The sequence below is a fragment of the Notolabrus celidotus genome, chromosome 16, assembly GCF_009762535.1.
Source record: "Notolabrus celidotus isolate fNotCel1 chromosome 16, fNotCel1.pri, whole genome shotgun sequence".
Taxonomy (NCBI): Eukaryota; Metazoa; Chordata; class Actinopteri; order Labriformes; family Labridae; genus Notolabrus; species Notolabrus celidotus.
In genome coordinates, this window is record NC_048287.1 from 26,661,819 (window position 1) to 26,723,978 (window position 62,160).

Below are 62,160 nucleotides of genomic sequence, written 5' to 3' on the forward strand. Positions count from 1 at the left end.
CCATAGTTGTTAATACTTTCATTAACAACTCATATCAACTTCCTGTTAACACTAGCGAGAAAGCTAGATAACTGGCACGGTTATTTCAAATCTCAACCTACACAAAAATACAGCAAATCCAGTTACACTTACAGACAATTTGGACCAACACAGCTGACTGTCCTGAAGACCAACATTTATCATCCTTAGTGCTGTCACACCAGCAGTACAAAATTATCTACAGTACACAAATCAGAGTGCAATCAAAGATCTGAGCTATTAGTGTTGGTACTTGAGGGGAAAAGCCATAATTGCCTTCCTCCATTTCGCGCAGACTGAGCAGAGCATGATTTTCTTGAACCATAAAATTCTGCTGAACCTCAACTGCAGCCACGATGTGCCAAACTAGTCAGTGAGATACAAAGACAGCAGATGAAAGCATATGATTTTAGAGCTGTAACCTGTCACTAATCATACCTGACTTCAAGACGTTAATGAGGGAATGTAGGTTAGTGCTGGCTCAAAATCAGAGCCCCTGATCAACTTCCTCCTGTGTGAGAGAACATGGAGACATGCACAGAACAGCATTAGAATGGGGCTACTCATTGGCCAGCAGTACATGATTTTCGCCACTTTCTGATTTAAATAGGGGCACTAACTCATAAAAAAGCTGCATAGAGTAACTTTCAAAAATTGCTCTCTCATCACTTTGCAGTTCTCTCTGCTTTCTCAAAGGCTGCAGTAGAGCGTAGCCATTTTCATCAGTTTTTGAATAGCATGGCGATGAATCCCCACTTGAAATCTCCATGTAGGAGCTTACTTGTGCTTTACTATTACACTCACACACACACACACACACACACACACACACACACACACACACACACACACACACACACACACACACACACACACACACACACACACACACACACACACACACACTTCAGTAAAAGAAATGTCATTTTGCTGGCACACATCCACACCCTCCTCCTTTTGCGCTTTCTTTTTTTTTCTTTCTCTCTGTCCATCCTCGAGGCCACGACTCACACACTCACACACACACACACACATACACACACATCCCGGACTCAAGCACAGAACGACGGCTGGCTGCCTTCCACTTCAACCTCTTTTTACGAGAACAAGAGCCAGCTGGATGCGAAGCGCTTTGGAGGAGAAGCCAAGGATTTAATAAAGACATAACAGCAAATGAAACTGATTAATTGCTCTCAAAGAGAAACATTATATCTTAAAAAAAATGTGAAACTGCATGTAATATCCACTCCTGGATGATCATTCAAATTCAGTGCCTCCTTGTGATACCAGGTGGTATTCTGTACCGCTGCGCTCTGGAGCCACCGAGGATCACAAATGTCAAAGGGAATGAATTTCCATGCCTCCATGACATTAAAGCAGTGGAAATAAGACAGCAGGAGCAGCATCCCGTCCTAGAGACTCACCCCCCCCCCTCTCACACACTTCCACACCAACACCAAAATTGGTTTCCCAGCTTATATGCTCTGCTGGGTAATATTTGCTGTGGAATTGGTATAAAACAACAACCAGATATTACTTATGGCTTGCTGGGTGTGTTGGCAGCGCTGCAGTCACCAGGCAACCGTGATGAGGCACTTTCTCAAACTGTCCAACCCTAAAAAAAGTGACACCAGAGATAAAACAGAGTGAGTTTTACCTCATCTGTATCACTGAAAATGGTTCTAGTCCTTTATTTTAAGCATGAAGTATCAGCTGTCATGGTGCCTCCAATTTCTCTTGGTTTTTTTCTGGAAGGTTTCACAGTCAACCTGGAATAAAAGAAGGTTCTCTGAAAGCTTACCTGAGAGACAATAATCAGACGTACTGCAAACTGGGAACTGCACATAATTTGGGTCCAATAAAGAGTGAAATAAATAAATAATTCTCCACACTGCCGGCTGAGCTCATTCTTTATTAGATGGCTGTCCATCATCTAATTCAAAGGTGCATTAGGTTCAAGCTTTGATCTTATAGAGCATCCTTCTGCTCTGCTGCATCACTGCACTTATGATTAGAGTCTGAGAAGGACACATGGTCAAACCATTTTATGAACATGAATAAAACGGATACATCTTAAATGTCACTGAGTCTCCCTGCTCCATGTTTTGATAGCCTTACCCAAGATGCATTGGGCTCTAAGCCACTCCATGCAATTTATACAGCCGAACAACAAGTAAGTTTTGGCCTGTCTGCACTTTCCCTCCGAAATGTCTCCAAGCTGAACAAAGAGACAACTGGTGTAAGTTAAAATGAGGATTTTCCACTTCTGTAATCTTATTTATTTGGATAATACTTCAGGGCTATAGCCAAAGAGTCATGTCTGTCAGGGAAGCTGGGGTCAGCCTATTTTTGTTCACTTTATTTTACAATAGGCCCTAAGACTGTTTACACCTTTCAGAAAATACAGTGTACAAAACCACACTGGAGCACAACATAAAAACATATATGAAGAATACATTTCCTCAGACTTTAAATGTACTATGGCTTTATCACTTTCACATTCAACAGTTTTAAAGCCTAATTACCACTCTGGTTTAATTCTAGATTTGCAATTTCAATATATTTGAAGTAATAGAGTGGTTGAATTTGATTGTACTTAACCCACAGGAATCAAACACCAGCATCTGATGGGGTGCAGAAACAACACAAACTGTATAGGGACCATACATGATGTAGCATAGCTTTACTTTTAATTTGCATTTTAATGTAATTATAAAGGGTGACATGTTTCTAGTGTGAATTTCTATATCATTTTTTTGAAGAGGGCTTCGGTCTCAGCAGATGTGTGTCTAACATGAGTCTGATTCTGCTGGAGGTTTCTGCCTGTTAAAGGAAGTTTGTCCTTGCCACTGTAACTTCCTAAATGCTTCAAAGTGCTCTGCTCATGGTGGATTAAGATGAGATCAGACTGAGTCCTGTCTGTAAGATGGGACTGGGTCTTATCCTGTCTTGATGTTGGGTCTTTGTTTATAATTAAACATGGAGTACGATCTAGACCTGCTCTGTTTGTAAAGCGTCTTGAGATAACGTTTGTTGTGATTTGGCGCTATACAAATAAAGATTGATGGATTGATTGATAAGTATAAGTAACTATAAATATGGGATTGAGCATGTGTTGCTTTTATATACAGCCTAATTCAAGTGAAGTCCAAGTGTAGAACTCGTTGCATATTTTGGATCATGCAGACTTTGCATAATACAACTGACTAAATGATTATCTGTTCTTATGAGGAGTGGCATGCCGCTGTGTGTAGTCATATTGGAAGTGTTTCCATTTGAGTAAGCTACACGTGTAAAACAGTGTTTGCAGACAGTCATTTTTTTGTTTCCGTTTGTTCACCACTCCACAGATCTGAGCAGCAGCAGTGATTCCTCATGTTGCCATGTTAAAGAAATGTGTGAAATCTGACACCATTAGTGTCAGCTTCTCCAAATTTTAGAGCACAGTGATAGGATATTTACTTGCAAGAAGGAGTTTCCTCATCCCAGCGTCCACAGATTCAGTATTATATTGAGAACTTTGGCATCCCTAAAGGAGATGCCACTGCAGTAATGGCAGCTTGTTAACTTCAAGTAATGTCTCTTTAAATGAAGACCATTGCTAGCTTTATCGTAAAATGTTTATTTACAGCGTTATTGCCTGTTTTTGTTGTATCAAATGTAAAAGTGTTGTTTGCTCTGAACACACACTGTTGGCACAGTTGGAGAACAAGAGACAATTCATTTTAGTGTCCTGGTGCTTGGCCAATAAAGTTGATTCAGGTTCTTCTAAATTATGTATAAGCCAGAGGTTGTGTGTAAGGGTCATAGAGTGTGAATTTAAACATTGTCATGTTATTTGTGCTGCAGATGAGACCATGGTGGAGGCAGTAGATAGCAGCCCAGAACAAGCCACTTACTAAATTAAGACCTGTTTCCCCCAAATGTTATTTTCTCATGTCACGAAGCAGAGTAGCTGCTTGTTGTTGCTGCTTGTCAGCCCCAACAAAAAAAATATCCTCCTTTAGAGTTGTTTTTTCTCCCTTTTTTCTGAGTATAAAGTGAATCTTCCTCTTAGAACTTCTTAAAGTCTGAAAGTTTGAGTCCCTCCGTGCTGAGAGAAATTATCTCGCAAATTTCCTGTAAAATTCTGACCTAGATGCAGACGGAGCAGACTGCAGTGCAGGGGCCATAAAAGACTGCCAATCCTCTCAATGATGGACTGTTTGTTTATTACACTGACGCGTAAAATCAATACTGTAATTCCAAGGTACTGTATGTAGACATTTACTGTAGCTCCTATGTGCATTTCATAAAGTCCATACCGTATGTATGAATATTGTATGTACATATGTTCAAGGAATACAAGACATTAAACCTCAGATGGGTGCTGCACCCACGCACAGTCGTAAGTCATCGCCAGCCAAGCACAGGAGACACAAAGGGCATGCTAATGGAAGTCTGTGCAAGCTAGAAAAAATTGAAGGAGAAAGAAAAAAGGAGAGAGGAAATATGAACAAAAAAGACAAAGAGAGAAACATAAATCTAATGTTTCACTTAATCTGAGTGTGCTGCAGTTATAGATTTATGGCAACCAAGAAAACCTGAATAAAACTGCAAATTTATGAGAAGTAGTTCAACAAAAGTTATAGTTTCTCTGCAAAATGTCCATGTCTCTGACTTAAGAGTGTGAAAAAGTAATTGTGTCATTAGGGCTTGATTCTACAGCCAAACTAATGAATCTATAACACTCTGCTTGCGCCAGGTTTACCTGTTACAAGTTTAGCAGGAGTTTCTAGATACTAATAATAACCACCAGTTTGATAAAAGCAGGATTTTATGCTTTCACTCTTCCAACTCATCTTGCAATCACCCTACGTGATCAAACCCTTTCTGAACCCCCTGCCAGAGCTCTGATCGACTCCACAGTGATTTGCACAAACCTGTCAGCATCAAGATTCACTATTTTTCATTTAACTGTGAGCTGCTTTAACAACTACCCTGAGAATATAACATAATTCATCTTTCTCTCCCTGAGGGATATTCCCACAACTATAAATCCCTGTTCAAGTTTTTAAATTTATTCAAATATACTTTCTCCCAATGTTAAGTCCAACCTGCTTATCCTGTTTCACTCAGAAATATGTCACAATATGCAAGCTAGATAACTCTGACATGCTGTTTCAGCTCAAATCGTAAAATGTAAGAAGCTGTGACTTGTTGTAACCCGTGTGACTCCACTTGAATAATGTGAATGTGGGTCATAAGTACAATAACTGATATCACATACTGGATTCTTGGATTGGAAAATATTGTACAAAAGGGGCAATTTGTAACAGAAGTACCCACAAGCATCATATCGCAACGCAGGCATAATACATATAGACATAATACACAAATATAATTCAAATACATAACTGCTGTGGACACAAGGTCTCTCAGTCCTTAGTATTTCTGCAATGACAACAATCCTACAGCTTGCCTAAGAACCTAACAGCTCATGGAATAAATGATCAGAGATCTCTGTTTGATTTTGCCCTCCTAGCATAAGTGAACTCATGAACATGGCACCTTTAACAAAGGTGATATTGCTAACATAAGCACAGTGGCGGTTCTGGGGAGGGGCAAAAACTGAACCTGGACCCCCTATGGCCCCCCCTCCACACCAAACGAATATTATACAATAAAAAAAGCTTCGGTATCTTGCCGATGTTACAAGCGAAACACATGCGTGTCACTTGGTTCCAGTCCCTTCAAGCGCTAAGGGACTCATGTTGAGTGTAAACAGCCAAACAGCTGCTGTCAGTCTGCATTTTGATATAGTACACAGTAGTATATATGTCTAGTATAAAGGGATGCACTGATGTTTTGCCAGTTTGTTCTCAGCCGGTCCTCGCCTTTCTCATTCTCTTTTGTCAGGGTTGAATGTGTCCCTCTGATAACACCCTTGGCCCCAGCCTGCCCCCCCCCAGTAAAATTGGTCTAGAACCACCACTGCATAAGCATGCTCACAATTAAATTTAAAGTGAGTTGGTGTTGAACAAAGATAACATTCACCATGTTCACCATCTTTGAGCATGCACCTTTTGAGCCTGTCATCCACATTGACCTAAGTGTATAGATGACTCATTGGCAGCCAATGTACAAATGTGTAAAAGTGACAGTGTGTACAAAAAGCATAAAGCTGCCCCTAAATCCTGAATATTAAATGTAAAACTGCCTCAGAGAAATTGATTGAGATCATCTTTGGGTTCTGGCCGAAGTGATGAAAAATGTTCTTCGAGTTTCAGTGATTTTAGCTTTTAAAGGAAAGCAGACGAGCCAAATTTAGCACACAGAAACCGAGTAAAAAGAAAAAACGTAAATAAGAAGTCAAGACAGAAAAGACCCAGCTGACATGTTTTTATTTGCCCTCGGCCACGACATCTTGCCCTTGCATATTCTAAGCTGGATAAATGAACCGAGCTCCATGAGTTGCCGGCATACACTTACAGAGCTGAGCCTGGAGTTCAGACACTTTGTCATCTTCTTAGTAATTTATCTGTAAAGCCGAGTGTTTCTGGAGTGGGAAAACAAGTGCTCAGTTCTTTGATCCCATACACTCCACCAGCCGGATGACTCTGCCCACACACCAACACCAAACACACTCATACACACTACTCTACAGCTCCTCACCTGAAAGGTTATTTATATACATATAAGGTGAGAGGAAGTGTAAATTAAAAGAGGGGAAAAGCAATTTCACTTGTGGCCTTGGCTGTAAGTGAATTGCAGAGACTGAACACAGCACATTTACAATATGCTTCAAAAATGAGATTTGCTTTTTGTTTTTTGACTTGTAATGTAGCTCACAAAAATATTGCTCATATGTTCTTCTCTTATTGTTGGACTACCAATACCAACAGCAGTTCTTCTTAAAGCATGAAATTGCTTGATGTGTCAATCTGCAACCTAACATTGCCAAATACAAAATAGAAATACGTCTCCTGTGCCAATGTTTTGGTCTCCCTGATTCTCTGTAGGACATATTTTTATCTTTTTCTGTTACATGATACACTTATGTTTTCTAGCCACCAACTAACTTCGTCAATCAGCTATTTTGTATTGGACATTTGGTATGCAGGGAGTTTATCAGCATCAAAGAGTAGCAACATAACTATGATTTCTTCACACTGCATAAGTAAATGTGTTTAAGTTATGTTCTGATCAATGTCACTGCAAAGTAAATGAAGATCTTTTGTTTTCAAAAGGTGATACACTATAGCTAAATGTAAAAAACCTAGCATATTGTAACTGAACACATCTGTACACTGTATGGCAACACACCTTAGTGCAACACACCGTAGTGCAACACACTGTAGTGCAACATACCTTAGTGCAACACACTATAGCACAACACACTGTAGCCCAACCCATTGTAACTTAATACATCGCAACACAGCACATTGCAGCACAGCACATCGTAGCACAGCACATCGTAAACATTGTAATGCAAAACATCGTAATGCCAAACATCATAGTGCAAAACATCATAACAAAACCATTTCACCAAAACCATTTAACCCACAACATTGAAACGCAACACATCTTAACGTCAAAGATCGTAACGTCAAACATCGTAACGTCAAACATTGTAACGTCAAACATCGTAACATCAAACATCGTAACATCAAACATCGTAACGTCCAACATCGTAACATCAAACATCGTAACGTCCAACATCGTAACATCAAAGATCGTAACGTCAAACATCATAACGACAAACATTGTGACGCCAAACATCTTAACGCAAAACATTGTAACGAAACCATTTATCCCAAACAATTTAACCCACAACATTGAAACGCAACACATTGAAACTCAAAACATTGTAATGCCAAACATCGTAACGTCAAACATTGTAATGCAAAACATCGTAACGTCAAACATCTTGACGCCAAACATTGTAACTCAAAACATCGTAATGCCAAACATCGTAACGTCCAACATTGTAACGTCAAACATCGTAACGTCAAACATCATAACGACAAACATTGTGACGCCAAACATAGTAACGCAAAACTTCGTAAGGCAAAACATCTTACCGCAAAACATTGTAACAAAACCATTTAACCCAAACCATTTAACCCACAACATTGAAACGCAACACATTGTAACTCAAAACATCTTAACGTCAAAAATTGTAACGTCAAACATCGAAACATCAAACATCGTAACATCAAATATCGTAACGTCCAACATCGTAACATCAAACATCGTAACATCAAACATCGTAACGTCAAACATCATGACGCCAAAGATCGTAACGTCAAACATCATAACGACAAACATTGTGACGCCAAACATAGTAACGCAAAACTTCTTAAGGCAAAACATCTCAACGCAAAACATTGTAACGAAACCATTTAACCCAAACTATTTAACCCACAACATTGAAACGCAACACATTGTAACTCAAAACATCTTAACGTCAAAAATCGTAACGTCAAACATCGTAACATCAAACATCGTAACATCAAATATCGTAACGTCCAACATCGTAACATCAAACATCGTAACATCAAACATCGTAACGTCAAACATCATGACGCCAAAGATCGTAACGTCAAACATAACGACAAACATTGTGACGCCAAACATAGTAACGCAAAACTTCTTAAGGCAAAACATCTCAACGCAAAACATTGTAACGAAACCATTTAACCCAAACTATTTAACCCACAACATTGAAACGCAACACATTGTAATGCCAAACATCGTAACGTCAAACATCGTAACGTCAAACATCATAACGTCAAATATCGTAACGTCAAACATCGTAACGTCAAACAACGTAACGACGTTACGATCCAAGCACATTTCATTTCAATATTTCAGCCATCCGTTCACAAAAACCTCTACCATCCTAAAGACTGGCTTCGGATTCTTCCCGTGTGTAAAGTGAGTCAAGGTTGCAGTGCATGAATATATTTGGATCCAAAATGAATGGACAAATGCTCAATGACAGTTTTAATAGTTCCATTAGTGAATGTGGCCTTCAGCATTTTTTTAAAGTAATGGCTTACACATCACTTTTATAACCCTCCTTTTTGTGTTGTATAAACCCCTTTGCTTACATTTCCAAAGTACCACAGCCCCTCTGAGATCTTTTGATTTCTCCTCCAACATTTAAAAAAATCTATATCCAGTGAATCCCCTGTGCGTCTTTGCCCGAGTATAGCCTGTTGTATAGATTTTTATGTAATGGTGTTTTCCTAACTCACAGTTCGTGTCTCTCTTTTCTGAGCAGGGTGACTGTGTAAAAAAGAGAAAGCACCTATTGGTCAAAATAACATCTTCAAACTAATCCCACTGTAATAGATGTTATTTCTTTGTGAGGATCTGACCTCTGAAGGGAGGCTTCAAACCTCTAATTACAGCCTGTTGACATCTCTGTGGTAAAAAAGGCAACTCTAATTAGCTATTAGCCATTATTTGGGAAAAACATGACAGAAATCAACACTGAGGATACCTATTATGCAGAAAAGAAATGCATCCAGACTGGGCTGAAAAAGAGAGAGTATGTTCACGATTTTCTTCTGGAGGATGCACATAAAAGGAAAAATGAACACATTGTTGTCATCTGCATATCAAGATTATAATGCAGGAACCTGGGACTCACTGAGGTGTGTGAAGCTTTCCTCTCAGCGTGCAGGCTCGTTATTTCTCTGCGTAAAGGAGCGAACACAAAGGGTGGTTTTTGTTAGCACATGTATTTTTGCATCACTTGCCTTGTTTGTTCGTGATGCAGATGTGAATCACCTCAGTTTAATCTGGTTTGAATGACAGGAGGCACAGAGCACCCTGGAGAACAGATGGATTGGGTGTATTCAGGAGTAGAGAATCCTTGGTTTCTACTTTGTTGTTTCTAGATTTGCAACCTGAAATGTTTCATAAAGTCTTAATTAAAGAGACTGCCATATCTGCCTACATGCTTCCACAGTTAACACTTACAAACAGAGATGAGCATTGTTTGAAATGTCTACAACCTGACAGTATACATTTCGGTGTTAGCATTCAGTATAAACAATTAAAACATCTCACAGTATTTTTTTCATGATGGATTTGTTGTCACAAAGAGTCACTGACAATCTCCTGTACAAGCTGACACATACTGACATACACAGTTGCCTCATTTAGCAACATCTGTCAACATGTAAACACAAAGTACGCATATGCACTGTATTTCTGCCGCTTGTTAGAGAAAGGTTCACCCATAGAACAACAACGGAAAACAAATTCACTCACTGTTGTCATGACAAAAGTTCAGGTTGTGCTGTATTTGAAATGTCAAATCCTCACACTTTAGGTGACTGGAAATAGAACAACAAAATATAATGCACAACTGGTGATATCAAAGGAGAAACCTCAGGCATGGATGTCTAAAAATGTGAAGTATTGGAGGAATTATTTTGATCCTTTATTAATACAATTACAGGATTAGCCCAGATGCAATCCTGTAATCCATTGTGTCTTCATGATGATTGTTAAGCTTTTAATCTCTATTAACATATCTGCAAAACGGTGCAGTGTGCAATCCAATGTTGCATGTCATATTTCCACTCCCACACCATTCGTGTATCTCAGGTTGCTAGTTGGACCAAAAAACAAAGTCCTTCATCACATATCTGAAAATCCGCTTAGTACACAGACAGCCACAAACATTCAGCCACTGTCTTTGGAGGCCATCAGAAAAGAGAGGATGGTTCGGGAAGTGGTCCAAATGTCTCTTTTTGTCATCCAGTGCAAGCCTTGCAAATGACCACAATAAGGGAAGTGTTTTCCAAGAAGATGAAGAAGAACACATACTTCATCAATCTCTGAGGGAATGGGCACCAAGGCAGAGCCAAGGGAGTGCACTTACAACACTCTAACAACCAGTCCCAACTTCCTTCCATACTTTGGTCTGTAATGGGACGTGTACTGTCCCTGCAGACTGAGCTACAGTTGCCTTGAGAATTATGTCACAGTGAAAGTGACCTTCAGCAATGTGACCTGGCATTGGCAGACTTGTCCACCTTGGTGAATGGGTCTAGATTCATTCCATACATTTCCTTTCTCCATGGGGCTTTAGCATCTGCCGCATGTGAGGGTGCCTCTGGGAGCAAAAAGACAGACATACAACCACTCAGAGCTGCACAGCTTGTGACATAGTGCAGAGTGGCAGAAAATGTAAACAGACAGTGACATGCGCTTGAAAATATGTCATCCAGTTCATTTCAAATGGATGTAATCCTGGATTTGACAGACCTCCCTGCGCCCTAAGCTGCTATCTTGGTTGTTTATGAAACTGAAGCCGCACTTCTGTGTCGTCATCTTACAGAACCCATCCCATCTCTCAAGAAAGAAGTATGATTGGTCGGGCATATCTGAGATCTGTGGGAATTTGTTTAGAATGATAGTGGCTCCAGATCCACATGGAAGTGGAAATTATTTTGAACTGGGTGATGGGTCTGGTGAAGCCATTGTTTCCTCATTTAATCCTTTCTGATATTGGTGTAAAACTTGCAACATTAGATCATATTTCCATGACAGCCATCTTCTTGTGGAGCTGCAGCTGTAGGACATGGTAACAGCATTTGAGCATCCCACCCTGAGAGTAAGGTCACAAAAAACTACTATCATATAAAATCTTATGCAGTAGATCACAGTAACATCAGACTTCCACCAGATCTGTGTCCGGTCCAGCTCTGATCTGCTGTGGTCCGGTTCCGTGCCTTCTTGTCTGTCAACACCCACCGGTTGAGTTTTCAGAACACAGCATGGAGCAGGAGTCATGTGACCGAGGTTTCCCGCAGTAATTACTGAATCAAGGATCATCCTCCTCCTCTCCTCATCCATGTTGTCTTTATGGTCCTCTGAAAACCTCTGACCTGTTGACCCCAGGCCTGGCTCCGCTCATCATGTAATTTTGTTGTCGTAGTTAATTTAAGAACGATCTGGTGACAACACAGTGTTTTATTCTGAAAATTAACGGGATGTTTTAATTTTGTTTTGGTGCCTGACTTCCTGTCCCGCTCGATCTTCTCTGTTGAGATTGGTGCTTGGTGCTCCAGCATCCGGCGAAAACAGAGGTCTTGCGTATCTGATTCAGAGGGCTCCGACATGCCAGATCAGTCAGAAGTTAACACATTGACTAGAATAGAAACCTATCAGATCTGGTGCTGTGACGGATTGGAGACAGACCTGACAGGGATCCGGTGGAATTTGGCCGTAACCTTTGACCTTTGACCACCAAATCCAAACCAGCTCATCCTTGAATTCAAGTAGACATTTGTGCTAAATTCTCCAAAGACTTTCCAGAGACAGCATCTCTGTGAGAATGAGACAACCTGCTGGAAGCACTCACAACCCAACCATTCATGTAGTTAAGGTAGGTGGAGTTTTCTCACTGGTCTTCACACTGTCGGTTTAAATCTGTAAGAATACATCACATTTTTAAAAGCGTATCAAAGGGTTTTTGTGTAAAAGCAAAGTTTGCAATGGAAGCAGCAACTACAGAAGTCTCGTGAATTTTGATAGGAATAAAAAGCGATAACATTTTCCTGCTAATTGTCGCAAAGTTGTAGAAAAATGGAATGCTGACATAAGTACAAGAACTGAAAGTTAAGTAAAGTCCTTGAGCATCTGTATATGTGTGGGCGTCTGTTTTTCATATTTCTGCAACAACTTAAGTCTTGCATGCACAAAACTAAAATATAGAGCCAGCAATTATCAAAGCTCTTGGTGGTTGATTTATTGTTCTTTGATAAATACTGTCAATCAATTTAAAAAGGAAAACACAAGAGAGGAGAAACACTTAAACTTCCAGTTATTTCTACAAAGCTGCTTTGATAACAGGAAAAGCCACAGCTCAGGCGCAGCAGCATTTCTCGGTCAGAAAAATATAAAAGTATCGATTCTGATAGAGTGGCAAAAAAGAATAGACACAATCGATGCTACATAAAAACACTCTTCAAGTGTTTGATACTCAAAGATTGCACTCAATTGATTCTCTCCAAACCAAGGCTTTTGTTGTGTGCCAGCTTCTGAGAGTGACGTTAAAGCCTCCTGGAGAATCAAACTGAGCCTTAAAGAACAACTTGAATGCAGTTAGTATTCTGTAGAAAGCTTTTATGTTCCCGCTCTGCTACTCTTTGTTCAGGTATGAAAACCTGGCACGTAGGACAAACTGCAGGGCAAATCAGAGACGAGGTAAGCAAAGCTGTCCTGCTGCGAGAATAATTCATTCTCCTGCCTTCCCAAAGAGCTGAAATATCTGTTCAGTCAGACATCACATCATTCTTCTCTCTGAGAGATACCTGCTAATGGTCATATGTCCTGCCTGGGTGTGTGTGTTTGATGGATCTGTGTTTTCATAAGATGAAGCGGTCCAGCTTGACAATAAAACCAGCCCTGGTTTTAAACATTAACGTCCCACTTTTTCTGTCAAGTTGACTCATAGTTGAATCAGTTATTTTTATGATGTTTTTGAATATTTTATATTTCTTAATCACACATCTCCTCATGGCCATGAGTAGTCCATCAATGTCAGTAGTACTCCTGGGAGGGCTATGTGCTCTAGATGCTTGTGATCTTTTTTATGATTCTCCTTTTAAAATTGGAACTGCAATTTTTCTTCTTCCCTGCATACAACAACTCATCCTGGCTTGCTTTAGACCTTTTTGGTTTTGCATCGACAGAAACTGGATCTTGTACCTGCTACTTTTCTTGGGTAACACCTCAGTTCAGGTCCCAGCAGACACTTAAAGGAAAACACTGCAGACCACTGATCCAAATTATCACCTGGCAAACTGGGACATCCTGCAAGACGAGGTGCTAGACCTGTCAAACCACAGCAAGAATCACAGTCTGAAAAACCAATGGCAGAAAATAACAAGACACAAAGCACCATTTCTAGATGTTCAGTTCATCAGAGATTTCAGTTTTTAATCCCTTTGTAACGTGGCTGGTGTAGGTGGAGAGAGCTAGCAGTCTTAGCAATTAGAAGTTGACACAAGACAGCGAGATAGCATCAGAAAACCTCAAGATGACAGAGTGGAGATCTCCACACGTCATTTTATTATAAGCAATGAACAGCCGACCTTATAATGCCAGGTCTCCACGGCGCTATATTCATAAATTATGCATGACAAATAGAAAATAGGCACAGCTTATAGCCATTCATCACTAAAATGAGAGTCCTCTCTCCATCGGAACTTAAGTCTCAGAGATTAGCAACATATCTGTATAATGAGATCAAAACAGAAAGGGGGCACCACAAACAACCGGACTCGGACTGTTACAACTTAGGGGCATAACACTGGGGTGGGGTTAGGGGGCTGAGTGCACGTAGCCCTCATGTAAGAAGGGTTGATAATAATAAAGCAAATGCAGTTCATGCTACCAGGGGAGACGGACCTACATGGACCTGTCTCCAAAATGAGTCAAAAAAGAGACCACCATGAACCCATCTTAAAAATAAGCAACACATCGGTGGCCTAGCAGTCTAAGCGCACCCCATATGCAGAGGCTGTAGTCCTTATTGCAGTGGTTGCTGGTTTAAGTCCTGGCCACGACCATTTGCTGCATGTCTTCCCCCGCTCTCTGCTCCCCACACTTCCTGTCTCTCTTCAGCTTTCCAATCGAGAAAGGCCCAAAAATATAACTTAAAAATAAGAAATAAGCAACACAGTGACCACTGCAGACCTGTCTCAAAAGAGAGTGAAAAAGTGTCAACCATTAAACCATCTCAGAAATAAGGAGGCAAGTGACCATTGTGGACCCGTCTAAAAAATAAGTCCTGTGGAACTGTCTAAAAAAAAAAAAGAGCGAAAAGGAACCACTGCAGACCTGTCTCAAAAATAGGCCACGAGAGGGACTGCCATGGACCTGTCTCAAAACTTAGAGAAGAAAGGGACCACAGCAGACCTGTCGTTAAAGAGAACAAAGAAAGGGACCACTGTGAACCTGTCTCAAAAATGAGTGAAAAAGTTACAGCTGCAGAGTGTGTTTGTGTACAGAGGCCTTAACTTTGTGAAACAGCCCGGTTCATTGACCCAGATTTGAAAAATAAAAGGCTTGAAAATCTGACCATGGTAAAGTGACAAATCGCAGAGATTCCTTTCACTGTGTTTGTAAACAGTTTAGTATGTCCAGATAAAGAAGCCAATACTTGAGTGATAAAAAATTACATTTCAGGATTTATCATATTATTTATTGTAAACACTAAATCAGGCACAAATGCATCCCCTATACTGCACCAAAGAGGACACTCACAAACATCTAAGCAAATACAAAACAACAGTAGACAAGGAGGTGAGTGGCCCTCTGTGCAGTTTTCCTCTTGCAGGACTCATGACTGAGGTTGTATACGTCTAAAAGCAGAAAAAAAATCTATAGATGAAAATGCTGCTATGGTGAAACTCCCCTTCAGGTCGTCTATTCAGCATTTTCAGTGCTTCCTCTAAACAGTTTTGCAGAGGAAGTATTTTCTGTCTTTTCTTACATATCTGAAGAGGTGGAGGATTTCTGGCAGCAGACGTATGCTGACAGCACCTTAGACAAGACGTGTAGATCAAAAGCAGACTCTTCATATTGGGTATGATAAAAGAAATGTGTCAGCTTCCTCTCATGCCACAGCTACCATCAGCATGCAGAATCAAAAGCAGAGCATCTTTAACTCCCTTACACACTGAGCCGCCGTGGCACTCAGTCATTTCTCCGTAGCAACAGGCTGACCCCGTTTCTATGGTTATGATGTCCCTTCTGCATTTCTTCCAGGACAGCGATGGCGAAAGGGAAGAAAAGAAAAAAAAGGGACACAACTATGTGGGCGCTTTGCAGCCTACAGCAGGTGGTTCATTTAATCAGAGCAAACAAAGGAAGATCCTGGCAGCTAATGAGTGTAAGTGTAGAGTAGGAGTGAAGTAGGAGAATTCCCACTAATACAATTCAGTGCATCTTATATCAGTAGTGTAAAGGGTTAAAGGGTTTGAAGCAAATCCAACAAAGAAGATTCAGCCTGAAACTGAAACCCAACCAGGGCCCCAGTTAAAGCGCAGCATGTACAGAGGCTGGTTTGCCTTCTGGCCTCAATCCTTTGCTGCATGTCTTCCCTACTCTACTCCCAATATCTCCTGTCTCTCCCCAGCTGTAAAATAAATAAAAATGCTAAAAAGAAATTTCTCAAAGGAAAAAAAAGAACCCAAACCAACCAGGGAAATCCTTCTGCATGACCTATTAACTCATCCAAATAAAAACTTACAAAAGGAACTTTACCAAAAGTTTAAACCTTCATATTTTGCTTGATCACCTTCTATGCTGATGACACCATGATCTACATTGCATACTGTAAAATAATAATGTCAATACGCCACATAAAACAGATTTGTTTAATGACTTAAATATTGTAAATGAAGGTTGAGTGAGGGACAAAACTGATTTCTTCAAAGTAAGTTTGCAGCAGAAGGTGAAATATGGTCTTCACAAAGATTTAATTTCAATGCATTAAATGATTCACACAAAAAAAAATCATTGACACATGATTGAGTTGTAATATGTCTCAAGGAATTTACGTGCATACTGTTGAGGGAAATTAAGCCAGGTTCTTCTTACCTATGACTTGTGTCTCTAGATCCATAAATATCGGAAGATGCCTCTAGTGTACAAAGCAATGAAGTGCATTTCTTCATGGACAGATAGAAACCTGACAGACAAAATTAGCTCCGTCCTCATGACTGAAGTACTTTCTGTTTTTCTCTTGATCTAGCAGTTTGGAATAGGCACCTTGAACGTTATCGGAACAAACCATATTGTGGTAGAATGACATTACTAAGATGAACAAATGTGTTAAAACTACATAGACTAGTTATTTTTAGTCAAATACAAACTCACTTGACAATCGGCATAGGACACTGATTTGAAGAAATAACCTCTTAGAAAGGTAGCAGCCTTCTAGCTAGCTAGTACAAAAGTTCATTTTTTGAACACACCTGTGGCAGTAGACCCTAGACCCTAATATTATCAAGGGGACTTCTTGTTGATCCAACTCCTCAAAAAGTTAGTGGAAAAACTAGCATTGTATATTGTGTTTTAATTTTAACAGTCTGTTGAAAAGACAAGTGCAGGTCAATTTATATTTTTTAATGATGAAACAATATATATATATATAAATATATATATATGTATTTTTTTCATTTATTTATAGATCATTCAGCTACATTACCTTTTAGGTTTGGTTACACCGATTTCAGTGGCATGATGCATTTGAAGACACTCTATAGACTAAGGTCTGATAACTTTGACCAATCCCCTACAGATGAAATTCACTATTAAAGCAGATCACAACAAAGGATAAAAAAAGTTATAGTAAAGAAGTGATAAAGATGGAAAAATACTATAAATGAAAGGATGTGCAACCATAAATCCAAAAAGGTTGGGACGCTGTGTAAAATGTTGAACAAATTTGCTCATGCAGTCCCTCACAAAGCCATGAACCTTTTCCCATCTTTACTCCTGGGAGACCAAGCCTCTCTGGACGGCCCTTTTTATCCTCAGTCATGTGACTAACCTGTTGCCAATTCCAGATGTTAATCCGGGTGTGCTTTTTTTTAGCATTACGCAACTTTTTCAGTGTTTTGTTGTCCTGGTTACAACTTTTTTTTAAATGTGTTGATTGCATCAAATTGAAAAAAAGAAATAAATTCAGTTATAACATTTGATTTGTTGTCAGTGCACTATTTTTTGATAACATTTTTAAGGGTTTATTGATTGGAAAAACATCAAAATCAACATTTTAGTGTCCCTACTTTTTTTATGAGTGAGGTTTTAAAACTGACAAAACAAATACTCGTACTAAAAAAACACTTTGCCCATGATGTTCACCTTTTCTCCTAGACATACTGGACATCCCAGTAAGCAAACACAACCAACGCACACACTGGGAGACTCATTTCCATTGCAGAGTTTTCAAACTAAAACCTGATTAATGAAAGCCTCCAGAATGTTGATTTTCTCTCCTTCAAAGAGTGCCAAGTTAAAATGCAGCCTACAGGTACGTCGGCCTCACAGCTTTCAGCTCTGAAAACCTCCTGAAAGACAGCTTGAAAGGCAGAGGTGTCAGTTTGTGCAGGATTCTGTGGTTTTAAACCCTCTGAGCTGAATGAATAAAGCTGATAAATGATGTGGAGGGTGATTTTATTTCAAACTTGTTCCTCTACTTCTCCTCCCTGTTTTTTTCCCCTCCCTGCCTCCCTCTGCTCGGTCGTTTCTTCTTCTTCTTCCTCCGAGCTGTGGCTGCCTGCCGTTGCTATGCGACAATCAGAGTAACGAGAATCATTATTGAATAAGTCATTAACTTAAGGCAATAGTTCAAGAGAGGCATTTCAGACCTGAAGACATGATCTTACTCCTAATTTACCGAGCAGAGAGAACAAAGTCTGCAGGATTGTGTGATAGAGGGAGAGGTTTTCTGCTTTCTGCCACTCAGTTTGATGAGTGGTTATGACAGCTGATGATAAGTGGCTGCCAGACGCTGATGTAAAACGCCGCCATGAAGCTTTTCTCCTTCCTGGTCCCCGGAGTCCAGAGCCACACCCCGGCTCTTGACCCCAAGTGACCCATGCAGCAATCCAATTCCATTTCCTGCTGCCAGCTGCCCTGAATGATTACTCTGACTGACTCCATTCATGGAAGAGGAGGAGAGGGAGTGGATGGTTGTGGGTGTGTGTGTGTGTGTGTGTGTGTGTGTGTGTGTGTGTGTGTGTGTGTGTGTGTGTGTGTGTCTGTGTGTGTGCGTGTGTGTGTGAGATCTAAGGGAGTGTGTGAGCTAAGGGAGTGTGTGAGAGTGTGTGTCCGTCTGTCAGGGTGCTTTTTGCAAGGGACGCACATTTTTTTCTGTCTGAGAAATTCACGATGCATTCATGAGAGCATGTGTGGCGCTTTGGCAGTTTGTGCAGGAATCTGTGTGTGAGTGTGCGTGTGTCTGTGTGTGTCTGTGGTGTCGTTTTTTATTCTAGGTTTGATTTTGTGTCGAGGAGAGTCCCCTGGCAAAACAAACACAGACACCAATTAAAGCTGCCGCAGTGTCCCAGCCCCTTTACATCTCTAATAATGCTCCAGTAGAAGAATCAAGCTGCTTTAACCCTTCTCTCCCAGCTTTTGTCTAAGCTGGAGCTCTGCCTGAACGCACTTTTATCCGCCACAGTCGCTATAACTACGCTGGTTATTTCACATAAGGGAGGTCAGTGCTTGTGTGTTATCTCGGCTTTTATCACTGGTTGGGAGGTAGCAGGCAGAGGCCGGTCTGTCTCTTAAAACTTAACCAAAAAACAAAGAACACAAACCTGATAACATCTGAAGAATTGATGTTTTACATTCCCAGGCTAACACCACTTATAACCAGTGGGGTGTCCAGACTTTTTTGACTAGGGAGGCCCGGCTTGTGCAGGGGCAGCATGAAGTGGTGTGAATACAAACACATGTCTAAATAGCTTTTATTTGACATCTAAAGCTTCACTATCCTTATCTTCTTTGGCTGTTAACATCAAGATAACATATATCTATTTTATTTCTATATACAAGTATTTAACATTCATTGTTTTACATTCAAATTGGGGTTGTTGTAATATACCAGTACTGATAACCATATATTTTTTTAAAAAATGGATATTGTTCTAAGAAATAAGCATACAGTAATAAAGTTTAAGTAATTGGTTCATAGTAGGGGGCAGTAGAGTTTTTTTACGGTGGCTACCAACTGTCATAAAATGGAGTGAAGATGAATAAGAAGCAGCTGCAGCAGAAGATGATGAGGGTATCTAGTTAGCTAGCTGTAAATCATGTTGGGGGAGATGACAGATGAAAGCGTGGTACTCTACACACAAAGTTTGCTCGCCAGTTTGGGAGTTTTTGGGATTATGTTAAAAGGACAGGGCGTTTATTGACAAACCAGTAACACAGATTCACATGCAGAAAAAGACAGTGTGTTTTGTTTCAGAAGAAGTTTCTGTCAGTGATGGTGACATCACTAGAAATAGATGACATGTAAGTAAGCCAATTGGTTTAAGTTTATGACTTTATGTGTCGCTCCAACCTTGTCTCCCTTTCTTTAATTTGATCCATCACATTGTTTTTTCCAATATTTTCATAATCATCATGATGATCGCTAATGATATTCATTTTTTGGGCTGTGATAATCATGACGTGTACTTCTGATATCAAGGCATCCCCTAATTTAAATAAAACAAAACCTGCTGGTAGCCAGTTGCAACACAGCAAGTTGATTAGAACTTAAGTCATTGGGGCAACAGTTGGCCAAGTGGTTAGATTGCACGCCCCCATGTACAGGGGCTATAGTCCTCAAAGCAGGCAGCTCAGGCTTGATTATGTCCTCTCTTGCTCTCTCTCACCATTTATCCACTGTCATATCCTCTCAATAGAGGCATAAAAGCCCAAAGACAAACTTTGAAGAAGAACACAAGTCTTGCCTCTGATTGGGAAGAGAGCCAATCGTAGCCGGGTATTGTGGGTGTTATGTACAGTAATTTCTTCACAGGACACAAGTCACCCCAGGCCACATCTTGTATACGCCCCTGCTGTTTATCATGTCTTGCATGGATAAAAAACCTTGGGGAGCAAATGAGCAAGTGTGACTGATGACATGTTGTGTAAGCCCTTTCACTGGAGGACTATAAAGGCACTAAAGTATATTTACCATTTACCATATAGTAAGGACACTACAGCAGCTGATTGAACAGATGGGAATAGTAGGAGCAGCTTTCCAAAACTGATATAAAGCACAATTTAGGTGAATGGAAAAGGCAACTACAAAATTTCACTGCATGCTTCACAATACAAACAAAAACATGAGGTAAAATTGATGAAAAGTTAATGTGTAAACTGTGAGTAGCATCATTTCATGGTGACGTCAGGTGTGTTAACGTCAGTGGACTAGATCTGTCATGCCTTAAGGGTCATATTTACACATCTCACTCTTCTGTGTTGATCAGATTTAATATTTTCTGAGTTTGGATTACTGTGGATGGTTGTGTAAGTTGTTAAATATCACTGGATTCAAAAAAAGTTTCACTACACAAACCTAGTCAGAGCTGTGCAGCCCAAGTACCCGTCTTCTTTTTTCCATCTTCTGTGCGTGAGGTTAAAAACTGCTGCTATCACAAAAATCATTACCATGCTTTCAAATATATACTAAACAAAATAATTTAACAAAAATGTGTTTTCTGACTCATAAATGTACTGACCACACTTTTTAGCTGGTTGAAAAATGGTTGGAAGTAGGACTTGGATGTTCAGACCTGATTTTTACCTGCCACCATCTGGCTAGTGCTCAGTGTTATTTGTTTATCCAGGGTAATGTTAGCCACACCATTTATGCCACTTCCTGTTAACAGAATACACATGAATGAGGTTTCATTTGTGCAACCTAATGTGGTAAATCATTGGTTTAATGTGTGCAAAGAATTACTAGAAACTTTAAAAGGGACTTATACACACAAGGGGTTAACTAAAAAATGTACCACCAATAAATGGACCTTCATTGTAGCAAATTAAAACAGAGCTAGTGCATTTTCTTTAAAAGTCATTATTTTATTTCCAGAGCTCCAGAGGAAATTTTAAATTTAGATGTTTACAGCATTGTTACAAACAAACCTCTTTGTCACAAACACTGCAGCAGTAAATGTCAAGTGAATCTCTCCGGTCTGAATCATTTTAAATGAACGTCACTGAGGAGAAATATATTCTGAATCTGAGCTGGCTTCCCTGCAGACACGAGTCTCAGAGAGCCAGAGCGCATCACAGGTTGAGTTTTGATTTAAGAGTCTGACTTTCATGTTTTCCATACTGTGAAACTCACTTTCCGGCTTTTACTATGCCATACCACCCTCTGCAATCCCACATAGTTAATGCAGCATGCTCACAGCCACTCTCTGATGTCTGCAGAAAAAAAGTAAATCTGGGAAAATGTTCGAAACCGCCGACTGAGGAAGATGAGTCAGAAGTCTAAAAAGAAAACAAAGTGATCAGAGAGGGGATTTTTCCTTCTGTACAGGCAAAAGAAGACACCTGTGAACCATGACATTAATGAGGATTAGAAATCAGGTTAATATTTCATTAAGAGATCAGCTGATTGCACTTTTTTAATCACATTAATGAGGTGAAAGCAAGCAAAGGTTGTGTAGAGGATAATGTGATCCCGCTGGCTGTAAGCACTTCCAATTACAGGAGGGCTGCATTCAGGAAAAAATATGATTGTTCAATCACAGCATCTTCCATCCGAGCAGCAAGCCATCCATTACTTCTCGTCCCCATGAATCTAATGTCACATTTCACTCCAATGTTGTGGCTGGAGTGCTTCAGTTTTTTGATAAGTGGTTGTTTCCGGCTTGATTGAGGCTGTTGTTAGAATGTTTTTCTCACTGATTCACAGGCCTCCCACGAGCAATTAAGTAACACCAATTACCAAGAGAGCGTCCCTCCAGGGGTTTGTTGATTCTCTCTGTCTCGCTTTGTGTGCATTTAAACATCTGCAGTCAAACCCCCCAAGTGTATCTGGGATAAACTGAGCATCCGACGTCGGTGCTCAACCACAAAACCTAATTACACCTCCTGCGATATTACTATTTCAGTAAATGCAAGCATACACAAGCAAGTCACCATGGTATTCCTTCAGAGATTCATGCGGTTGTTGTTTTTGTGAAAGCAGATCTGCACTGCTTTGTTGGCTGCGAGTCAGTGAAGTGCTGTGTTCTGACAAGGTGGAGAAATGAAAGCAGTAACAATGACTTCCAGCTACAGCGTGCATACAGGCCTTCAACACGCAAGTCTCCAGCAGCATGTAAACATGACTTCTCTGAAATGGCAGCATCATTAGGAGAAGTGATGCAGCGGTAAACAAAAAGTCCTGTATGAGACGGTAATAAGGCAAACCAGCTTCCAACCATGTGAACAAAATATACATTTCTGGAAAGCATATTGTGTTTCATTTTAAAACAACATAAAGTACGTCTACGTTAAACAGTGTTCCCCCTGTGGTTTCAGGGTCGTTCGCTCACTCACATTATAGGAATTCAGACAGGGCTGTCTTTGGAGCTAAAATTACAAAAGAAAAGAAAGAGATGGATGTTTAAAAAGCAGTTTTAATGGTAAAAAATGTGTTCAGCCTGTGTGGAGATTTCAAAGTTTAAAGTCATTAAAAGTGTCTTGCTTTCAAATGTAAGGAGTAAAACATCAAAAAGCAGGTGGTGATGATTTCAGTATTTTAATTCAAAGAAAAAACAGCAGAGAACATAAAAGCCTTTCAAATGTTTCCTCAGTGTGTCAAATTAAGAGGATCTTAAGCCTGGATAGCTGCTCCCAGAACCCCGGGAACGCAGATTATCTCCCCTTTGAACTTAATGTATTACCTTAAATATTAATACACCATTAAACTGCCCATATGAATACAAAAAAAGGTTTTAGCTTGTGCATCTGTTACTTGTATTCATACTGACTGTAAAGAGACATGCTCTTGTAAATTCAATGCAGTTAAATGGGGGGTCTTGGATGCAGCTACAACCTGTGTTCACAGACTGTGTTTTTGGAAGTGATTTTGAGCCCATGCAGTGAGTTCCACTACAGAGTCATGTCTGTTTTTAATGCAGTACCACTTGAGGGCAAAAAGATCACAGCCATCCAGTGTTGGTCTTTTGGCCCTGTTCTTTCAGTAGAGATTTCTCCAGAATCCCCTAAACCTTTTGACGATATTATACACTTAAGGGGACTAAATCCACAAATGATTGGCATTTTCAATCTAGTGACCATTATCCTGAAATGTTGAACTACTCGCTCAAGCGGTCTCTCACAGAATGATCAAGTGTTGTTTTTTTTTTTAGCAGATATACAACTTTTTCAGTGTTTTGTTACCAGTGTCACATTTTTTACATGTGTTGCTGACATCAAATTTGAAATAAGCATATTTTTTCATGGAACAAAAATAAATCAGTCTCTACTTTTGGTATGTTTGCATTATTTTCAATTAAATATAGAGATTACATTTTTATCAAAACCAACAAAATCTGTTTTTAATCAACATTCTGCACAGTGTCCCAACTTTTTTGGAAGTAGGATTGAGCTCAATTCATTCCATGTGTTTTCCTGCACAGTCTTTACAAGCTAAGCTGTAGTGGGCAGAAAATGACACAAAGATTGAGGTTTTACTAAAAGAATCCAGTCCAAGGAAGCATAAAGACCCATTTTGACTATGTATGATAAATATAACCTCCAATTTGATGATGGTCAACAAAAACAAATGTCAACCTCACCAAAGTCATTTTGATTCATCCTCTGAAAACCACGACTGACTGCAAAATTCAATGCAAATTGATTAAGTAGTTGTGGGGATATTCTCCAGGGTATGATACATGTTGTGTTGACATTACTCAGGAAAAGTATCCCCAAAGTCATTTTGATTCAACTTCTTGGTACCATCAATTTCTCTATTGAATTTCATGGCAAGCCACACTATATTCTTCCAAGCATAATGAATGTTCTGACCACATTCTATTAATATCCATCTCTCAACCACAACAAAAGACATACTGAGATGAGCTGTTACAACTTATCCTCAAGGAACCACAAATGTCTCAATGAAATATAATGTCAATTCATGAAAAATGATAACCTTGACCAGTTTTACAACGTAAGTTCATCCATCAACACCTGAATACCTGAACCTAGCTCAGCAATGCATGGCAACAAGTTTCTCTTAGGACTTGACAAGAGCTGCTGTACTGGTATTATGTAAACCAGGATAAAGGGTTGGACTTGTTCACTGATAACTCTTTGCATCCAAATTAAAGAAGTATAAAAATAAGTCATGTTATTGGAATGAATCTTTATGATGTTCTTAAATCAAGTGCCCAGTATCTCAAATTATAACATGATTACAAATAACCATGTTAACCTATCACCACTTTAAAAAGGTAGCTTTTAGTCCATTCAACAGTATCCAACAATGATTTTCAACGGCCAATTGAATACATCCTAGCTCCAACTTTAGGAATAAAGCTTGTTTATTTAAAGAGTATTATAGAGCTTGTGCAAGACATCTTACAAACCTCTAAATGTATCATTCTCAGTGTGGACTTTATGGATTGTATTTCACTGTCTACCTATGACTTGAAGCAACAGGCCTCCAATAGGGCAGTTAAATGTCTTACTTTAATGTTTAATCAATGAAAGTGAATTACCAAACCCTTATTTTTGGATCGAGTTAAAGTTCAAACTGCTTTTTTACTCAAAATGCAGGACCGTGACCTTTGACCCAATCACTTACATCCTAAGCGGATTAGGACTGGATCTCTTCAGGGCCAGTGTGAGCAGTAGGAACAACACCAGACAACAAAACCTCTCTCCATGTGCATAGGGACATGTTGCAGAGAAATTAAGACAGGTTTGAAAAAAATGTGAACACACCCTTTTATAAAGTCCATGTCAACCTCAGCAGCTGGAAATGAAAAAGGCATAAAATCCCCACACATCCTCGATTGAACGAGAGCACTGTTTGCATTTCTTAAGTACTTTTCTCAGTCTATAAATTCAGCCTAGCACTTCTAAATCCTCATCAGCCGCTGACAAATGCGAGCAGGACTCCCGGGTGGGGCTGGATCCTCCTCTCAGACTGATGGAGCCGTACAACTTGGCTGCGTGTTTGGAATAGGCGAAGGCTTTCCTCCTCATCATCTCCCCCTTCCACATGGAGATCATAAGCAGGGTGGAGAGCAGCACGCCCCCGAGGGTCAGCAAGCAGAGTCCCGCTATCACACAACGGTCCAGATGGGCTCCCACCCGGGCTTTCTCCTTCTCCAGGCGCTCCATCTCCCGAGCCGTGACGCTGTCCGGATCCACTCGGACCTCTCGGGGCACTGTGTAGGATATGGCGACCAGAGAGATGCCCGTCACCAGGCATGTCACTGCGATGATAAATCCGTAATCCACAGACTTCCCCGAGCCGTCAGAAGAGAGGTCTTCATCGGACAATAAGTAAAGTTCCGGGTACTCCTCCTCCTCTTCTTCCTCCATCACCTCCCCCTCCTCCTCCTCGTACAGTTCACTGGACGAGCTCTGACTCAGTCTGCGGGTTACTGAACTTGTCTCAATCAACCGAACGTCCTCCTCCTCCTCTTCCTCGTGTTGCTTTTTGCACGTGAAGGATGTTTCTGTCACCTCCTCCAGCCACGCGGCTCTCCGAGTCCCTGTCCATGGTGCTGAAGCGTCTCCTCCTCCGCCGAAATGGAGCGACTTTCCCCCGCCGCCGCAGCTGCTGAGCTCGTGGAGCTTTTTCAAATCCAGGGAGGTGTCCCCGGGACCCGGCGGATCATAGTAAAACAGTTCGAGATCAGCCATTGAGACCTGGGGTATATCCAGCCCATGCGTCCGCCTCTATTGCTAAAACACGCACAAAGAGACAAACACTAGCTGAGATGTTTAAAGTCCCTGAGATTGATTTCGAGCTCTGTCGCTGCAAAAAAAGTACGCACAAGCAAAATCTGCTCTCATATTCCCCTCCTCTCGTGTGTGCACTGCAAGCATTTTAAAGTCCAGCTAAGCAATTCTTAAATTAACTCCCATGATATGACACAGAGCCACACAACCAGTACAACTGCTCAGTATCACTTTATCATACACTAGGCTACTTATGGAAACAAAGTAATCCACGCCACGCGCTCATCCATTTAAATCCACCTGCTGTGATTCAATATCGTCAGAGACAGAAACGCGGTCTGCCTGAGTAGTTACCTCTCTTTCTCTCCGTCGGAGGCTGCTCGCTCCCCCGGCTGCTTCTGCTCCCTGGTCAATTAGAGAGAAAGGTTTGGCAGACCCCTCCCACGGACCGAGCTCCGGCAGACCGCCTCATACTGCTTATTACCGAGCCAAGTGAGGTGTTCCCCTATGGGGCGCAGTTTGTAAAGTTGTGCACACCGAAAATAACAACAGCAACATTTCTCCACATTTAGCTCCAAAACATCATAAAAATGTGGAGTTAATTTTTAAAAGTCACTTTTTTATCACATTTCTAGGAATATTTGTGATCTTCACATTTCATTTTATTGTGAAAAATATATTAAGTTAAAATCATTGTTAAATCCAAATGCTAGATCTAAATCTAAATGTTAAATCTAAATGTTAAATCCAAATGCTAAATCTAAATGTTAAATCTAAATCGAAATGTTGAATATAAATCTAAATGTTAAATGTTAAAAATAAATTTAACATTTATATTTATATTTAGCATTTATATTTAACATTCATATTTATATTTAACATTTAGAACCTTATTTAAAATTAAGATTTAACATTTAGATTCATATTTAGCATTTATATTTATATTTAACATTTATATTTATTTTTAGTATTTATATTTAACATTTATATTTATATTTAGCATTTATATTTTTATTTAACATTTATATTTACATTAAACCTTTAGATTCTTATTTAACATTTAGATTTATATTTAACATTTATATTTATTTTTAGCATTTAGATTTATATTTAACATTTTTATTTATTTTTAGCATTTAGATTTATATTTATTTTTAACATTTAGATTTACATTTAACATTTATATTTAGCATTTATATTTATTTTTAACATTTATATTTAGCATTTATATTTATTTTTAACATTAAGATTTCTATTTATTATTTATATTTATATTTAACATTGAGATTTATATTTAGCATTTATATTTATATTTAACGTTTATATTTATTTTTAGCATTTATATTTATATTTATTATTTAGATTTATTTTTAACATTTAGATTTACATTTAACATTTAGATTTACATTTAACATTTAGATTTATTTTAAAACCATGGTCCTCATTATATACTTTGTATAAAGGAGTTATGACCTGTACTAGTTTATTTTAACACTAATACAGGATTTAAAGGTCAGTCATTGAGTGGCGTAACTTTTGGGTTTCCAGGTTGTGATGACTCTTTCTAGTGAGTCATTTAGTGGTGTAGTCATGGTTTCCCCACCTTCTTATTAACAACCAGGACTGCATTAAAATGCAAATCAGCAATAATGAACCAGTATGTTGATGACATCATTATAAAGCATCACACTCTCACTTTCTATTAAGAAACCAGCAAAACTAAATAGCCCAAGTCATTGCAATTAACTTAAGTTTACACACAGGGTTGCACTAATAAGTGCTACATATTTACCTTCAAGGATCACATTGCGGAGTATACATTTAGAATCGTGTGATTCACTTTTGATTTAAAAAAAATTGGTTTGCGGAGCAGTTTTTGAAGGTTATATGTGTTCATGATTCACTGTCTTTGTTTTGTTTATTTACAATTTGGTAGCTGTTAGCTCAATCAGAAAGAAAATATAGGCTAGGCTTAAATATAATTTCTTCCTGCTAAATATACGTGTCAGTACCATTTTATTAATGTTCTTTTAGAAGCAATTTTTTTTTTTTAAATAAAGAAAACCTGTAAAACATAAAGCTTTATGTAATTTTTCTTTAAGTGTATATGTGATGTGATTGTTGGTAGAGCTGGTAACAATACAAGGGGCACCATTTGAAATCTTGCCTAGGGCACCAAGATGGTTAGGGCCGGCTCTGCTCACCTTCTACAAACAATGCTGACATGCTTTTGTTTTGCAGGTTAGCATGTCGACTAAAGTCACATTCATATTTTTGAATGGGGACATTAATCAGCAAGCAACAGCATGTTTGAAGTTGGCATGCGCACATAGTTTAATTCTTAGAAATGAGCAACTTAGATCGATGAGTATGATGTTTCAGGTATTTGGTCAAAAACCAAAATAATGGACTAACCTGACATGGGCATAAATATAAAAGTAGTTGGGCATTTCCTTTTTACAACTAATACCAACCTTTCAGAGGTGCAATGCGAAAGTTAACATAGTAATTTGATTCATTCTCTGAAAACCATGGGTGTCGGTACAAAATTTCATGTGAATTGATCAGTGGTTGTTGAGATATTTTTTTTACTATTTGTTACTAAGTTAAATAATCTCCAATTCAACCTCTTGGTACCATGAATATCTCCATTAAGTTATATGGCAAGCCAAATAACATATTTTACACTCAATAAACATCTGGATCCTGTTCTGTTGAGACTGATATATTGCACCCAAAACAGAAAATGTCCAAGGGTGAGTCATCACGATTCGTCTTCTGGGGCCCACGAATGTTGTAACCAGAATGTAATTTCAATCAATCCAGTGAATGAAGAGATATTTATAATTGTAAGTTAAAAGTTTGACCTACTGATGTTCCTTTTAAAGTCAGGGAGCACCAAAGTCCCCATGATTCAGCCTCTTGGTACCATGAATGTCTGTGCAAAATTTGGTACCAGTAAATCCAGTAGAAGGTACATGTTTTTCATTTTGAGCAAAAAACAGAGCAAAACATTTGACTTTAGAGGGCAAAAGTAAACAAATAAAAATGTGGTTCATCCTCTGGGTACCATGAATGTCTGTACTGAATACAATGGTAATACATACTCTGGATTTTGAGATATTTCAAGTAGGAGCAATGGTGGTATTGTAGGACATACAGCCCAGCTCATGGTGTGGCTAATTAGCCTAATAGAGGCTTTTACCATAAATCATAGTGGCTGCAGTAAGAAAAGTCAATAAATTGTTAATACATGGATTTTTCCCTGCAGTCCTTGCAAAAAGGTCAGAGGTCAGAGGTCAATGGCCCATAAAAAGGGTCTGTCCGATAAATTATAGACCAACGTTTTAAAAACACAGAGCTAGAGAACTGCTGAAGGAAGAATGATGACACTCATTTAAATATGTGATAGTAATCAATAAACTCTGAATAAATCTGACTCTTAAGAGGCTATGAGAAGAAACGGTGGCTCACTAAATTCAGCAGTCAAATCTGCTGTATGTGTAGCAGTAGTTTGACAGGAAAATGTAAGAACTGACTTCTTTTTGTGTGATAGCACACACATGTATCTTCTGCTCTATTGATTTCTGAATAGAAATAGTTTTCCAGCCATGCCTCCTTTCTCAAGGAGGTCAAAGGTCAGACGGAAAGCAGGAGCTCTGCAGCTGAGGCAACAAGTGCTCCAGACAATGACAGCTTGTTGTTCCACCAAAGCTGTAACCAGGGTTTCAGAAATACTGAAGTCAACCCCAGTTTCACTCTGTGAATCTTTCAGTAGCTTGGATCTTGATGGTTTGTTTGTTTGGTTAAATCTCCAATTATATTAAAGTGTCTGTAGGTTTGAACATGAAGGTCAGGATGCACTTTGTCACACTGCAAGGAAAATATCAGTTAAGACGTAATCCTTAAGAAGGTTTATAATTTGAAAAATCATCCTGTTTGTTAAAAAAAGCAAGCAAGAAGATTCATACAACTTTAATGTCTTCGCATTCCAACAGAAATATACTTTTGCCAGTGTCCATCAGTTTGATGCAGTGTCAATAGGTGGAGGTGAAATGTGTTGGAGTCCTTTTCCTGGATTGGTTTGCTGACTAGAATATGATATATGACTGATTAGAATCAAGTATTTGACACAGGGGTTAGAGAGAAAGAGGGGTAATATGATGTGATCACTCCTTTTTATTTCATAGTCCATTGTCTGATATTGAGAGGCATTGTTTGCCCCTGGGGACGGTTGCAAACTTTCTAGTAAATCCGGTGTAAGGCAATGATTATGAAAAAGACTTCCAGCCAAGGCTTCATTTTCAGTGCTGCGTTTACATCTGGAACATAAATGCTGGTTTATTATGTCCCCCGGAAAGCTCCAGTTTATCTGTTCCAAGTCCAAGCAAGGAAGGTCTGAGTTTAACAGTAAACACACAGATGCTTCAGTCTGATCTTGTGATTCACTTACAATTAATGATTCTTAAGTTGGTCGAAATATCACCACCAGGACAAGAAAACTTTTAAAATATTTGTTGAGCAGAGGTGAGATCCATCATTTCTGGTGTGTTCCAGGTAGTCAGGTAATCTAACCGCTGATGGACTGTTGCAAATCGGCATTGGGCAGATTTGTGTCTCATGTCAAAATGTTCAGTCTAGGACAGTGTGTTAGCTGCACTTGCATGAAGATATCTTTTTAAAAAAGTGATGAATAAATCATTACTAGATTACTGCAGAGGGGGGCCTGGATGTCATTGCTTCGGTGTACGATCTGCCTGCTTTAGCTCTCCGCACAGACTGTTTTCCTGCATACATGGTCAATTCTACTAAAGAACATTTCTCATGCAAATTCTACATTTTTATTCAGAATCTGCAAATAGAAGTTACTTTGAACAGAACCAGCCAGTTTCCCTTTGTTTACAGACTTTATGCTAAGCTAACCAGCTCCTGGCATGAATTTCAAGTGAATGAAAGACCTGAGAATGGAGTCAATCTACTCATATGCCTCAGCCAGAAAAGCTATCGCCTTCAAAGCTGGACCTTTAAAAAAAAAAAAAAAAAGTGAGTCTTACATAGAGAATACGTCTGGCCTGTGTTTGCTCAACAAATTCCCTGAACAAATAAACACGGAAGACAGGATCTCAGTGTCCCTGTAGCGACTGTATGTGTTCAACAAGAAGAAGTAATCCTCCTTTTTAGGAAGGGACTCATTAATCATGAGGCATCCTTCCATCTGGGAACACATTTAACATCATTACGGGTATAATATTCTCTGAAACAATATTACTGCAACAGAGAAACTTATTTAAGTTCAGAAAAAGGGATTTTGCTCCTTTGAAATGAGTGTTTGCAAATCATTTTCCTGACTGGCCCAATTTCAAACAAGCAGCATGCAGCCAAGAATAAAAACTCCTCCCAATCTAAACCATGTCAAATCCTATACAGTCAATGCTGAGTGAAAATCTCCAATCTCCAAACTGGCAGCTTTTCAGGAAATAACAAAACAAACCACTTCAGCACCACATCAAGAATTTAAAAGTTAAACAGAAGCTGCATAGACATAAAGGACTGTAATTCAAATGACAGCCACAGCATGCCGGCGCAGGAACAGTCCTCCTGAGTCCCCTATAGAAATCCCCCAGTATGTGCAGAGAAATGGAGCATATGTAGGCTACAGTCTGCCAAAGGTCACCATTTCAAAGCGCTTCAGTGCACCACCGGTCAGGGTCATTTCTTCTGTTTATCAAGATGAAACCCCCCTGGTGCCTGCAGGGTCTCCATGCATAGGCTACTGTGCGCTCGGCTTGCTGTACATTTAATGACCGAGACCTTTTTTTTTCCAGGGAGAAGAAAGAGAAAGGAGCACGCTTCAGGGAGGTTTTAGCATTTCTGACGGAGGAAGAGGAATGAGAGAGGTTGAAAGCAACAGATTTTACAGCTGTACATATAGTGTGTATGTGCTGTCAGCAGAGCATACAGGGACAGGAATGCTGAGGCTGATCATAAACCTCTGCAGGAGACTGGTTTCTTTATCACTAAAGTGGAATTTGACATCCCTATAATTAGTTGATGTATTTGCTTGATTATTAAAATGATTATGTTCGGCCATTTTCTGTCAGGGTGCATGACACGTACAAACAAAAATGTTGAAATCTGAAATTGATCAATCACTTTTTTTTTTATTCTGCAAAACTACAGGCTTTTTAGCTTTTAAGTGACCATTCATGATCCCATTTTCTGCTATAAGATATTGGTAGTTATTGTATTGTATGAGTTTTGTTGAGGACGCAACATGAATTAAGATGCTGCATCAGCAAAGGGCCTTCCCCACCCTCTGACAAGCACAAAAGCTTTTTGTGTTGTCAAATTAAAGGTCGAGCACCAAAAATACACCGATCACTAACATGCAAAAGAAGAAGCAGAAGACACAGCAGCAGCAAAAAAAGAAGTCACAGGCGAAGCAGCAAATGAAGCAACCAGGCGGCCAACTTAGGTGTTGAAACATGAAGCCAATGTGGAGACGCTTTGAACTGCAGTTCCTTGAGTGTCCACTTGAGGCTGGTTTCAAAAGCTCAGGGAGTCACATTGACACCCATGTTGAAATGCTCATATTTGGTTATGGTTTAAAATTACCGTAACATAAACAAGACACAAACAAAGCTTACCTTGATGGTCCAAGAATAACTTGTTCAGTAAAAAGGTCCAACCAAAACCGGCCAAGTACACTGGATATAAAGACAAAAAGGCCACAAAAGATAAATCCACATCCACAAATAAAACAGGAAACAGTAAAATTCAAACCCAAGAATGTGGCAACAGTTGCCTTGGAAAAAAAACTCACCCTTTCAACCCTACATCTTAATTTATATCATCTGTTCTTTAACAGCTATCACCATAATGGAACCATTATCACCTTTAAAAGAGACAATTTACTTCCATTTGCTTTCTGAGACTTCAATTCTTCACTACTGTTAAGGTTTCACATTGCTAGAGTAAGAATCTTGCATCAGCAGTACAACTAATCTTAAAACCTATTCTTTGTTCTATTTTTTGTTAATTGCTGGAAGTTTAGATGATGAATCTACTGCATGGGAATCTACACGATAACTTAAGCTGGTCTAGCTGGTCAAACACCAAGTAAATGTGGTGACAGAGGAGAAAGGCAGAAAGGAAGTGACCTAAACTTGATCCTTATTTTGGAAACCGAGAGATTCAGGCTTTTCACAAAATCAAAGTGTTCCAGCCTGAGAAGTTTGACTTTTTAACATCTGTTTGAGTTGTATGCAGGAGATTCACAGAGCATCCAGAGTTTAAACCCTCCACTCCTGATTCTACCTTTCAGCCTGCTGAGAGAAGGTGTGAGAGCACCAAGCACGCATGTTTTCTCTCCAGGCGATGGAGGAGACGTGTTCCTGCTGATGTGGGCGATGGCCAAGGTTTGATACCCGACTCCAGGCAACAGTTGACAGATACAGTCAAAGTTTCTCCCCCTCTCTCTCTGCTGCTCTGCACACAGCCCACAGTCCACCGTCTGTTAACGGTACATTTGTCCTGCAGCGGTGTGTTTCACAGTGTGTGCAGCACTCTGACAGTTCTCTGGTTGGGCGTTCAGGGCAAACATTCAGCAGCCATGTCAACAGAGAACAATGTGGTGCAACACTAAAAGCTCACCTCCTGAAGACAGCACCACTCAAGATGTTCAGTCTGTAGGATCATAACATATTGACTGATGTCTATGTATTTTGGTTCTAAAAATCAACAAGAAAGTTTTCAATGATGTGTTTTCACTCTCCAAAAAATAACTCCTGCATTTTATTTTCAGAGTTTGGGGAAAAATAGCTTTAAAAGAATAAATGTAACATCAATTATGTTTATAAATCAAACAATGTAATGTTTTAGAATGTGTTGATCCATAGCATGTCCAATTTGACATTTTTTAAGTGCAAAAGTGAAACAATGAAAAAGATAAAAAGATCTAGTAAATAACATCATGTCAACCTTAAATGTTTTTGCTATTCTAAGAAACTGAAAACTGTAACCTATTGTGATAACCAACATACATTTCCTTTAAGTCCCTGTTTTAAACATTCAGAAGTAACATACTGTGTGCAGGAGGTGGCCAGGGATGGCATGGGTCCCCTTGAAATATGGTTGGCCACCACAAGTGCCACCCCAAAATCTGAGACTATAGAGGCTATTTGCCTTTTCAGGTGGGACTCACGATAAAAGCTACTATTTAGTCTGTGTTTCAACAGATTCCTAGTAGCTGTCTTTGTGTTTAAATGTGGTTGTTTTATTCAGAAATAAATCATATGTGTAGGTGAACACATACTTCATCTCAGTTTGGCTACCCCAGTCAAAAAAGTCTGAACACACCCCACCTGTACACTGTCTACAACATCATTACGGTTACGTTTTGGCAGACTGAAGTGCATAAAGAACTTAACTGCACCTGATGAAGGCTGGTATATAACATTAAGTGAAACAGCAACAGAGTTGTAATTATTTATAATGTGTCCCCAGATGTGTTGAATACTAGATCCTGATTGGTCAAAACCCTATAACAACGGTGATTAATTTTGAACAGATGTGAGAGCAGCCTGAGGAGCCACGGGGCCCTAAGCATCAGGGAGAAGTTGAGCAACATCCTGTCCTGCAATCCAGGCAGCAGCAGCAGAGGTGGGGAGAGTATCTCTAAGCTGCCAATCAGTGGTGTACTCAGTAAACGTTAAAAAAAGTGCCCTCTGGATGCCCCTTAAATGTATAAAACGTTAAAAAAAAATAGCTTTCAATTGAACTTAATGTGGAAAAATACTCCTGGATGCCTTACAGTCAATAAACTGTGATGTTATGTCATGTGAATTATGTAATATAATAATTATTATAGAAATTTCCACCCCAATTGGTAACAGAAATGTTCACCACGATGCAGGAATGAAGTGTTAGATGGTCAAAATTATCTAGGGGAGGACCCCTGGACCCCCCCCTTTATACCGATGCATCATAGATTTAAATTCACCCTAAAGTGAGAGTACATGGGTTTGAAAGGAGGTGCACGTTTTTTCGCCCCTGCACCTCAAACAGCCTGGGTACGACACTGCTGCAAAGCAACTTAAACCATGAGCGTAATAATCATCACAGCAACAAGTCAAAAGTTGTGACATTTACCAGTTTGTCAGAGTGGGTAACAAACAGAGGAGGATGACTAAGTGAGGATTTATTAAACAAAAGAAGAAAAAGGCAAAAGATGAAACCAACTTACCTAAAAAATGTCCATTAACAAAATCCGAAAAAGTTCAAAAGAAAACACAGAAACCACCACAGAGAGCATGAGGAGGACAGAGGAAGACCTAATGATCCAACAAGAAGGGAGGAACCACAGACACTAAATACGCACAGGGTAACGAGCAACAGGTGTGGACACAGGACACAGGTGAAACTAATCAGTGTAATCAAAGTGGAGGGAAACACACAAGGACAGGAAGTTGAACTGAACCGGATACACAGGGATCCAGAACTACAAAATAAAACAGGAAACACATTACATGACTGAGAAACATGACAGAAAATACACACAAGGTATAAAACTCAACATGGATCAAGGAAGACATAAGGTTAACTCATAACTAATGCAGAAAGGGAGGGAGCAAGAGATGAAACACAAGAAGGTAAATCTGCAAAATAAAAAAGGAAATCGATGAAAACAAGGAAAACAAACTACAGCAACTCATCATGATACAGTTATGTCCAAAGGTGTGTCAACTGCAAAGCTCTGAGAAGAAGGAGAGCTGAATGAGGACAGAAATTTCAACAAAAATGTTCCCTTTTTCAAGGTGTATGAGTAAATCACTTTCAATCATGTAAAATCATCTTAAACCAGTATTTTGTGTTAGCTTGTTTATGTCTCTACTTGAAAGGTAATAAGACCTGTCCTCATCGTGTTGCTCTCCTGCTGACCCTGTCACGATTCTAACCCACATAACCACCTGCTCACTAATCATTATCCTCAACTTAAAAAATTCAGAGCATTAATTAATGTCAAAATTGCCTCAAGTTTAAAAATAATGTCACTACAGTGTTTCAAACCATTCAATAGTCATGTTTACACTGCTCATAAATACCTTACATGTGGACTTGGGGCAGAGCGTGGCCTGATATTCTTTGGTACACCTGTAGTTTTGATACCCTGACACCTTCAATGAACACAATGCTGCAACATTAATGCAACTACAGTTTCTGCCCCCCTGCCTATTGCAGCCTGTAATACATAACCATGACTGTGCCATGTCAGAAAGAGTCACGCATGCTTTCATAACCCATAACACACACACGCACACACACATACACACACAGGCCTTAGGGTGCTGCTGTCATCAGTCCGATGTTACATGCAGCAAGTGAAGGGCCCCACATGCCAAACTGCACTGCAATCTGCAGCCTTACATGTTTGCATGTTTAATAATTTAGTCATGAGACTTTAATAAAAACAGGCCGAAAGGGGGGATTCAGGATGTCGTTCTTCCTCCATCTGCACAAACTTCCACGGTGCCCTTGAGCAAAGCAGCCCACAGTTATTCAGCTGGAGTCTCTGAGTGGCTGACAGCACCGTGCCTTGAAAATGATAGTTACAGCGAGTGTGTGTATGTGTAGCCAAATCTCCTCCTGAAACCACATCCCCCCAGGCATAAACATGTAAAAGGGGAGAATACATCTGCCTAACTACGACTTTAAGTGCCATGTGCGGTGAAATTACAACCATTCACTGAGAGACGGATTGAGATTAGGACGGCCTGCAAGTATTCTGCTCCATCACGACCTGAGAGCACCACCAGGCTGTTCCCATGAGATATTTTTCTAGTAACGCTGCTCTGTTGTCTTTTATGATGTGAAGTGATTTGTCATTTCCTCCAGAGACGCTCCCAACCAGCAGGCCCCGTTTTATTAACGCATCCGGCCAAGTGTGGCATTTTACACTGACAGATCTGCTGTGATGCCGGAGCACAAGAGGAAGCTAAGAATAGCAGCCGAGGCAAAGACGCTGGTCCAAGGTTAGACTGGGACACAGGAGGAAAACAAGTGTACCAAAGACACAACTGAGTCAGACGGCCTTTTTCAGCAGGGAGGAGAGAACGTCAGAAACGAACACGTATAAGGAGTCGTGATTTAAACTCCTCCATAAAGAGAGAGTTATTTCTTTTAATCTCTACTCTAAAAACTCTCGCTTGAAGCAGAGGCTTGTCCAGAGTCTTTTTGCCAAAAATGTATGTACCTTTGAAACTTGTAACTATATCTTATACCTCTAAATTTTCTCTAACTTCAACTTCTAATTTACTGATTTTATCTCAAAGGGTAGAACTGATACTGATTTGATTGATTCACTTTATTTAGACATCTCTTTCCTGCAACAGAATGAACTGTATCACATTTCAGCTTCCCTCCCTGAGCGTGATATCAAAGCAGCATGGCTGCCTTGTGATTTTGGTGAATTGGCATGCACAGTCTCTTTCTTTATGGATGTGGTTTCTTTCCCACAACATTGACCTGACCCAAGTGGTGTCAAATGGTGTGATAATTAAACTATTCTGTGGCATGAAGCAAAACGTGCGAGCTTGTGTTTTCTTGCAGGCACACATAAACACACTGATGCTGATGGTCTCTAACCGGAGGCAGGGTGAATAAAAGCTGAGTCAAGCTGCAGGGCTAAGCTGAGCTGTGTGGCCTGATTTCCCTCTTTAGTGTCACAACTAAAGGGATATTTTGGATGAGGTTCAAACAGGGGAACCATAAAACAACCACACAAATCAACAAAAAATTGCCCTGACAGCAGCAGAGCAGATAAACTAGACACTGAAGGCCCTTTTTCACTTTCTCTCATCCCCACTTAATCCATCGAGGACAGATTTCTGCATTTACATCCACGAACAAACATTATGAGAGTTTACACATCAATTATTGGACACACTCCTCTTTCAGTTCCTGGGTTTTGGGAGCACTAAAACTCAACATTCAGCTGTTGTTTGAAATCTGTCTTGGGTGGACAGTTTTGTCTCAGCTTGTAAAGGAGAAACTGGGCCAACTTGTGTATGGGGTGTTTTGTCTTCTTCTTTTACTTGTGCCAGGTTGTCTAAACATTTGCTGCATTATATTTCTGAGGTTATTATATGCCTGCCATTTTGTAGAATCCAGACAAATCCTGTTTTAAAACCAGGATGGGGTGAAATAAGAATGGTTGTTCTTCATTTCTGATTGACTCTTTACAAAGAAAGTTATACTGAAACAAAAACAGACCTACACTAAGGCAAAAATTTGACATCCTTTTCACGGGTTAAAGCGTCAGATTTCTGCACTACGGCGCCCCAAGCTGGCAGTGGCTGAAATCTTCATCTTTTTTTGTTTCAATTTAAAGGGCAATAAAACCCCCTGATTCAAAATATTCAACCTATCTGAGCCCTTTTTCATGACTCAGCTCCTGAATGTTGAAGACAAACTGAATGTTAAACCAACAAAAAAAACACCAGTCATGTTTCCCTTGAGCACACATCATTTCATGCAGTCATTTGTTTGCTTTTCAAGGATGCTTGTCCTCAGAAAATGTCAGAAAAGAAAAGCTTCAAAAGCAGATTTGAATCTTGAGCATTTTTGACAGAAAGCGCTGCAAGACATGTTCAGATACTTATGTAATACAGCAAACACTGAGCATGAAACAGCAGGGAAGGTTGTGACAAACATTCAGATCTTTGCCTTGAATCCCTCATTAAAAGCCTTTGAATATTTGTTGGTTTAATAAGTTTGTTCTCAAATATTCACTCACATGCCTTCACATGTGAGGTGATCCCAAACAAATCCCTGTGAGGCCTCTAGTCTATGATGTTTCTGTGGTGGTCAGTGTGTGTACACACTGTTGTTTGAATCACAAGTTTTATCACATTAAGATATAACCGTATGTTTTCCTTGAAAATGAAATAATATATGTTGGAGCTAAGGATTCGGATTTGATCAAACTGAGCCTGTGAAATCGAATGCCATTAAAGGTACAGTCAGTAAAATCAGTGACACACGCCAATGAAAAAATACAACTGGCTTCAACATTAAAAAAAAAAAACAATTTCAGCATTTTATAGATCATGTTTCATTTAGTAACACAAACAGTGATAGATGGTAGTCTAAATAATATATTAGATAAGCTTAGGGTAACAGTTAACAGGCAACATTAACCCCATTCTTTTCTACTCACATGCTATTTTGTGCCTTTAGGCACAACGTAGTTAAGCTGCTGCAGTGTCTTCCTGCTTCCTGTTGCCACCTTTATGGAACATTACAACACCACTACCCTTTAGCTGTGGGCACAGACAGCTCAGTTGACAAGTAAAAAGTAATATGCACTGTAGTGACTTGATTTCGCCAATTGAACAAACTAATAAGCCACTAAGGGGTTGCTTTGCTGGGACTTACTGTGTTGACGCGTCGTCCTGTGGAGCTTAGCGAATTAATCAATTAACGTTCTGGTCCACACTCTTTGCACTGGTAACCAAACCGGTTTATTTACACACGCTAGACAATAAATCTCTGTCGAACTGCATAGACTTATATCCATAAATACCTTGCACAATAATCAACAGGCTCACTGATCAAAAATGTTTCACTTTCTCCCGGGAGGCAACTCACTTGCCACTAATTGTGTGATCTTCTTCTTATACCTTTGTAAAACCTGCCACCTGCTGTGTCAACAAGGAAGTGTAACAAACAAAATGAAACATTCCACACACGATACACTGATACAAATATGGCTCTAACATGCATTTTGTGCCAAACATAATCATAATATTAGCAATTTACTTCTAGTTAGCAGAGCACTATTTTGAAGTATGCGATCGCCGTAGACCTGCGCATGAAACACTTTGAAGCTTTCTCCTATCTGTAAGTCATGGTTTCAGACCACACTGGTTGAGCAGTGCAGCATTTATTTGAATAAAAAAATCTAAAAGCCAAGATCATTAAGTGCATGTTGGTGCGTTAATTCGATTATGATATAAAAACACAGGTAAAATTGTTGTTCAATTCATAGAATATTAAATATACAATTAAAATGTGAAGTTTGAAAATCAAGAATTTCAGCAATAATTCTGATTTTTTTTTTCCTTATAATAAACGTTTGACAGCCCCAGTAGCAATGCACAACAAAAAGAGTGTATAAAATAAATGGATGTTAACTTGTGGTTTTCAAAGTGAAGCTCATGCCAAGTAACTTCAACCTGGGACACTCCACTTGTTGCAAAAATAGTTAATTTACCCCTTTCACACATAAAGTACAGATATTTTCTTGACAATCTCAGGTCATTCAGGCCTTGATATATTCAGGTACTATGAGTTCACACACCCCACAGCAGGAGATTTTCTGTGTCTGAGATGCTCCCACAAATCCAATTTTCAAGATTGCGGTGCATGTGTGAAAAGGAAAAATGACCCAAGCTTACACAATGTAAATTGATGTAATACCTCAGTGAACATAGTCCTAATATATTCATGGTTTCAATCTTAAGGCTTTTCTATTAAAAACAAACACCCTCCTGTCAGATTATGGACACTCGTGGTTCTAAATATCAAAGATAGTGACGATTAAAATGCAAAACTTAAGATTTCAAAAGGGTGGTTCACAAACTTCTTCCTGTGGTAAAGGTGTCTACATCCACTTCTCATATACAGTCAATGGTTCCACCCCTGGTATCACCCCACACTGTGATGAAACAGGTGGTGGGAGGAGGAGAAGAAAAACAGATCAGTCTTATAAGCTGGAGCGATGCTTTCTGTCAGAGCAGGTTATAGACTGGAGCCCACAGAGTGCTCAACACTAATAGAGGGAGGTCAGGGCCGGTGCAGCGGGCAGCTTATTTATGACCAACCTTGAGTCATGGCTCTGTACTGTTTGTGTGTGTGTGTGTGTGTGTGTGTGTGTGTGTGTGTGTGTGTGTTGTTGTGTGAGGTTGACAGCCATATGGATCTTGGTTGACTCTGACTGACTTCCTTTAAAATAAGCTGCCACTGCGTCTGTAAATCAAGTTCAAAGGTCGTTTAACATTTTAAAGAACTGCTCTGCTTTCACTGAGTTATTATGCATGAAGTGTGTGCTTATTTCTGATTTATGATACAATATATGTGTGTGCTTATGTGTTCAACTGCTGTGCACAGAGTGTAACAGCAGCATAACTCAAGAGAATTGGCACATTTTATGGTTTACAGCTCCACTAAGGCTCCAGTATGTATGTTATAGGTGCACATGGTGGGATTATATCATGAGGCTGAGTGTATACATATTCATGAGGTACCTGCAGAAGACTCATAATCTTCTCTCTGCTGAGGTACTTTATGGTATTTTTGTCAGACGTAAGCGGTAGTTGTGTTAGCAGTTAGTGAAGCGCAGCAGGGAGATGGCGCTGACTGTTTTCGTTATTGTCAAAGGTAATGGTCTGTGTGTCTGTGCACGTCATCAGTCCTGCAGCTCTGCAGTCGCACGCTTCAGGTTCAAACCAGGCACAGCCAAAACCGTGTAACAGCCATTGACTTCTCCCATTTTATTTATCTCTAAATACTATTCAAACAGAAACTGAATTAAACTGTCTGTTCTCCTGTTCGCCGACTTTCCTGCAGCCAATCTGCAGACAGATTAAAAATATTAGATTATAGCAGAGAGATTAAAGTCAGCCTGAAAGCAGTTGAATGGCCTCTGTGGCTCTGGGTGACCTTTGTCGGCTCTGAGAGTTTAGCCCTGGTGGTGTCACAGTGATGGCATCAGTGTTGTTTCAATTTGAGGATGTATAGCAGCCTGCAGAAGTAAATGCTGAATCAAAATGAGCAGGATTTACCATCTGTGCAGACTTGGGACTTTGCAGGTGCGCTGTCAGATTGCATCATGGCAGTGATTCCAAAACTGGGGGGCACCATCCCTAGAGGGAGCCTGGAGTTATGACAGAAGGGACACAGCAAGGCTAAATAGAAACAATGCACATAGTTTGAACTGCTAGCAAAGCATTTTGTGAAAGTACAGCCAGATACACTTAAAGGTGCAGTGTGTAGTATTTAGCAGCCCATAACAGACTTGGTAGAAATGGAATATAATATTGATAAGTGTGTTTAAATTAGTGTTTAATCACCTGAATATAATAATCCTGTTTTTGTTCACTTAAATTAGCCTTGTATATCTACATAAAGAGCGGGTCCCTTTCTGCAGATGCTGCCATCTTGAACCACCATGTTGCCACTGACAAACTAGCAGCATATAGTTTTTGCATTTCGTGAGTGGCTGCACAAAATGCAACGGATGGAAGACAAAGAAGTAGATGCCAAAGAAGAAGAAGAGAGTGGTTGTTGTGCACAAAATAAATTGCATTGATAGACAACCTGACGAATGGAGGACCATATGGCAGCTTCTTGTCCTTGAAGGCCACCGTAGCTTCACCAATGGGAAGAGTGAGCATGGGAGCGCATCAATTTAGAATCAGACCATTAAATATCGCTTAATATTCCCATTAAGGCTGATGATGAATCTACACCAAATGTCACAATTATTTAAAAAGAGACAAGAAATCATGATGAGTCATATCTTGGCCTCAGCTTCATTGCTACTAGAGGCAGACTGTCCATGTGTTAAAATCCTGGAGTTTGCATGCTGCAGAATCACTTTTAACTACTTCTTTTGTAAACCTGGTGATTTATTTATTTATTTATTTAAGTATTTTTTTAATTTGCCACTCTATATTTTTTCCAGATAATGTTTCAATTTAGGCGGATACAGGAATTTGATAGCGAAGGAAATGTCTTTTTTTTGTGTGTGTATGGTGAGGGGTTGGGGAGTCTTAAAAATGTTGTCATCTATCAAATGGGGCCATTCAGAACAAGTAAGGAAACCATTGCATTATGGGTAATGGAGGATAAAAAGCACAATTTATTGCACTCCTCTGCATTGCATGTGCATGTGACCTTTCTTTAGACAGCTCCTCACCAGTTTTCCAGTTATACTGAAGTGAGTAGTTTTTCACCTGAGAACCTCTTTCACATTATTGTTTGATAGGAAATGTTATGACTCAATTACTCATGAATGGACTGGTAATACACTATAGCCCATTTTATATTAGTCTGACCCACATCACACGTCTCCTTCAGCCAATCACACCACATTCATATGCTGATGGCAGAGGATGCTATATTTAATAAAATGTCCATCAGTATTTTTGTGTTATTTCTTGGTTATTCAAGTGGTGGATGTAATGTTGATAGACAATAAAGCCATTTTTTGGTGCAAGAACACTTTCTGGAAAAAAGCAAAAAAAAAAAAAAAACAGACCCAAAAAGAATAAAAAGAAAATAATAAAAAACTAAAAATTAAAAATACCCCCACAAAAAGCCCCACATCTGTATTAAGTATTCATATTCATACACATCTTTACTTTGATGCCCACACCACTGAGAGAAATAGGGGTTCAATATCTTGCCCAAGGACACTTAATCACTGGACTGCAGGAGCTGGAATAAAACCACCAACCTTAAATGAATGAATCCTTGCTCTGCACCATGAACATGAAATCATGTAAAAGACAAAAAAATCAAAAGCCATACAAGAGAGCCCATAATGAAATAAACTGCCTCAGTATCACTGATTTCAAGCTGCTCTTATTCTCCTGTAAAGCATTTTAAAGACTTGAATTTAGAAAAGGACATCAGAGGTCTGTAAGGGAGCAAAGATGTGACATCTGTACTACTCTCCTTCAGAATCAGATTAAAATTGAGGAGCATTAGTCCTCTTTGTCCTTTAGGGGGCAGTAAAACTCTTTAATTTCTTTTTTTCTGCCCATTCTTTTTTCTGAGAGAGCTGCCGAATTAAAATAATGCTGTTAAAGTAATTCCTACAGCAGCACCACTGGACAACATATGTCAAATTATAGTAATGTGTCTCTACAATCACGGTTGATTTCTTCTATTAAGAAGTAAACAGTGTGTGCCAGTCAGAGATTAGAGAGCCAGGTTACAGAGGTTGGCTCATTACGTCTCTGACAAACTAAGAGCTGAAAAGTGGATCAAGATTTGTTTTGTGATATTTCACAGATCACCAGTCTTTATTTAAACAGCTTCTCATACCAACATTGTACACCTTGTGGAGTTTAAAAGTTGCACAGTTGACTTCAGCACAAAGTAAACATAGTAGGAATTAAATTAGAATAAGAAATTCAGTAAAAACTTTGTATTAACAGCAGGTTTGTATCTGCTCACAGGCAGAAAGGGCAGGTTTTAGAAGGATCTCAAAGTGTCTCCTTCTTCATAGCTTGGAGATAATGGGAATCGAGGGAGAAAAGAGGGGGGGGGTTTTCATTCTTATGTAATTCCCTGTCTCCCGGTCCACCTGTTGCTCGGGTTGGACGGCTGGCAGCTTCAGCGCTCACAGCACAGTCGTGTGAACACGGTTGTGTGATCACAGCGTGTGTGCGTGCTCGTGGTTTATGTGGAGCATGAGCACAGTTGGTGTGGAGGAGAGTTTCCACCTCCTCACTGTTGTACAGAGAACAGAAAGCTGCACATGCCCATGTTGTTGGACAGCGTGGACCGTTAGTAGAGGTCACTGCAGATCTGTGTTTTTGTGCTTTTCATGCTGGCTTCAGTGAACAGCGCTGGTTTGATTTTCAGCTTCAGTGAAGAGATTCTGTCTCTGGAGTCCTTTTTTAGTCAGGCTTTTATTTCATAATTTTTAAAGCATTGTGTTTTTAACATTCTTTTATTGTAACTTATTGATTTTTCTTTTATTGCAATGATTTTCTTCTGGGGTTTTTTGTCTGAATTCTTCCATCTGAGCTGCATTTTTTGAAAATCCAACTTTGCTGCATAAAAACATTGAGTTGAGCTTCAAAGAGCCCACATATCAAACCATACTCTATGTAATACACTGTGCAAAGTGTAGTTATGCTTCATTGAGTGCACTGTGTTAAAAAAAAAAGTTATATTGTTAGTCTTAATGTAATCTTTTGTGGACTGTTTTTATGATTTCTGATTGTTACAGTGAAAAGAAGCTGCAGGAGTGGAAGTGTTACATCGAGTGTTGTAGTCACACCTGAGTGCAGTCATGAGTCCCTTGTGCTCAAGTCGTCATGAGTTGCCATTACATAAGTAGCCTCTCCATGCATCCTGAAGGAGTCTGTTGCTGTTCAAACGACATGTGAACGCACATACTGTACAGGGGAACACGTGTTACAGCACTTGAGTCCAAAATTGATAAATTATTGGGGCCTTTAATAAAAGCAGTGACATAAAGCAGTAGAATAATCATTGTCAATACATCAGTCTGAGTTCTTTGCTTCATTTTTGGCATTCGAATGCAGTTGTTGCTCGAGTCTAAGTGGTTTAATCTTGAGTCCAAGTCAGGTTGCGAGTCTTAAACTTGAGCACTACAGTATTCAAAGTTAAAATTGCAAAACAAAGTACCTATTCAGGGAACTTTTTTCCTCAAACCCTCTTTGTTATCCAAATCTTTGCAGAAGCGACCTCTGATGTTACATCTAATTGAGTTATTCTTGGGTTTGGAGGGTCAACAATATAGAGTGGTCAGTGTTTTATTGGTTTCCTGCAGTTGCAGTTCTCAGTTTGAAAAACCTGGGTGATGAAATATTCATAGTAATGATTTAAAAGTTGAGAACAGAGGGATAAGCTGTGGGAGGAAGTTTGTCGCCAATATCGGGTGATGGATGAAGTCGAGGCTGAAAAAGCAGACTCAAAATTCATCTGTCATCATGACTGAGAACTTACTCCAAAGTTCTTACTAATTTTTCTGCTATTTTCTACCATTAATGATGAGCTTGGATAAAATTATGCATAACCTCTCGAGCACAATGCACTGCTTTCTGCGTCCGTTTAAAGAACATTTCATAGAAGAAGTGAAAATGAAGACCTTCTCTTTGGTCTCTGGCTGGAATTTCTTGAATGGGCTAAATGCTAGATGTGAGTCATCTTGTTCCACTTCCATCCATCCACTACTTACACTGTTTACCTTGTTTTGTGGGGATCAACAGTATATTTAAAGAGATATTTTGAGTCACCAAATACCCAACTGAGCATGTTTCTTGAACTATGGGGAGAACATGCAATCTCATCACAGAAAGCCACCAGCTGGGAATCAAACCAAGAACTTTCTTCCTGAGACTGCCTCACTGTGTTCAAGGTACTCCTAAACTGACTGGTAAGGTAGTTTCCTTGATTGCTTAACTTAAACTTAAACTTAAGTTAAGCTTACTAAACTTAAAGCTTCTGTGAGGAAATTTCTGTTTGTGATGATTTTGGGGCCCCCTGTGGACAAAGTGATACCTCTTATCTCTTTGCTGATTTTCTCCTGTACACATGTAAGAAGCGTTTTCTAGAAAATCTCCTCTTGCTTTCTTTTAATAGTCAAACATACCACTCACTATAAATCTTTGCCATGGGAGATGTAAGACAAGGCTGTATCAGCAGCATGCAGATAATCATCGGTGGCCGTGGATGGGGGGGCGGCAGTAGCTCGGCCCATATAGGGACTTGGCTTGGGAATTGGAGGGATGCCAGTTCAAGTCCCAGAGTGGACAAAGTTTGGCAATTGGAGAGGTGCTGGTCCATTTTCCTGGGCACTGCCCTTGAGCAAGGCAACAAACTCCTAACTGCTCAGGTGATGCTGGTTGATGGCAGCCTCCACACTCTGACATCTCTCCTTAGTGCATGTCCATAGCATGTTTGTGCATGATTGTATGTATATCAAACTATGTGTGTATGTAGCATGATAAAAAAAGAACACAAGGAAAAGAACTGAATTACCCCATGGGGATTATTAAAGTATGTTTACCTTTACCTGACATCTATATTCTCCACCAGTGGCTTCAGACATTAAAAATATCTGTATAGAAATATTCACTCTTCCTGTGAAGAGTCTAGTTTGCTATTTCAGGTCATAAAGGGACGTCAATATTGATTTCAGTTTGTTTCATAATAAGCGAAAAACTCCTCACTGGAGCTTTAATTTAGCCTAAAGCCTTGAATATGACTATGAATGTATTTCCATCAGGGGAAACCACTGAACAAAGTTAATATTTGGCAATAAGACTGTTTAATAACTTATTTTTGTTTTGAATACAGTTGTGAAATAAGATCTTCCAAGCTCCAAACAGAGCACCCACATGTCAGATTAGATATGATGAAGTACCTGTGGTCCCACTCAAGGTATTCTTATACTGCAGAGACTGCAGTTTTCCCAAAATGCATCCTGGCATAATACATTACTTCACTAGAGTGGCAGCCTGTTGAGCTGAGCTTGTTATTAAAAGAAAGATTTCCCTACAGAAACAAAAACATTATTATAATAATTTTAAGTTAAGATTGCTTTAAAAGCTACACACCAACATCCAGTAACAGTGACAGAAAATAAAGTTGCATTTGAAATCCCTTTATTAATATGCAGAAGCATACTCTAAGTCACAAAAAATCACACCAGAAGTGCAAGAGGACGGAAACGTGTTGTCACATTTTGGCGTCTGAGCAGCTTTGTTGATAGGGGGAGGTCTTCTATGGAAATTTTATAATGGGCTAATCCCCTCGCATACGTAATAGAAGCCAGTGCCAAGAGCAGAGCTCAAAACCAAACCGCCATCTGTCTGACACACACAGATTGTTCTGACGAGAGCGCGGAGACGCATCACTTTTTACGCACAGCACGACCGCGGATTTTCACCCGAGTCCCAGCTGCTCTGTGTCACATCCTGGCGCACTGACTGGTAGCACAGACGCGGGAACCACTTTGGACTTATGCTTTTCATCGTTTCACAATTTATGGACCCGCAGAGCTGATAGATCTCTCATTTCTGTCGCGCGTAAAAGTTGTTCGGTGCGTCAAGAGGAAACAATTCCGGCTGCAAAGTTTAGTTTCTCTCAGATTTAGGGCTAAAACATCAAGATGGAAAACTCTACATCATCCCCAGATCCGAACCAGACTTTGGGGATGTGGACAGACTACAGCATCCAGTACAAAGTGATCAGTAGTTTGCTGCTTCTCGTGATTTGTGTTGTAGGAATCGTTGGAAACGTCATGGTGATCCTGGTTGTGCTCACCACCAAACACATGAGGACTCCAACAAACTGCTACCTGGTGAGTTTGGCTGTGGCGGACCTGATGGTGCTCACAGCGGCGGGTTTACCCACCATCACTGACAGCATCTTTGGCTCCTGGGTGTTTGGACACTATGGATGCCTCTGCATCACCTACTTCCAGTACCTCGGGATCAACGCGTCCTCGTGCTCTATAACAGCGTTCACCATAGAGAGATACATCGCCATATGTCACCCCATTAAAGCGCAGTTTCTGTGCACCCTGTCCAGAGCCAAAAAGATCATTGTGTTCGTCTGGGCTTTCACTTCTCTGTACTGTGTGATGTGGTTCTACCTGTCTGACATCCAGGAGCTCGTGTACGACAACATCACCATCATCACCTGCGGCTACAGAGTCTCCAGGAAGTTTTATTTACCCATTTACTTCTTTGATTTCGGCGTCTTCTTCGTGCTGCCGCTTCTGCTGTCCGCGGTGCTGTACGGACTCATCGCCAGGATCCTCTTCCTCAACCCGCTGCCCTCAGACCCCAAAGAGAAGAAGAAGAACGGACAGAACAACAACCACTCTGCCAACAAGAAGAGCAGCTGCAAGAACTCAAGACACTCCAGCTCCACCGCCACATCACGCAGACAGGTGGGTGAGATCTCTGATAGGATGAAAGTTTGACTTCCTTAAAGGTATAATCATCTTATGCATTATTATGAATTGTATTAAGTGGAGTTGTATGAGGAACTTGTCAATAGCAAGCATTTCCCACTAGGGATGCATTTTTACTAGGGAGAAACCATTAAAGCACAGCAATCAACCAGGACCAATGTTACCACTGAATTTAGGCAATTTGAAGAGTCAGACCAAAACACTGATATTCGTGTAAATGTACACAATATTTAGAAAAAGTTCAGCACTTGACTTTGCTGTTGTAAAGCCAATTTGCCTAAGCACTACTTTCAATCCTAACACAACACCTATTCTCCTCCGCCTGCAGCTGGATTCCAAGTTAGACACAGATGTTGCCTGAACATGTCTGCAGAACTTCACTACATTAATGCAGCACTGTAGTGTTAGACTCAAAGAGTCATGTCTCCCCATCTAGCACGACATATTCCCATTATGAAATTGATTTTAAGGAAAGATGTGAATTCAGTAGGCCTAATTTTACTAAATGTTCCTACACAAGTGGTATAAAAACAGAATCACAAGTGTGAACACTGCTTCCACAATTGTGCAAAATTGAATAAAAACAGTAAAAACTCCCAAACCACATCAAAGTCTTAAATTGGAATAAAGAAAGCTAACTAAATAGACTCATGTTCCACTAAACTGGAAATTTTAGGTGAGACCGGGGTTGGTTGTCACACTTTTTACCCTTGAGGGAATTACTCATGATCGATACGTTACACAGGTTAGTCCAAGAATTGACAGAAACTTGCAATCTTGAGTTGAAATGACAGAAAAGACACATTACGACAACACAGGGTTAGCCGTCTCTGTAGATATTTTTTTTCTGTCAAAACAAAAAAACAGTCATTCAAAAAAATCCATTCACACATTTCTGAATGTATTATGTTAAATTGGAGTTGATACATGTTCCCATTGATCATACAACAATTATTTCAAGGAAGAATAGAGAGGTAAAGAAATTTAAATGCGATGAACGGTGAATCCGGAAGTGTTATAAATGCAGGAAATACAATGCTCCTCAGTGGACCAATCACAGGGCTTGGAGTCTATGTCATAACGACGGGTAGCTACATTTGGGAGGAGGTGCACATCAGGCTACGCACGTAGGCTTCTGCGTTTGAAACGGGCTATGCAGACCTCTGGCGTAGGCGTAGGCTTTGGCGTAGGCTTTGGCGTAGGCTTTGATGCAGAGGTGTAAACCAGGCTTTAGTATCATTCTGTTTCGTTACCATAAAAAACTCCTCACAGGGACTTTACAGATGCATTGAAAGTGTTTCACTTGAACAGCTTTTGCTAATTATCCTGTTGTGATGGACTGTTATTCCTTTTGGAGACCTGAGTGGCCCAAAATCTGTTAGCTTTACTCAAATGTTAGCAGATGGACTGGATCACTTTAAATTCGTTACCCTCTACAGGTGACAAAGATGCTGGCTGTGGTGGTGATCCTGTTTGCCATGCTCTGGATGCCGTACCGCACTCTAGTGGTGGTCAACTCCTTCCTGGACCGGGCCTACTTGGACAGCTGGTTCCTTCTTTTCTGCCGAATCTGCATCTACCTCAACAGCGCCATCAACCCGGTCATCTACAACGCCATGTCGCAGAAGTTTCGCGCTGCTTTCCGCAAGATCTGCCGCTGCGGGAGGAAAGGCTCTGACAAACCCACTGCGTACAGCGTGGCCCTCACATACAGCGCGGTTAAAGACACGTCGATGGTGGAGAGCACCGATCACTTCACAACAGAGCTGGAGGAGCTCACAGTCACAGACGATCTGCTGTCTGAGCAGAAAATGATGTTCCCTGATCAATGTGTGTACGAGAAGGAGGATTTCAGTGACGCCTGAGGTTTGTTTCAGTCCACAGAGAGAAACTTTTCTGTTCCTTAGAGTCAATGAAGGATGAGGAGTCAGAAAACTCTGCTTAATGGAGTCTGTAAAGAGGGATTATTGAGTCCTGAGTGCCTGCTGACCTTTTTCAAACCAGCGGGCCGAAACTGAAGAAGTAAACACATCACAGCTGCTGATGTGGATTGACAGTCTTAAAGGCACAAAACTCAAAGTAGATACGGATTCCAGACATCGTAAAGACACAACTATGGACAGATAAGCTCTCGCATCTGTGTCTTATCTTGGACCTATCCATGTTATATACTGTGAATGTGTCAACACAACATGAATGTGAACAAGGACACCAATCCCACCTCAGATAAACGGGAATGTGCAACAATCAAGATCACTTCGGACTCATTTATGATCTTCAAAACTGGAATGCAGATTTTTTTGCCCCCCTCCCTCGGTCTGTCAGAGATAGTCATGACGTTGCTGATTTGAGTATGAGGTTTGACCATAGACTGAATGAAAGAAGTGGACGCAGCTTTGTTTCAAAAGTGAAGACAACAAGGTGCCTTAAAACTGCATTATCCTTAATGGCCAGCAGGGGGCGAAGGGGATTTGTGAAAAAGGTGTCAGATGGTGTAAAAAACCCGTGAGAAAATTCTATATCCATTGTGATTAATTTATCATTAGGAAGTTTTAAGTTTTCTTCAATACATTACGATGTTAATGTTGTATATTATGGTCCCATTTGATGTGAAATATAAGATAAAGTAAGATATGCTGTGGTGTGCCTACATGTTTAGCGAATGAGAACACATCAACAACAACCTGTCAGACATGGTACACTGGATCTCACCAAATCTCATTAAAATATGGTCACCACTGGCTCCAGATAACCAAGATGGCGACAGCAAAAGTGGCATACCCAATGCTTCAAAGCTGCAGTCTGTCTGCTTCTTAAATGCAGTCTTTGCTTATCACATATTATTTCCAGTCATCATCAACATCCTCTTTATTTTTCATTCCTTGGACTCCTCTTATGTCTTCTTTCTGCCTTTGCCTCCGCCCCTTCAGCTCTGGCGATCAACTCATTGCTGGTTGGCGTAAAAACACACCACTATTGATGCACATGGAAAGGACAGGCTCCAGTGAAACCTGGCTTAAAAACTCAAGGGTTTTAAAGTAACAGACGCTCTTTTAAATTCAGAGTTTTAACTTTTATGCAGCAACCTGTTGCACCCTGTGAAAAATGGGAGGTAACTGACTGGCCAAATACGAAGTCCCAGAAATCCACTAATGTGAAATCCAATGGACCGCTCAGTCTGGGCACATTATTTTTTTACCACAACAATTTATCCACGAGGCTTTAATTGAAACGGATACCAAAGTGATGACAGACGACCAACAAGTCCAGATTGAATTTTGGAATCAAGTCTGTATAGTCGACAACAAAAATCTATACATAATTTGCCTCTGCTTCAGGCAGGTTTGTTTCTAGGCTGAAACAGGGTTTTTTTATTACAAAAATCTTGTCTTATTAGTCGTACAAACCCCCTGATGTTTTCAGAGCAGGCGGTTCTTGCAAGCATGACTCAGCTGAATGTTCACAGACAAAAACAGGCCCTATTTTTACTGTGAAGGACACGAATATAACCTCCAGCACAACGTGAAAACCAAGACAGACTGCTGAGGTCATGAGGCCGAGATGGAGAGGCTTTGTAAACTCATTGGTTGTATTTTGAGTTTAAGAAGTCTCAACATAAAGAGAAGGGAAACTATAAAGCAATTACTTTAATTGAGAATAGCACCAAAATTAAGACCATTGTAGGCTGTTTGAGCTTTATCTAGCAAGAGGTATAATTTATCATGGCTCAAATGTTGTTTCCATCAGCTTTAATTATCATAATACTTGATTGACCTGGGTAGTGGAAGAAACCTTGAAGGAGTAACATAACACATGGCAGAAAATTAATATCTAGGTAATATTCATTGTTTTGACTTATTATTGGACAGCAAAGTTCTTGCCTGGTGTACGGGTGGTGTTTTGCAACGGACCATATCACAAGGCGATTATTTTCCTTCTATGTTGAAAATTGTAATTACATAAGCAATCTATGCTAATTGCTGTCAGCCTTTACCTGGCTAACATTAGCGTTTGATAATACCACTACATATAATACAAAAGCCCAAAGCTACCACCTCCCTTAACAACGTTATTTGATATGACAGGCTTTAAATTCCTTGCTAAAATTCCTGTTAGCTAGAAATTGGCTGAAAGCTACTGCCTCGTTGTAGCTAGGTTAGGTCCAACTGTCTAACATTACCCGTTGATGGCGCCACTACATACAAATGTTAAGTTCCTCGTTATCATTACCATTACCTGGAAAGTGGTGAATGCCAACACTGGCTATGTCTTAATGTGGCTGGGTTATAGCCTCTAGCTAGCTGACATAACCATTTACAGTGTATCTAGTTACAACAGGCCTTAAATTTGTTGCTAAAATCTTGTTAGCTAGAAAGTGTCTGAATACTAATGCAAGCTGCTGTCTGTAGTTACTAATAGGTTGTAAAACATCTTGTTTTCCCCTGAAATACACAGCTAGACGTCCCTTTGTTTTAGTTTAACCGTCATATCTACAGTTTCTGATCAACTAGGAAGTGGTTTAATGAATCAGAATTCTCATAAGCCGTATAGTTATACAACTAGCAACCTGGAGAACAACAGCGCAAGACTATAACCCTGTGAATATGGTTAATGAATGTCCATGAACTTTTGGGGCGGAGCTTCTGAAGAAGAGATACATAGCACTAACTCGTTTGGTCAATAAAGCAGGGGAGCATTGCCCTCTAAAGGCTGATTTATACTTATGCGTCGCCCCTACGCAGCAGTGGTCAACGCGGACATGAGCCCCACATACTTGTGCGTCAATGTGTCTGTGTCGCGCAGCAATTCTTCTCCGAAACGCTTGAGGACAGTGCGGTCTCTCTGATAGCCGGTCGCCTGCTTTCAGCCTCGCTATGATCTCTGTTTACTTTTCCACAGCGATTCAGAGCGTGTTATGTTAATCCACAGCTGATACATGTTGCTGTTTATTATACAGACATGATTACATGAAGAATAGAGAAGAGGAGATGAAATACGATGTGCGGCCGATGTCTGGGATCCCGGAAGTGCTGTAAATGCGGGAAATACAGTGCCGCCGAGCAGACCAATCACAAGGCTTGCGGTCGGCGTTGATTCTACAGGTAGTTATATTTTGGAGGAGGTGCACGTCAGCTACGTACGTAGGCCTCTGCGTAGGTACAGGTATAAATAAACAGTATGAATCAGGTTTAATTGATGATTTGTCGGTTTTGAAATTATTCAATTTGAACAAAAAAATGTAAACAACATTTGAACACTACTTCAGTTATATCCTCACCTCTGGTCAAATAATGCCTTATCAAAGAGCAACTCCTCCCTCAGTCTTCAACGCTTATTTTTGTATGAGCAACTGATTGTAAACCTCAATACTTTACAGTGTAAGAATGTATATAGTGTTACAGGAGTTTAGTGTAACATTATGTTGATATAAATCAGCTTCAGCACTAGAAGTTTAGTTAAAGCAAAGTGGAGTGAATATGTCCGTGTTTCGTATTATGTGAACTGTGTGTTGCTTTGCCTGTCCTGCTTTTCAAGTGATGAAAACCGTCAGTGAACTGGTGAAAATGGTTGAGAGGACGTGTGAAGCTCAGCTGATGTTTTCTGGCGTTTCTGCCAGATCAGTGACTGTTCATGAATTTCAGAGCACACTAAAACCACACAGAGGAATATAAATTGAGCAGCAGCAGACAGCAGACACAGTGGTGTAAAATGCTGTTCATTAACAGGTTTTTATCCTGTGTTTGGAAATGTCAGATAACAGCTACAGCTCAGTAAATCTAACACAACTGCACATGCCTTGAATACCAGTACATTCATGCACTTGTGAGTGTTTGCTATGTATGTACAGTGATTGTTATTTATTGTAATCTTTCTGTTTGAGTAATTGGTATATTTTTAGTGCCACTCTTGCTTTTCTTATTTCCCATAAAAAAACTTTGAAAATCTTATTTTGTGATGCACATTTTGGAAGCTTGTGTGTTAGTCGTGTTTTTAAAATAGTGTGATATTGTGAGTTTGGTTATCTGGAAGTTGCTGATTTGAACATTTGATCTTAATGTTCCAAATAAAGTTGTTTCTAGAAAAAGAGCAGATCATTTTTAACATTTGTGCTTTTGTTTGTTTTTGACACTTAAAAATGTATTTCTGCTTCCTCATTACTCCTCACTAGCCTCCCATAATGAGCAGGATTGAGACTTGGTCAAAGGACAGGAGGGAGAATACTCAGATGGAAGAACCGAAAGTGCATGAACTTACTTTCGAGACAAAGTCTGGAAGAAGAAGAAAGTGGACATAGTGGCACAGATGCTAAAGCTGCCTTGTTTCAGCTGGATGAGAACAAAAACAGGAGCTCCCCCTACTGACTGTCAGCAGTATACGCCATGAAGCTGTCCTCTCCATGTAAACAGATGAGACGTGCCAAACTTTAAGATCAAAATACAATTTAAATATATTTTCATCAAACATGGTTCCTGTCATCATAGTTAGTTCTTATCATACTGATTTATGTCCAAGTGGTCGTTACACTGAGAGTTTAACTTTTAATTTTTTACTTGGATTGCTGACTCTGTTACATGAAGGATCCTCAGTCATTTTTTAAAGTGCTATTTTCTGACTTTTCAATTTCTGGTTTTTACGCTATTATTCCGAGAGGACAGGGGATAGAGTAGAAAACAGGGTTTTGCTTGAGGACTGTAGCCTCCATACATGACGCCAATTAATCTTTATTTGTATTGCGCCAAATCACAACTAACGTTAACTCAAGACACTTTTACAAACATAGCAGGTCTGGACTGTACTCCATGTTATATTATCAACAAAGACCCAACATCAAGACAGGACTCAGTCTGATCTCATCGTAATCCTCCATGAGCAGAGCACTTCGCAGCATTTAGCAAGTTACAGCGGCAAGGACAAACTTCCTTTAACAGGCAGAAACCTCGAGCAGAACCAGACAGTCATGTTGGACACACATCTGCCTCAACCGAGTTGGGGTTGGAAAGAGGGATAGAGGAGATTAAGAAAGAGAGAGAGAGAGATGATAGTGATGAGGTGGATAGTAGTAGTTGTAATAGGCCAAATGAGCGCCCCGGATCCTGGGTATTTTGTAGGGAACTAAAATGTGAAATGCTTAGCAGAAGAGGCAGCATGTCAATATCTCGGGCAATCTTCAGGGTATTTTTTGGCTTCATTTTTGTTAAACAGGAGGAGGTGGAGACATGCCGTCCATCAATATACTGTATAAAGTCAATGATAGACACCTGTTTTGTTACAAATTAGATACTGTAACTCTGAAAGAAACCATGTTTTTAAAAATTGTGTAGACAGATTGTCGTATTGCTAGAGAGGCAAAAATGTTTGATCATCTGATGTTCAGTATGCAAAGACAGCTCCCATCCTTTCAATCATAATACACTACAGGGACCTAAATAAAAGCACTTTTCCTACAATTGAATTCCTTGAGGGAATATACGAAGACATAAACATTGCATTTCTCCCCCATCAATGTAAATTCTTCTATCAAGTTTACAGAGCAGCAGCTAATATAAAGTCAGCCTGAGAGAGGTTCCAGTTTACTGCTAATTTACCGTCACCGCCACCGCCGCGACTGAGCTGTGTGAGTGGAATCTCAAAAGGGTCAGTGTAATATCTGTGGGGTGTAAATCATGTTTTGATGTGAAGCCTTGTCTCTTGTATACAGACGTCGGTATGCCATCAGCTTCAGACTCAGAGGTGTGAATGGAGATGAAAACACATACAGAGAGATGGTCCACAGAGAGACTTATCCTTCAGCATGTTGCTAATGTAGACATGTCTCACAACTGCACAGTGTTACAGTGTCTCTAAGGGGCTTGGTCTTATGGACACCAGTTCATTTTAGAACCTGTTAATGGAAAACACTTGAATGAAATCAACAATGGCTCTTTAAATTGTCACTTTAGAAACATGTCTCTATGGTAACTAGCCATACTGACAGTTTAAGGGTTGGAGCCCTTCAGCTATCTCTTAACACAATTAAAGTTCATCTATTTGCCTACCTTTTTTAATGCTAACAGCTCTTTTAGGCTAGTGTCAACTAGTGCCAACTGTCCTGTATTAGCCGGATACCGAAACAAAATGGATCAGTCCCAAACTAGTGACATCGGTCATCCAATCACAGCTACGTTGTCTCATGACGCTTTTATAAACCTAGCAGGACTAGACCGTACTCTATGTTATATTATTATCAAAGACCCAACATCAAGACAGGATAAGATCCAGTCCAATCTTACAGACAGGACTCAGTCTGATCTCATTTTAATCCACCATGAGCAGAGCACTTTGCAGCATTTAGCAAGTTACAGCAGCAATGACAAACTTCCTTTAACAGGCAGAAACCTCGAGCAGAACCAGACTCATGTTGGACATCTGTCTCGACCGAGCTGGGGTTGGAAAGAGGGATTGAAGGAGATGAAGTGAGAGAGAGATGATAGTGATGAGACAGATAGTAGTAGTTGTACTAGCTGGAGTCTGGCACGTCCACAGCAGCAGGCTGTCTATGGCAGCGACTCAGAGGAACCTACGAGACAAGGGAGCTCAGGGACTCCAGAAAGCTCTATGGTTAGTAACAAAAACCTAAAGAAAAGACTTCACAGCTACAACAAGCTACAGGAAGTAAAGAGTTGAGTAAAGCCACTCGGCAGCAGCTCAACCAAAACCTTCTGCACATCATGTTGTCTGGTGTTTTCAATAGACCTTCAAGGTGAGCATGATGTAACACAGCATGCTGCTACAACAAGGCCATGCTAGCAAAAAGGTGAAAGCAGTAATAGTGCTGTTATAGTCACAAAAGACTGCTTGAAGCTGTCGAGGGCAGTAAGAAATGACCATGAAAAAAGGAACAAGGTGAGTCATGCCTCTCTTTTGGATTTTAAATCCAATTTTTTGTTATTTTTATTGTAAGGCCCCAACCTTTGATTTGTTGTATCATTCATTTTGAGTTTTATTAGCGTGGTTCTCAAAGTGGAGTTCAGGGACTGTCAGAGGTCAATAAGGGGGTCTCAGGGGGTCCCAAAATAATTGATTTCCACAGTTAAAATGTCATCTTTAAAGGTGACATATCATGCAAAATGGACTTTTTAATGGTTCTCTACCTGAAATATGTGTCCCTGGCATGTCTACAAACCCCCCGAGAATGAAAAAAATCCATTCTGCCCCTGTTTTGATTTCTCCACCTTTCTGTAAATGTTCGTGAAACGAGCTGTTTCAGACTTCCGTGTTTTTGTTACGTAACAACAATATCCTGTCTGTCACGGAGTCAGAGCTCGGAGCTTGTTCAGCCCATAGACTGTATAAAATAATACTGAATCCCTCCCCCGTTTTTCATTACCTGCACAAATGTGTGCTAACAAGGAGCTTAGGAGGGAGGCATGCTAGTTGTAGGCTGTCTTAATAAACACAAAGGTCGGTTTTACTCCCCACGTCTGCAGATTTGAAGATCAAGTGGATGATTTTTATTTATCATGGATAAGTGCTAGCCCTAATTAGCATAGCCACATAGCTACATGTTCATAGCTGTAGCTGTGTACCAAGACACACGTTGACATACTGACAAATAAAACAACAAGAAACACTAAATCTGTGACCAATCCTTCAGAAAGGTCCTGCTACAGGCGCCTCTCCGTCAGGATCAGATTCTGGATCAGATTCAGAGGGTTGAAGTAACGCTATCTGGGAGCAGCCGTGTATATTCAGCCAACATGTAAACATTAGATCAACGTGCTGGAGAGCCGAGGCACATCCACTTCCTGAGGGGGCGTGGTCAGAGAGAAAACAGAGTGTTCTGAGGAGGACTGAAAAAGAGGGCTTTTCAGGCATGCCAAAATCTGATTTCAAAGTGTTTTTTTGAGCATAAACTTTAAAGACATGTTTTGGGGACCTCTTAGACCAATATATATTGATGAAAAAAGCGTGATATGTCACCTTTAAGAAACACAAAGACTGAATGTGATTCTTTTGGACATGATTTCAGTCACTTTCTGTGATAAAAATGTCCTAATTAGCAAATAGCATGAAGCTGAGTCTGATGAGGATTTCTTAAGGTGGGGATTTAGTCAAACCAAAACTTATACTTGGGGATTAGAGGAAAACTAAAGTCATTAAAATGTATTTTTTACTCAAAAAGAATCAGCCTCATGATGACCACTGGGAAAAGTCAAATATTTAAGTGAAAATGCCACAATCAATACAGTTCCTGAGATACATCACAACGTTCCTAAAGCTGTGTTAAACTGAACAACAGCACCTTCCTGAAAATGTTTCTTGGTCTTAACTCACCGGTAGCTCTAGCTGATCGACACAGTGCTCTTAACAAGTGTGATGTGTGTTATTTCTTCAGTCAAAGGCAGTTCAAGGCTAGATTTCAGTGATGGTAGATGGAGGATATGCTGTAATTGGGGTGAATCAACCCTTTAAGAAAAGCAGAGCTGCAGAACACAAAGAAGCACCACACTCTGAAACCTTGACCTGAGATGAGACTCGACCTGCAGGAGGAAACACACTTTCAGTTTATTTCTGTACCTCGGCTCTGACTGAAAGCCCTCACAGATCAGCTACTTTGTGCGTGTGGTGTGTGTGTGTGTGTGATACCTCAATCAGTGGCAAAGTGTTTTCATCCTTACACCAGATGAAGTGATCTGACATGATTTGTGGGACTGTTGGATTGATCTGTGTCTGAGTTGGTGGAAAAGACAGATGAATATGTCTGTGAGGAACAATAATATGAAAGAAAAAAACACAAACCATTTATTGTCATTCCCCTGAAAAGCTCAGCCTTCACGTGGGACTCAAATAAATCTCACTCTGCTGCATAATTTAACTTCTGTTTACACCTTAAATGAGACAAATACGACACCCACAGATTCTGACAAGGAGCCATTACGAAAAGTCTTGAGGTTGCAAAAACAATTTTCCATCTCCATAAGAAACTGGCAAAATAAGAAATATATCCAGTGACACTTAATCTTCTTAACAAAAGCAACAACTGTCAAAGCTTTTCCTTGGCCGTCACAAAATCCTCTCCAGTGAGAACTTGACAGGAGTTTGAAGGAAATGTGGAAAAGTGAAAGATAATTGAGGTCTCAGGGAGCCTTTTGGATTAAACTAGCACAAAGAGTCTAAAGCCATACTTGCCCCTCTGTGAATGAAATGCTAATAGCATGGTAATATGCTCACAATAGCCTCTTAAATATGCACACCTGAGACTCAGGAAGCAGGACATGACATCATACGTATGGTGCAAAAGACAGAGTGCTATTTTGACAACATGAACGCAGACAAAGTGACAGCAACTAAGCTGTGATATCAGTTTTTGCATTTTTTTTATATTGATGCATGTCAATGGACATATTTGAAGCCATCTTCACTGTTCAAGGAAAGACAATACAATGGTGGAGTGACATATTATCTCATGAACCTTACTAATCAACATAATTGACTTGCTTACGTATCCTCATCCATTTCTAATGAATGTCATGTTCTATCCATGTCAACAACCCTGTGACAGAAACTTCAAATTCTTCTGTGTGTGATTTTGTTAAACATTATCCACACACACACACACACACACACACACACACACACACACACACACACACACACACACACACACACACACACACACACACACACACACACAGTCTTTTTTACAAATTAAAAAAAACTCCCAAACTGGGGAGAGAACAGTTTTTGCAGGCGAGTACAGTACCTTGCTTTAAGCTTCAAGATTCACTGTATTGTCATTTCCTCTAGTATTTGCATACGTAGTGAAACAAAATGCTGTTTCTTACCAGCTTGACAGAGCATATTCAAAAAAGACACTAAAAACAGGCTAAATAATTTAAAACAAGCTAAAAAAATTCATCTTTCAACTATGCCATGATTTGCCAAGATTTGCGCTGCAGTAGTAGCCACAAACTAGACTAGCTAGCTGGCTAGTTACTGAGCTTCTGCTGCTGCTGCTGCTGCTGCTGCGGCTGCCACTTCTTTGTCATGCATCTTTTTAATGACGGTTAACCATTAGTTACACTGTATTACAGTATACTTATTTTTAGCACAACATCAATTTATATCTTTTTTTTTTTACAAAAACAGGATAGCATCAATAGCGGTACATTGAAACAGCTCTAATTTGAATGCAGCCAAGAATAATGTTTGCATGTTGGTGTTATGCATGAAAGTGAACCTTCTTGGATTTAGCCTGTTAGCATGCTAACAGACTGTTACGGGTTAATGACTTTGTAAAATCACTGATTTTGCAACCATGTATATTGAAAGCAAATTTCACACACATTTTTCTAAAACCCTGTTTGAATTATATCAATAAAGAACACACTTCGTAACACCTCATATCTCTTCTGTGTGACCAATACAGAATCAAAAAGGTTAAAATGTCACTTCCATTCTTTTGCATTCAGAAGATAACCTGGACACTTTTACTCAAGTTTAGATTTCCCTTACTTCAACTAAATGACAATTTAGCCCAAAGTTATCCTCTGTGAGTGGAACCCCAAACATAAACAACAACATATAATTAATGTGAACTTTATCTTTGAAAGTCTTAATAGAAACACAGCCTGACTCCTTTACTGAGAGGTAATTTGTGTGGTAATCAAAGCTTAGAGAAATCACTGCAATCATCCATTACCAACAAGGACAAAATTAGAAACCAAAAAAAGAGTAAATTATCCCTGAAGATTAAAGCCTTATGCGACAGGCTATAATTAGCAGACTCTGCGGGATCCAGATCCTGAGTTAGAGCAAAATGAGGCCTCCTCTGGAAGTAAACAGTTCTTTGCTATCATATGAAATAGACTGAGCTCAATTTAATGAAGTGTCTAAATGGACAGGGTGCAAAGGAGGAACAGATGAAGTGAGTGTAAAGTTGAGTGTATAAATAAGTAGATGAGGACATGATGTAA

At 39.9% G+C, this 62,160-nt stretch overlaps 2 protein-coding genes across 2 annotated transcripts; one reads left to right on the forward strand and one right to left on the reverse strand.

Annotated features, from left to right (window-relative positions):
• Positions 1-25,070: 25,070 nt before the first annotated feature.
• LOC117828405 (transmembrane protein 74) lies at positions 25,071-35,793 on the reverse strand. Its single transcript, XM_034705532.1, has 3 exons — positions 35,705-35,793; positions 33,108-33,167; positions 25,071-26,463 (listed from the first exon to the last, which is right to left on the reverse strand). The coding sequence occupies exon 3, from the start codon at positions 26,419-26,421 to the stop codon at positions 25,615-25,617; it is 807 nt and encodes a 268-aa protein (XP_034561423.1). The 5' UTR covers positions 26,422-26,463; positions 33,108-33,167; positions 35,705-35,793; the 3' UTR covers positions 25,071-25,614.
• A 12,125-nt stretch (positions 35,794-47,918) lies between these two features.
• On the forward strand, positions 47,919-55,284 carry trhrb (thyrotropin-releasing hormone receptor b). The gene is made up of 2 exons (XM_034704248.1): positions 47,919-49,180; positions 50,644-55,284. Exons 1-2 carry the CDS (start codon positions 48,395-48,397, stop codon positions 51,067-51,069), a joined length of 1,212 nt encoding a protein of 403 aa, XP_034560139.1. The 5' UTR covers positions 47,919-48,394; the 3' UTR covers positions 51,070-55,284.
• Positions 55,285-62,160: the final 6,876 nt, after the last annotated feature.

Bases quoted from the DNA above. Each gene is read 5' to 3' on its own strand.
- LOC117828405 (XM_034705532.1), bottom strand. From the start codon at position 26,421: ATGGCTGATCTCGAACTGTTTTACTATGATCCGCCGGGTCCCGGGGAC.
- trhrb (XM_034704248.1), top strand. From the start codon at position 48,395: ATGGAAAACTCTACATCATCCCCAGATCCGAACCAGACTTTGGGGATG. The intron at 49,181-50,643 runs GTGGGTGAGATC...TACCCTCTACAG, and splicing joins CCGCCACATCACGCAGACAG to GTGACAAAGATGCTGGCTGT.